This window comes from Triticum aestivum, chromosome 7A, assembly GCF_018294505.1.
Source record: "Triticum aestivum cultivar Chinese Spring chromosome 7A, IWGSC CS RefSeq v2.1, whole genome shotgun sequence".
In the NCBI taxonomy this organism is placed as follows: Eukaryota; Viridiplantae; Streptophyta; class Magnoliopsida; order Poales; family Poaceae; genus Triticum; species Triticum aestivum.
This window is the reverse complement of record NC_057812.1, coordinates 7,069,931-7,142,019: the sequence shown is the minus strand read 5'-3', so window position 1 is coordinate 7,142,019 and position 72,089 is coordinate 7,069,931. Positions and strand designations below refer to the sequence as shown.

Genomic DNA, 72,089 nt, shown 5'->3' with positions numbered 1-72,089 from the left:
ATTTCATCGCCAGATCCCCGCCCCGACGACGCCGCCAGGCAGCCCGAGCTCGCCCCGACGACGCCGTCAGGCTGCCCGTGCTCGCCGTCGCCCCGCGCCCCTGCCCCGTGCTCGCCGTCGCCGTCGCCCCGCGCCCCTGCCCCGTGCTCGCCGTCGCCCTGCCCCGTCCCGCCCCCGCTTGCCGGCGCCCTCGCCGCCCCCGCCGTCGCCTCGAGCTCCCCTACTACGGGCTCGCCGTCGCCGCCCCGTGCTCGCCGTCGCCCAGCCCCAGCCCCGTCCTGCCCCCGCGCGCCGGCGCCCTCGCCTGCCCCCAAGTTGTGAGCCGCCGCCCGGCTCTGTTTTTTTATTTTTATTACTTTAACTTTTTTGTTCATATGTGATGTATATGTGTATGTGGCTATAATGTATATGTGTATGTGAACAATGAATTAGGCAAATGTTTGTATTAATTATTGTTTTTTAGAAAAAATAGGATTGTTTTTCTGTTCATAGGATTTTTTTGGTGATATTAATTATTGTAAATAGGATTGGTGGCTAAAATAGGATTGTTTTTGGTGATATTTTTTTGGTGGCTAAAATAGGATTGTTTTTCTGTTCATAAAAAAATATGTGTATGTGGCTATAATGTATATGTGGCTATAAGATTGTTTTTTAGAAAAAATAGGATTTTTTTTCTGTTCATAGATTTTTTTGGTGATATTAATTATTGTAAATATGCAAATGTTTGTATATTCATATGAACAATGAATTAGGCAATACTACTTGTATTTTTAAGAAGGAAGAAGAAGAAAAAGAATGAGAGGAAAAAGGAAATAAGAAGAGGAAGAAAGGAGAAGAAGAGGGGAGAGGAAGAAGAGGAGAAATAAATAAGAAGAAGAAAAAAGAAGAAAAAGAAGAGGAGAAGAAGAAAGGAATAGAGGAGAAGAAGAGAAAAATAGAATATATATTCTATTTTCTCTTTTCTCCTCTATTCCTTTCTTCTTCTCCTCTTTTTTTTCTTCTTTTTTTTCTTCGACACGTGGGGGGGGGGTCGAGAACGCCGGACATTCATGAGAGAGGCGAGGAAGAAGGGGAAGAAGAGGGAGAAGAAGAGGAGAGGAAGAAGAGGAAGTCTTCTCCTCTATTCTTTCTTCTATTCTTTTTTCTTCTTCTTCTTCCTCTTTATTTTATCGGGAACGAGGGTCGTCGAGAGGTCGAGGAGCGGTAGAGGAGAAACCCTAAATAGAAAGTATCGTCGGTGTGAGATACATGTACCGTCGGTGTCGGACACTACACCCACATCCCACAAGTGGCGCGGGCTTCGACGCCCACGTCACTTGTGGGACGTGGATGTAGTGTCCGACACCGAAGGCCACATGTATCTCACACCCACGATACTTGCTAGCTATTTAGGGTTTCCTCTACCGAAAAGAAGAGGAGAAATAAATAAGAAGAAGAAAAAAGAAGAAAAAGAAGAGGAGAAGAAGAAAGGAATAGTGGAGAAGAAGAGAAAATAGAATATATATATTCTATTTTCTCTTCTTCTCCACTATTCCTTTCTTCTTCTCCTCTTTTTTTTCTTCTTTTCTTCTTCTTCTTCTTCTTCTTCTTCTTCTTCTTCTTATTAGCCGGAAGTAGAGAGAGGTTTCCTAGTGTCAAAGTATTGAAGAAATCCATGCCTTCATCATTAGCCAGCGAATTATCCTATCTGGGACTCCGTTCCAGAACAACTTTGAAGAGCTTCGTACCATCATGCACATGTTACTTTCGCCTAATGATGAAGACATGGTTTTGTTGAATCCTTTGACACTAGGCAACCTCCCGACCCCTCGGCGATCCTCTCGAACATGATGTAGTGTCGTCGTTGTCAATATATACCCCCTCCCGATAGCTTACTATGATTAGGTAGCTAGTTCCACGTTTGGCACTAATATATCCATCTGTCATGTTTGAATAATAATTGCCATGTTGTAAATATTTGTAGAAACTATGGACACCGCCCTAGACGAAGCAACAAAAGAAGCGTTGTTGAGGGACATAATCGCAGAAGGAAGTGATGCCATCTCGTTGTTTCTCAACGAAACCGATGGTCTGGAAGGAGAGGGTGAACAAGCTAGCTACGGTGACCTAATGCCGGTGCAAGAAGAAGAACATGAGGACGGCTCCGGTGACCCAATGCCGGTGCAAGAAGGAGACCGTGATGACGGCTCCGGTGACCGAACCGAGTCCGGCCAGGTATATATATTAGTTAAGCCTATGCTGACTAGCTGATTGATGCATTTATTGTTTTGGTATGTACACATATTAATTAAGTCTTTGTTCTTTTTTCTAGCCCTCCGAATCGAGCACAACTTCAGTAAAGAGACGAGGCCCGAAGAAAAAGTTGAGCGCGGATGAAAAGTTTGAGATCATAGCAATCGCGCCCGATGGCCAACCTATTGAACCCCTCCGGACAAAGAGCGCATTTGTTGCTCAATGCGGGGTTCTGGTTAGGGAAAAGATCCCGATAAGCATCCAGCAATGGTTTAAGCCAGCTACAGAAGACCCTGAGGTGTCTTATGTCAATGATATGCAGAAAAATGATCTTTGGACTGAGCTAAAGTCAAATTTCACCCTACCGCCTGAGGATAATCCAGAGAACCCAGTTAAAGAGAAATTAATCAAGTCTTTTGCTCTGAAGAGGATGGCAGAACTATTCAGGAGGTGGAAGAAAGAGCTGAATAAGTTTGTCGAAAATAATGAGACACCAGAGTTCAAGGGCAGATATGAGAAGATCAGAGATCACTGGCCCGCATTTGTGGCCCACAAGGCATCAGAAAAGAGTAAGAAGATGTCGGCGACAAACAAGCAAAATGCTGCGAAGAAGAAGCTTCACCATCGCACGGGGTCAGGTGGCTACCTCGTAGCCCGGCCTAAGTGGTCCAAGAGTGAGAATGATCTGGTTCATAAAGGGATCGAACCAGAGACAAATAACTGGCCAGACCGTTGCCGGACTTGGTTCTTCGGGGCTGGCGGAACCCTGGACCCTGAAACAGGGAAGTGCATTTGGACGAACGATCAAATGGACATACCAGTCAGTAAGCTTAAGTAGTATATCGAAGCAGCGCATGAAGGGACGTTCTTTCCAGACAGAGAGAACGACGAGCTCACAATGGCCCTCGGGAATCCTGAGCACCCTGGACGGACACGAGGCACGCCAGGCTCCGTTCCGTGGAAGGTTGGGTTTCCGGACGCAGGCGGTTACAAATCCCATGAGAGGAGGAAAAAAGTGCAGCAGACCCAAATGCAGGCGCTGAAAGCAAGGGTGGACCGATAGAGGAACGAGAAGCAAATCGCAGCAAATGTACTGCCGAAGCCTCCCCTGAAGCTACCCCGCCATCTCAGTGCAGAAGCAGCGTGGCTTCCACCGAGCTGCTTCAGCCGGAGCATGCCTTGACGGCTCCTACCAGCTATCCCGTGGATGCTATAACGGAGTCTCAAAATTGCCACCTTATGACGCAATGGATGAATTTGAAGGTCAAGGCAGCTGTTGGCTCTGTTTTTCCTACTGAACCCGGCGCAACTTTTCACTGCCGGCCGATTCCAGAAGGATATGCTAGGGTGATGGTGGATGAGATAACGGAGGGATTTGAGGAACTCCAGCTTGACCACCCTACCGGTGAAGGGGAGACTCGGCTGGGGTCTGCTCTGAAGACTCCATGCCTATGGCGGAAGGAGCTCATCAACCTTCCGGCGAGTCAGGGCACTCCGCCTCCACCGCCTCCTCCTCCTCCGGCGAGTGACGATCAGGGCCCTCGGCCGGCTCCTTCTCCGGCGCGCGGCGGCACTCCGCCTCCTTCTCCGCCTGCGCCGACGCGCCCGAGCAACCAGCCTCCTCCTTCTCCGCCTCGTCAGCAAGGGCGGAAGAGACCTGCCGCCGCTCCAGCTGCTCCGGCGCGTCGTAGTCCTTCTCCTCCGCCGCTTAAGCAAGTAAAGAAGACAACCGCTACGTCTGCTCGGTCGGCGTCTAGCAGTACAACCAGAGGCGGGAGGACATACAGATTTGGTCCTTCTCTGAAGACTCCAGAGAAGTTACCATACGAGAGGACCCAGGAGGAGAACACCGAGATCGCGCGAGAAGAAGTGAAGAAATTCTTTGAAGGGGTGAAAGCAAAGAAACATCCACCTCCGGAGGAGAAGGTAGATTGGGTGAAAGTGAAGCGCACTCTGGCTGCCCTGACAAAACCACCAAAGTCTGATCCGCCGAAAGGAAACTATGACCGCATTATTGGAAAGGAATTTGCCGAAGCGGAGCGGTCGGGAAGTACTGTCAGTGATCAAAGGCTGAAAGAACGACGAGCTGGGAAACAAATTGCCCAGCTCGGCGAACAAGCGAAGCAATCGTGCCCCCCGCTCAAGGTGCCTAGCCACAACGTCGATAATGATCCGAGGATGGTGCCCGGTTATAGCAATCTTGCAGATTACCTGCCCGACGAAGTACATTATGAACCCATGGACGTGCAGATACAAAGATACGAGTACGGGAAGCCTCTCGTCAAAGATGAAAGATCTCTATCAACGATGATGCGAAGATTGCATGATTGGTACTTGAAAATCTGCAGAGACTCTGGGGGGAGGAGTACTTTGTATTTGAAAGTTAAAAAGGAGCATGACCTCGTTGGAATTGATCTGTTGCCTGTTCCATTTGAGGAGTTCTATCAGTTTTTCAATCAATTGGCCCTCGATAAAGCAACGGTCACCTGCTACTGTCTGTAAGTACTACTACTTCTGTCATTAAGTCTCTCCATATAGCTCAGCTCTTTCATTGCATGTATTTATAATCATCCTCACTATATTATGCAGATTGAAGATCGTCGAATTGAAGAAAAGACAAGTCGGTGATATTGGGTTCATTAACACATATCTCATAGATGCAACTCAGGTTAAATTTCATGCCGCAGAAACCGAGGCCAGCATGCTAGAATCGTTGATAATAAATCAAAACAAAGATATAATACTCTTTCCTTACAACTTCAAGTGAGTGTTACTGTCTTGTGCGTATTCGGTTTCCCTTATATATTAGTCAAGGTTATAGTAATGTAATTGATGAGTTATGCATGCGTGTGCAGTTTCCACTATATTCTCCTACATATTAAGCTTGAGCAGGGACTAGTAACCGTCTTAGACTCAAGACGAAAAGATCCCAAGGACTATGCAGACATGACTCAAATACTCGAGAAGTAAGTTAAATCGATCATTATCCACCATATCAGCAACTTTGTTCATTTCCTGATATATCAAGTAATTGTTTTCTTTGTCCGGCAGGGTTTGGAGAAAATTCACCAGAAAAGCTCCGGGACTGCCGAAGGAGCTGCAATTTAGACACCCGAAAGTAAGTACTAGCTATAGTAGCATTTTAAGCGCATCTACTAGTCATTCAAGCGCTAGTTTCATCAATACCATTTGGCATTCTTGCTTATCAGTTTGATTAACCTCTATTTCTTGTAAAGTGGTTGTGGCAGCAACAAGGGAATGATTTCTGTGGATACTATGTTTGCGAGTCCATCCGCCACACGACCTGTGAGCGGGGCTACACTGACGAACAATATGAAGTACGTAAATAACAACATTCACAATTTTATTTTATTACCATCATTTGTGTTGAGTTTCATTCATTCATATATATATGTATTGACCCCCTTCTTTAAATTAGATGTTTCGGAAGCGGGATGAACTCCTAGCACCAGCTCGCATGCGAGGAATTCAAGAGGAATTGGCGGCATTCTTTCTTGACCACGTGATCCCTGAAGACGGAGAATTCTATGTTGACCCTGAATCCGTATGATTATATTTGTAAGAGATAATTACTGTATATATGTAGCCGGTAGTGTCAGATAGATATACGAGAACTTGTTGTTCGACCAATCTCTCGGAGAAAGAGAGGTGGTCGATATCACTTCTCTCTGTATGCATATATGTTCATCACGATCTTCTGTTTCCTTCGTTTGCTTACTAGCTAGCCAGCGTGTCTAGTCCTCTCTATACGTATGTATAGTACGTAGCGTCGACCCAGCACGGACATAAGAGAGGACACTTCTCTCTATTAATTATAGCTAGCTAACACAATATATGAAACACCTAAATTAACCCCCCAAAACCCCCAACCCCCCCCCCCTTTCAAAAAAAACAAAAACCCCAGCCATAGAAATGCTGACGCGTGGATGCCTATTGGTCCCGGTTGGTGGCACCAACCGGGACCAAAGGGTCTCCTGACGGGGCTCTGCGCACTGCCCACGTGGAGGGCCTTTAGTCCCGGTTCTGGATTGAACCGGGACTAAAGGGGGAGGTATTAGTACCGACACTTTAGTCCTGGTTCAGGAACCGGGACTAAAGGCCCTTACGAACCGGGACTATAGGCCCTTTTTCTACCAGTGATCGTCACCGGCATGACACCATGATCTCCATCATCATGATCTCTATCATCGTGTCTTCATGAAGTTGTCTTGTCAACTATTACTTCTACTACTATAGCTAACGGTTAGCAATAAAGTAAAGTAATTACATGACGTTTATGTTGACACGCAGGTCATAAATAAATTAAGACAACTCCTATGGCTCCTGCCGGTTGTCATACTCATCGACATGCAAGTCGTGATTCCTATTACAAGAACATGATCAATCTCATACATCACATATATCATTCATCACATCCTTTTGGCCATATCACATCACATAGCATACCCTGCAAAAACAAGTTAGACGTCCTCTAATTGTTGTTTGCATGTTTTACGTGGCTGCTATGGGTTTCTAGCAAGAACGTTTCTTACCTACGCAAAAACCACAACGTGATATGCCAATTGCTATTTACCCTTCATAAGGACCCTTTTCATCGAATCCGATCCGACTAAAGTGGGAGAGACAGACACCCGCTAGCCACCTTATGCAACTAGTGCATGTCAGTCGGTGGAACCAGTCTCACGTAAGAGTACGTGTAAGGTCGGTCCGGGCCGCTTCATCCCACAATGCCACCGAATCAAGATTGGACTAGTAACGGTAAGCATATTGAACAAAATCAACGCCCACAACTACTTTGTGTTCTACTCGTGCATAGAAACTACGCATAGACCTAGCTCATGATGCCACTGAAGGGGTACGTAGCATAAATTCAAAATTTTCCTACGTGTCACCAAGACTACCTATGGAGTCATCTAGCAACGAGGGAGGAGTGGATCTACATACCCTTGTAGATCGCGCGCGAAAGCGTTCAAGAGAACGGGGTTGATGGAGTCGTACTCGTCGTGATCCAAATCACCGATGATCCTAGCGCCGAACGGACGGCACCTCCGCGTTCAACACACGTACGGAGCAGCGACGTCTCCTCCTTCTTGATCCAGCAAGGGGGAGGAGAGGTTGATGGAGATCCAGCAACACGATGGCGTGGTGGTGGAAGTAGCGGGATTCCAACAGGGCTTCGCCAAGCGTTGCGGGAGGAGGGAGATGTGTCATGGGAGGGAGAGGGAGGCGCCAGGGCTTAGGTGCGGCTGCCCTCCCTTCCCCCCACTATATATAGGGCCAAGGGAGAGGGGGGGGGGCGCAGCCTTGGCCCTTCCTCCAAGGAAGGGTGCGGCCAGGGAGGAGTCCATCCTCCCCAAGGCACCTAGGAGGTGCCTTCCCCTTTTAGGACTCTTTCTTTCCCTTATCTCTTGGCGCATGGGCCTCTTGGGGCTGGTGCCCTTGGCCCATATAGGCCAAGGCGCACACCCCTACAGCCCATGTGGCCCCCCGGGGCAGGTGGACCCCCTTGGTGGACCCCCGGACCCCTTTCGGCACTCCCGGTACAATACCGATAATGCGCGAAACTTTTCCGGCGACCAAAACAAGACTTCCCATATATAAATCTTTACCTCCGGACCATTCCGGAACTCCTCGTGACGTCCGGGATCTCATCCGGGACTCCGAACAACTTTCGGGTTACCGCATACTAATATCTCTATAACCCTAGCGTCACCGAACCTTAAGTGTGTAGACCCTACGGGTTCGGGAGACATGCAGACATGACCGAGATGACTCTCCGGTCAATAACCAACAGCGGGATCTGGATACCCATGTTGGCTCCCACATGTTCCACGATGATCTCATCGGATGAACCACGATGTCAAGGACTTAATCAATCCCGTATACAATTCCCTTTGTCTAGCGGTACGATACTTGCCCGAGATTCGATCGTCGGTATCCCGATACCTTGTTCAATCTCGTTACTGGCAAGTCTCTTTACTCGTTTCGTAACACATCATCCCGTGATCAACTCCTTTGATCACATTGTGCACATTATGATGATGTCCTACCGAGTGGGCCCAGAGATACCTCTCCGTTTACACGGAGTGACAAATCCCAGTCTCGATTCGTGCCAACCCAACAGACACTTTTGGAGATACCTGTAGTGTACCTTTATAGCCACCCAGTTACGATGTGACGTTTGGCACACCCAAAGCACTCCTAGGTATCCGGGAGTTGCACAATCTCATGGTCTAAGAAAATGATACTTGACATTAGAAAAGCTTTAGCATACGAACTACATGATCTTGTGCTAGGCTTAGGATTGGGTCTTTGTCCATCACATCATTCTCCTAATGATGTGATCCCGTTATCAATGACATCCAATGTCCATGGTCAGGAAACCGTAACCATCTATTGATCAACGAGCTAGTCAACTAGAGGCTTACTAGGGACATGGTGTTGTCTATGTATCCACACATGTATCTGAGTTTCCTATCAATACAATTGTAGCATGGATAATAAACGATTATCATGAACAAGGAAATATAATAATAACTAATTTATTATTGCCTCTAGGGCATATTTCCAACAGTTAGCTATCACAAAAATCAAACAACATATTCAATACAAATAATATTTACTCTGTGGCATTTCAGCGAACAAGTTGGGTGCGCTAGCCAATGGAGTTCATTCAAGACAGAAGACAAGTTGGACAACAAGGGATGGTGGCGGGAGGGAGGCCAAGGAGGCGCTTAGTTCCAACAACAGGACATCCCCCGCACGTCGAGAGCTCGACTCAGGCAACAGCGATGCGCTGGTCATTGCCAGGCTCACACACGTACGGGGCTCGGGGTGTCCGACGGAGTGGCGGTGGGACGACATACCGTGTGGTGAGCTCAACGAGCATCAAGGCAGAGCAACAGACAGAGTTGAGGGGCGGGATGAGACCACAGGGTTTAGGTGTCCGACGGAGTGGCGGCAGGATGGCGCATCAGGGTGGCAAGCTCAATGATTGTCGAGGCGGCTGTGGCGGATGACACCGAGGGGGGGGGGGCGGCAGGCAAGGTTGTCAGAATCGTGATTCTGAATCGAATCGGAGCTCTGATGGTAGGATCGCAAATCGTAGAATCTTCACTATCAGGATCGTAGAAACATAGATTCTAGAGACTAAAGTCGTAGAATCGGAGGGGTTAGTTTGGATCGTAAAGTCATAGAATCGTACAATAGAATCACGATTCTGACAACCTTGGCGGCAGGGATTGAGGCGGCTGGCGGAGTGGCGACGGCGGCCGATCAACTGGTGTGGAGGTGGGGGTGGGGCGGCAATAGACTTGCCCCATAGGCTTATGGCAATATTCTGCGATGACCAAAAAAATGTGGACTTCAATATAACTCTTTTGGGCTAGAAATCTGACGCCCTCAAATACGTCATATTTCGATTGAACGCATGCAATTAATCGATGCAACATGGTAATTTTTTTGTTGACTTTTTACGCTACATGAGAATTTTCACTGCAAAGCAAATCCTATACACAAGCATGAGAATTTTATCTGTTTACGCATGGAAAATCTGATTGTCTGATTTCTAGCGCTAAAAATCTAACATAAAAAAATTTAAATTGTGAAAGTTATTGGTCATACGAGTATATTTGCTGGTGGAGCCATTTAGATGGGCAGTGGTACCTAGCCCACGATGTATCCGATTTGGTTTCTTTCCATGACGTTTTTGTCGATAGCGAGGAGTATGTGGTAACATCATTAATTTTAAGACATGTCCGCTCAGTTTCTCGGACGTGACCATAAGGATAGAGTGTAAGTGTCTTTATAGGGATGAGTGTATGTACATATTTATGAGTGTCCGAACGAATGTATTGCGTTTCAGAAAAAAAATTTGCCGGAAAAAAATAGCTTTCTGATCATGCGTTTTTACCTCTGTTTGGAGATGCTCCAGTAGCGTGCTTGGACACGATGCCTCAGATACCACCAAAGAGGATACATGTTGCATACACGTGTGTTGTGTGCTCATTCATGTACAGAAGTGCACCCGACAGTTTGTGAAGATGACTTGTGCCTTCCTTCGATGCATGCATGCATGCATGGGTGATTGTCCTTGTCGGCATGACTCGACAATGAAATCAAGGATGTGGGGCCGGCACTGTTGCTGCCACCTATGCAATGCAAGGACTTGGTCTGGACACCGGTCATGCACATGCATGAACACCCCACAAGCAATTATAACAATAATAATAAATACCCTAAAAACAATAATAATAATACAAAAGTCAGGACTTGGCATCCTATGCAACCAGAGTGTGCTCCTAAACAAGGAACTAGAGTGAAGATAAACCCTCTACTCTGGATGCAAAGTATTCACGGACGGGTTTTTTCTTCGAAAAATATTCAGATCTATCTATTATAAAGATTTATTAAAAATACAAAGCATTCCGAACATAATGAACCTCATGCGTGCCAACACATTCAATATTTTGGAGCATTAGCTCTCCAGTTTGTAAACCAACGAACAACCACCGCCACGGCCAGATCGAGCCAGGTGACAACACATTCAATTTAAAGACGCCAAAAAAGCAACAAAACATTCTCATTTTAGCCACTGCTAATGCTACCTCTCTTCTCCCTTGCAAGCTGGAGCATTAGCTCTCCAGTTTGCAACAGAGGTTCAATGCAAAGGAAATCACAATTTTCGCAGACAACCTCATGCGTGCTTACCCCCAAGAATCCAATCATTCGTCCTAGTAATGCTAGCATTTTTCTTTTCCATTCGATGGTGGGGTTTTGCCAGCTTCTTTTTGTTCTTCGCCCATAGCAAGGTTCACCCCACTTGCTTTTATCCCATTTTTGTTTTGGTCTGGTTGTGTGGGATCCAGCCTGTCTGCTTCCTTTCCATGCTCCCATCCGTGTTCCCACTTCATCATACGGCTGTTTTTTTTTCTTTTCCTTTCTAATCTAATCATCTCCCCTCCGGATTTTAAGGAAGTGGGGCCAGGTCTTATTTTGTTTAAATCAAATCAAGCCACGTACGCGGAAGCACGGATGGGCACACGCGCGGGGAGCAGGCAAGTCTCTCCAGTTGTATGTGCCCACATATTTTCATTTGCTCGCCATTACCATATTAAAACTTTTCTGGAAGATGCATACAAACCACATGACAATGAAACAAGGCTCTATATAATTGTACTTGCAACGACGATGATAATTTACTTGGATATTTTGTTTTTCTGCCACCATATAGGTCGGTATAGTGGAAATTTAGCTCAAAATTTTGGATGTACAACTAAACATACAATGCTTACTATGTGCAATGGATATCAATAAGGAAGAATCTAAGACCAAGAACATGCATTACTAACTCCCTAGGATACATTGAATGATTGAAATGCATGCTCAGCTCAACTTACGTCCGCCGCAACGGCAGTTCTGCTCGTCGACAAATTCATCGAAGCTCCTCTTCTTTTAGCCAACCGTCATCAAAATTGAACCGGAGCGTAAAGTTTTTTGTAAAATCGAGTACGTACAATGGCATTGCTCACTTGTTTTGGTGTGATTGTGCCCACATCTTTTCCCTTTTGTTTTCATTCGCTCGTTAAGTCGCTAGTGACATTATTGAAACTCTCATGGAAATGCATATGGTACACCCCACCAACCATGAACAATGAAACTTGTACTCGACAACGACGATGACAATTTACTTGAAATGTCGTTTATAGCAGGTATATAGTGGAGGACATCTTCTATGGTAAAAAGAGCAATATCTCCATAACACGCAAGATCATTAGTAATACTTACTCCCTAGGATAGGATACAGTGCATTGAATGATTGAGATGCAGCTAGGCCGCCGATCGGATCGGGTTTTAGGTCATCAATGTACGTTGGCCGCCGCCGCCGCAGCGGTGGGTGAGCTCGTCGACGAAGTCGTCGAAGCTCCTCTGCGACGACCCGCCGGGCGCCGCGGCGGCCTTGAGCTTGGCCGTCACCTTCCTGAGCGCCTGGCGGAGCTGCTGGCCCTCTTGACCGGATATGACGCCCTGGATCCTGGCGCTCACCTCGTCGGGGAACACCTTGCCGCGGTCGCCGATGGGCACGCCGACGCGCCACTCGCGCACGACGAGCCGGCGGTTGGTGAACTGGTCGGTGAGCAGCGGGAAGCAGAGCATGGGCACGCCGGCCCACACGCTCTCGAGGACGGAGTTCCAGCCGCAGTGCGTGAGGAAGCCGGCGAGCGCGGCGTGGGCGAGCACCTCCACCTGGCAGCACCAGGGCACGACGAGGCCGCGGCCGGCGGAGGCGGCCGCGAAGCCCCCGGGCAGCGGGTCCGGGTCGTCGGAGCTGACGATGTCCGGCCGCATCGCCCAGAGGAACCTGGCGCCGCTGGCGAGCACCCCGGCCGCGATGTCGTGCAGCTCCTGCCGGGTGACGTGCGCGTAGCTGCCGAAGGAGATGTAGAGCACGGAGCCCGGTGGCTGCGCGTCTAGCCACTGGGAGCAGTCGGACTCGGCCCACATGGAGGTGACGACGCCGCCGCGGGGGAAGCCGATGGGGCCGACGGCGTAGAAGGGCTTCTCGGCGCGCAGCGCGGCGACGGTGGACGGCTCCAGCTCCTCGACGGTGTTGCAGAGCACGTAGTCGGCTCGCCGGGCCTCGTCGAAGGCCTTGAAGATGATGCGGTGCACGACGCTGGTGGCGTCCGTGTCCTGCAGGTAGGACATGAGCTCGTGCGGCTCGATCGCCGGCACGCCGGGGACGTACGTGATGGTGTCCTTCCGCGGCGGGCCCTTGGCGGAGTTGAAGTGGCCGTGCTCGGCGAGCAGGTCCATGTGGTAGTAGAGGTTGAAGATGAGGGCCGGCTCGGTCCAGAAGGACACGTAGGGCACGCCGAGCTTCCGGGCGAGAGTCGCCGGCCAGACGAAGAAGGTGTCGGCGACGAGGCAGGTGGAGGCCGGGTCGACGACGACGCGGCGGAGCAGGTCCTCGACGTGCGCGGCGAGCACGTGCAGCTCGCCCTCCTTGAACTGGTCGTGGTTGAGCGAGCGGTCGAAGCCGAGCGGGAAGCCGTCGCTGAGCAGCTCGTACCGCACGTCGAGCGGCTCCTCCTTGTGGCCCGAGGAGGCGCGCGCGCCGGCGAAGATGTCGTAGCGGTGGCGGTCGACGCCGAGGGCGCGCGCGGTCTGCTCGTGCACGGACTCCGTGTTGACGAAGGTGACGGCGAAGCCGCGCGCGGCGAGGCGCAGCGCGAGGTGCGCCGCGGGGATGACGTGGCCCTGGTACGGGTACGCGATCACCACGGCGTGCGGCTTGGTCGCCGTCCTCCGGCCGCCGCCGGCGCCGTTGCCGTTGGACGCCACCATCTCGTGCCCCATGCGTGCGTCTAGATTTTGGACTCGTGGTGCGCGTGATGGGTGGTGGGTAGGAAGGAGAGGACGATGGCGTCACGTAAATATACAGAAGAGAAGAGACGCTGGGATCCATGGCCGCGCTCCGACAGCAAGTGATGAGACAAAATGCTGGGCGGGCTCACATACCATGTGACATGTAGTGACCACTCTGTTGGCCTTATCCCATGAAACAAGATCTGCTCTAGCCCCTCAATCTCATTCAAGTTCATCAAAGATTTAAATTTTGGAGGTTCACATTTGTTGAAGCTTAAATTTATGAAACTTCAAATTTTTCCCTAAAGCTGTTTTTTGAAAGTTCCATTTTCATAATCTATGGCGTTTCTCAAAAAGGAAAATCACGAGAACAACCCTCAGATCGTTTTACAGAGTTTGAGGTGCCCTGCGTTTTCTTAGAGAGAGCCAATGTTCAGACGTGTTTTAGATTTTGAGAAAGTTATGTGGCGAACTACTGTTTTTTTGTTGTTACAGATCCGAATGGCCCGGAGCCGTTTGATCGCGATCGCGTGACTGTGATCTGTAGGAGTAATCGCATGGACAGTTGGTGCTATAACTGGATCGCCATTTTCACGGGATTGAGCTTTTAACGGAGATCACACGTGTGAAGGTGGGTGTCAACCATATTTCTTTCCCTTGCACGGTCTTAATTGGACCGCGATTTTCGTGGGATCGACGCTTTTAATGGCGATCGGGATGTGATTTCTTTCCATCGCACGGTAAAGATTTCATAGGCGATGTGAGCCCAGGCGGTCGCAATTTGCATGGCGAACATGGGCAAGTGGACGTGATGGTGGGCCCAGAGTACACTATTTAGTTTTGTAGGCCAAAAACTCATGTCCAAGCCAGTACTACCTCCGTCCTGATTTATTGGTTCATTTTGTAATTTGTGTTAAATTTTGATCAAATATTTAAAGAGCAAATTGTTAATGCATATCAACAAAAATTATACCGTTGGACTCATATTTGAACATAATTTCTAATGATATAATTTTTTTATAATATGCATGGGCATTTTGTTAGTTAAATTTATGGTCAAAATTTGGCACAAAATATAATGGGGACCAATAAACCATGATGAAGGTAGTAGTTGAACTAAAGACTATAACCTTAAGACCTTCATCCATTTACCAACTACTCTTCTTTGTCAAGTTCGAAGAAAGTAGCAGTATTTGATCATATTGTCTCTTCTTACTAGTGCATAAATACATTACACTCTGGAGGCTGTTTAAGTGCTTTGCACATCCCTGAAGGAAACGTGCTAGTTGTGTCTTGTGTGCATGGGCCATGAAAAGCATGCACATGCATTACCAGAACCATGCTATTAACCCCGGTAAATAGCATGGTAATTTTATGCAACATAGACCTAATAGCTTATTTACAAACACCATGGTAACTTCTGGCTCCAGGACTTTTTATTGAAACATACCCCTGCTAACTTGTGTGTAAATAATATGGTACTTTACACATCGCAGACATGATAACTAACCTACACGAACACCGTGATAACTTTGACCAGGGGAAAAATGTTGTTGAAACATATCACAGTAACTTATGTGTAAATAATATGATAATTTACGCATGGCAGACCTAATAACTTACATACAAAAAAACGCAGTAAGTTTGACCCGGGGTAGGGGGAGTTGTTCAAACATACCTAGCTTCTGCGTAAATAACTTGGTAATTTAGGCATCGTAGACATGATAAGTTATGTACAACACCATGTAATTTTGACTTTGAAAAAGGTAGTTGAAACATAACCTGATAACTTAGGTGTAAAAAGCATGGTAACTTATGTAGCATAGGGTCTGGTTACTTTTGACAAAAAAAATCATCAAAATATACCAACATATGATCTACTTTTGAATGTCTCATCACGATAGACTTGATGGCGAAAACGAAATTTTGAATCAGACTGGCGGTTTAAGCTAAAAATGTTTTAAATATTTGAAATGGGGATAATCTAGGATGCCATTAGATTTTTTTTTTCTCTAGTGTGTGTGGGGAGAAGGGTGAGGGAACCATTTTCTATGCTCCTCGTAACTTTATTGTAAACACCATGATAACTTACATACTGCATGCATGGTAACTTATGTAGCCCAGTCATGATATTTTGAACGAAAAAAGTCATTGGAACAGATCAACACATGATCTACTTTTGAAGATCTCTTCACGATAGATTTAATGGTGGAAATGGATTTTGAATTGGACCGACGGTTTGAGCTACACAATATTTTAGTTTTTTAATATAGGATGAAATCTAGGCTGACATCAACAGTTTTTTTAATATAGTATGAAATCTAAGCATCTATCTAATGAGAGAGGTGAGATTAATGGACGTATGTAAGAGAGAAGGAGGAGATGTTCGCTGATATCCCAAAAAACATAACGGTCATCATATGTTAGACTCATTTAAATTTTATAGGTCTGACATTGTTGAAGTGTAAATTTATGAAATTTCAAATTTCCTAAAGTTTAATATTGAAAAATGTTTATCATTTTTCAAAAAAAAAATCTCCGGAAAATCACAAGGACCATTTTTCAAAGTTTGAGGTGCATTGTAGCTCCTGCGCTAGCTAGCATTTTTCTATAGAGAGCGGAAAGAGTTTGGGAGAAGAAGACAATACTATTCAATGCGCACGTGTCCATTTTTGTTCCTCTAAATCAGGTCATGATGTGTGGACCCAGTGTCATATCTACCATGAAAGGGGGATAAAACGCGTGTTCATTGTTATTTCTCGTTGTTTACTTTTTTTACGGGAAACTGTCTATCTATTCATCTTCAATCATGGCAGTACAACGAACACCAGAAATAATAAAAATTGCATCCAGATTCATAGACCACCTAGCGACGACTACAAGCACTGAAGCGAGCCGAAGGCGCGCCGCCGTCATCGCCCCTCCCTCGCCGGAGCCGGGCACAACTTATTGTAGTAGACAGTCGGGAAGTCGTCGTGCTAAGGTACAATAGGACCAACGCCCCAGAACAGCAACCGTCGCCGATGAAGAAAATTTTAGATCGGAAGGATCCAACCTGAAACACATGAACAAAGACGAATAAAGACCGGATCCGAGTGGATCCACCAAAGACAACCAGCGACCAAATCTTGCGAGATCCGCCAGAGACACACCTTCGCACGCCCTCCGACGATGCTAGACACACCATTAAGACGGGGGCTAAGCGGGGAGAACCTTATTCCATATTCAAGAAGCCGCCGCCGTCTCGTCTTCTTGAGCAGGACACAAAACCTAACAAAACTTGAAGAAGCACCTGAAAACGGAGCCCTCCCGCCGGCAAGGGTCGGGATCCACCGCGCACCCATGGCCCTAAGGCCACAGGAGACGTGGGAGATCGGCGGCGCCGCCGACGGGAGGCAGAAACCCTAGCCGCCTTTTCTTGTAGGAGGGACAAAGGGAGGAGACGAGCGCCATAGAATCGATCCCTTTCTGGTTCTTTCTTCTCGTTGGTTACTTGAGGGTTGGTGGTTTTTTTTCTCAAATAGGTTAAAACAAGGTGGACCAGTAGTGGCGTAGATAGAATACTAGGACAAGCCTCGTGGCAAATAGTGCTGCTAAATAGTGCAAAATGGTCAAAAAACGCTGGAATAGCATTTAAAAAATGTTTCTTATGTGATGGTGAAGAAACTATCACCATTTGTTCCTTTATTTGCTCACCTGGTTTAGCGAGTGGCATTCATGGCTGTTAACCTTGCCTCCTACTAGTATTTCAAATATGGTTGGAAAGTGGCATTAGTAGACAAGTATGTTCTATTTGAACTTGTCGCAATGATATTTTTTTGATAATCAAAGAGTTTCTAATTTCTTGCAGGTTATGCATTAGTCTATGCATTATATTTGTAGGTGGTCATCACTTCTGTCTGTGAAAGCGCGGGTTATTTTGGACTTTGGGTGCACTAAATTGAGATGGTCGTATGGGCTTTGTTCAGCCGATTTGGGAGGCAGCATAGTAATAGTATTTGTGATACAAACGTGCATCATATAATCTTGTGATGCTTTTGGCAAGTGGACCTTTTTTTTTATCTCTCATGTACTCGTTCAGGTCTTTTATAATAAATTATGATTGTGTGCATCAATTGATGCAAAGGCTGGCATTTTCATTATTTTTAAAAGAAAAAGGAAAGTACAGTAGATTAAGACCGGACGTATCCAATGATCGGACCATTAGTTGTTTGTCTCACGTATGAGTAACTAGCACAAATGCCCGTGCGTTGCAACGGGAGCCGTTGTTACACATCTCATGCTTTTACCTTTTTTGCTACTTCCTCGTCTCGGTTCGTCACACGCCCATGTGTTGCAATGGACAAAAATTCCTTGCACTCCTATGGTTTGTTACTATGCTTTAAAAAAAATATGTCTGGTTGGTTGATGAGCACGTTAAATATGGTCATCGACACTTTTTCTTATGCTCAAGAGTGCTTCATATATTTTATTTTAATTATTGAAGCTTCCGTTGGTGCAACGCCTTACTTTTAATTATGCACCATTATGCAAGGCAGCCCACAATATCAGTCTAGTGGGATTTATGCCATTGGATTATGCAGCCTCTCCTTTAATTATGCACTTAGAAGATGGTGCAAACGTCTTCATTGTATGGAGTTAATATCCTTCCCGATTCTGACAAGTATTTAGTCTCCTTCTCCTTGCATCGCAGCCCCGTAATACAAGGAGTTCATTTCCTTCTCTATTCCAGGAACTAATAATTGATCGATGCAACTTTCCCTTTTACCCATGCAACAATCGGACGAGACTTGCCTGCTCCCTTCTCGTGTGCCCATCCGTGCTCCCGCATACGTGGCTTGATCTGATTGGAACAAAATAAGGCCCGGCCCCACCCTCTTAAAATCAGGGGGGAAGATGATTAGATTAGAAAGAAAAAAGGAGAAAGACAACCGTTGGATTAGGTGGGAGCACGGATGGGAGCATGGGAAGGGAGCAGGCAAGCCGGATCCGCAACAATCCTCACACAATCCTATCGATTTCCTTCATAGGAGCCCATAATTCCTGGGAGTTAAATTCCTCCCAGTCTTCCAGATATATATTTGCCTCTAGCTCAACCCTGTGTCACTGCCGACTTGTTGATTCCTGATCTGGTAGGTATATTAACCGGTCCGACTATGTTTACAAAGGTTAGGTGGGAGTGTTAATTATCACAAATGGTTGGATCTGTTGGTTATTGCAGTTGAGCGCCTAAGAGGAGGTAATGAGTTCGATTCCCCTTTGTGCACTTTATTTTTCGCTTCTAAATAGCCCGGTCGTTTGGTTGGCGGGCCAGAAGGCCCAACAACGCACATACACACGATCGAAGCGGACGAAAAATCATTCGATGGTGGTTTCTCGAATTAGTATCACCTAGCTGATATTTTAGTAAATATATAAAATTATTTAAGCAGGACGAAACCAAGAATATCACCTTACTTTAATAGTAAGTATATAGATTAAAATATAATATTAGGTTGGTGAACTCTACACTCTCATAATTTCTTACGATGGTTGTGATCTAGCTCACGTATGTCATAGATCTGATCTAGTCTTTTTTTAGGGGGACCTAGTCTTGTTTAAAAATGCAGCTCATCTCACAAGATCCAAATTAGCACGTAGTTACTTCTTAACAGGAGGTGATGAAATTAAAAATAGGACCATGATTGGTTAATGCCCACATTAGGACCTTATAAATTACATTGAATATAGTTAACATTTGACAAGTTGTGATCAGGTGTTCGATTGAATTCACATTCAACAGCTTTGAGTATATATTCTCGCTAAAAAAGAATATCTTAGTTATGACGTCGCATCGCGCACAGTGCATGTGGGCACAACCACGTTTGCATGTGGTGGCCCCGGGCGTGCTATACTTCTACACATGTCGCTGCCGCCTGCCGGCTACAGTACTTCTGCTAATCGGTATAGTGGTCACTGGTCATGGAACGCATGCGCCCGATGTGCTACTGTGCTCAGCTACACTGCGTTCCATTACCATTGTTACTCGTACTACTACCTTGGTCCTGTTTTAATTGATCCCTTTGTATTTTGTGTTAAAATTTGATCAAAGATTTAACTAAAAAATATTAATGTATGTCATCAAAAAATTATATTGTTGGATTCGTATTTAAACATAGTTTTCAATGAAATTATTTTTTGTAACATGCATTAATATTTGTTAGTTAGATCTATAATCAAAATTTGGCACAAAATACGATGTGATCAATAAACCAGGATGAAGTAGTATTTACTAAGTGAGGGAGCTAAACTAGCTGCATTTTTAAACGGTGACCATATCTAATTTGTGTTTCTTCAGCTGCCTTGTGGACATTGTACCGTCACCTCTCAATCTGCATGCATATCAAAGATAGCTTTTTCAATGCAGCTGCGTTGAACATGCTAGCTTAGAAGAATTTCACATAGTGGAATAAACGACGAACCAGTGCATCCAAGGTTTATGTCTGCCCCTAAATGTCCGGACCGCGTGGTCATCACACTTGCATCGAACGGGATGAACCAAACGTCCGCGGACCAGTTCAAAGCACCAAAATTCGCTAAATCAGCCTCAAACCTGGAGGAGCTTTGGGGGAGTAAGGATAGTCCCACTAGACCCACTGTCATTTGGACCATAGGTCCTCACAACGCATGTGTTTTTTTCTTTATGTCAGCCTGGCCCACGTCTGGCCATCCCGTTGTTCGGATTTTATACTTATGTGATCCATACGGATGGATGATCGGCTCCACTACCGCTGTCCACGGACACGCGTACAGATGTGTCCGTGGATGTTTCATCTGTCTGATTTGAGGTACTAGTCGTCAATCCGTGCACCTGCAGAGGCTAGCGAACTTGAGTCCAAAAACATGGTTATTAATACACTATGGAAAAAGAATAAATGGCGTAATAGTGTTCACAATTTCAACTTATAAGTGTTCTTTTGAGAATCACGGTCACATTCTTTAGCCTTCGAATCAACACACAACTATAATTAGTCGCAATGTATAAATTTGATGTATGTCCAATACAAAATGAGAAAATAATCCCTAATTCATGGTAGTAAACCCAAAAATTACCAAAAACAATCTAAGTTGTGAAAATTATTGGCAAAAATGATACTCCCTCCAATCCAAATTAATTGCCACGACTTTATTACAACTTAGGAAGTACATGATTTAAAAATAGAAAGTTAAAAATTGATTAATATTTTTGTTAAAGGGCACATTATTGGCAACTATAAATTTCTTCTTAGTTACGTTTATCAATTTGAAATAATAGGGATTCAGTTTTTGTGGGTCTGTAATTAAATAATATAGTTCCGCCACTTCAAAATAGTTTGATTCGCCAGTCTTTATCCATGGGCATGAGGTATTATAAATATTTGTGAGTATACATTATATAGTCAATATAGAAATTATTATTTGTCAGTAAAGTATTAGAAGTGTCAATTCTTTATTGAACGAAGAAATTGTTACAAGTAAAATTAAGGGGACTTCAGTCTTCGAGATGTGCAAATGAATGTCACACATTTGTATACCTAAAATTGCACACTACCATTTATTCTCCTTTTATATCCTGCAACTTGATAGGCTTAGAAATAACATTTGCTCAATCCCTAAGAAATAGTAAATTTAACTAAAATATTATAATGCAATACAAGTTATGAATACAATGTGGTTTATGTATGTCATTTGAATGAATCAATACAAAGTGGTTTTTATAGGTCGTTATCGAAGTTAGAAAATATATTTTGAATTACATAGGTCGTAATTAGAGTTAAAAATATCTAGTTTGGAAATGTCGTAGTTCAAAAGTTCATTTGACATACTTTGCATTACCTTTTTCTTGAATTGTGTTCTGCCTTAAATCATGAATCTTAGTTGGTACCTCATAAAGTGGGGAAATACAGTGAAGCTTTTTTCTGGGATAAATCATGAAGCAAATACCCATAGAAATAGAAGCATTGAAGTAGGTGAAAGAAATATGCATAACTTCAATGTTGATATTTTTTTTCTTTTTGGCTACATTCACGAACATTGGAGGAACCTCACCACATCAAAGCGAGAAGAAGTTGGCGATCGAGGGAGACAAAAGGAAATAATCGTCAACATCATGCACTGTATTATATCCTAAAGAGAGTTAAAATTAACTCTTTTTCTTGAGGGTGTATCCCAGAACTCTAGGCTTTTTTATTGTTCATATTAAATCTTTTCTTGAGGGTGTAGTCCAAATCAACTCTATTTTTTTGTGCTTTTATCACTTGTACGCATGCATCTTGTACTATGACCAAATCCTATACACATACACATGCAGATGCCCTATGTATGGATCGCTAATAAATCTCCTTGCTAAGTATACATTAGGCCAATCCAATCCATCCATGGAAACTTGCTGGGTATGGGTTCCTTTTTTCTTTCTTTTCTTTGGTGGCAAGCGGTAATGTGTCTGTTTTGGAAACTGCATAAGGACCAGAAATCCAATTTGCTCCCGGGAGCACGTGCTCCTGTGCGAGAAAATTTGTTTTTGAAATGTCAAAAGAATCCCAAGAATTTTTTTTATGTATTCATAGTCACGATCAAATGCTATCTGCAAAGTTTTAGGCAAAAAGGTTAAACATTTTGTCTTGTGCAAAGAAAAACAAACAAATTGGACACCAAATGTTGCCCTAAAATGTCAACCCAAATTTATTTTTTCATAGACAGAATACCACTGCTCCGTTTCGCAAGAAATTTGCCAAGCATGCTTGCGACACTAGCACGAACATTGAGGGAAAAAAATCAGAATTGTTTGAAAACATTTTGCCACTTCTTTGCGATACTGTTCATCCAGGAGCAACCCCCCCCCCCCCCCCCCACACACACACACACACATGGACATGCTTTTGTACAGTGACTTCACAGGGCTGCTATGTAAAACATCTAGATTTCTTTTAATCCTAGACGTATATTAAACAATTCTATAGATACTAATATTGTTTATCTAGGATTAACATGGAGCCTTGTCTGGTGTTTACAATTAGTAAATACTAGTCGCCAATCCGCCCATTCACACAGGCTAGTTTGGTAAGCTAGTATTTCAACTTGACATATACTATAAAATATGTGATTCATTGTTTGAGATTATATTTCATTTACTGGGTCTAAGGAAATCAAGAACTCCAAAAATGATAGCATATTTTTTCCATCTCATCTAATGACCACATAGGTTTAATATTCAGATCTTAACACAATTAAACAGTTTAAATCAGATAAAAGAATATTAAATGAAATATATACACAGATTTTCTCTCTAGATTAGAAATGAAATTATTTCATCGCTTCTCATCGTGGTATACAATGTCTTTACAACACTGAAAATGTTTTTTTATTGTTTGTTCACCTGACACTACAGGAATCAGCTACTTTGCCGTCCTCCATAGCGGACGGCAAAGGCACGGATGACGGACCGCGAAGACCTTTGCCGTCCGCCGCGGACGGCAAACGGTTCCGGCAAAGACAGGGTCGGCGAGGGGTCCGGAGGGCGCCGTGGCGCCGTGGCCGCGGGTGATGGGGCCTGAGGCGACGGGTGACGGTGTCGGGGCCGCCGGTGGCGGCGAGCTCGGATGCGCGGCCGGAGGAGCTCGATTGAGCACGAGCTCGTGGTTCCCTCCAGTGCCAGATCGAGCGGCCAACGTCCTCTGTTCGTCATATAGAGAGACAGGAGAGAGAGAGAGAGAGAGTGAGAGATACGAGAGTGAGTGGGGGTGGGGCAGGATAAAGGAGAGAGAGAGTGGTGGGCCAAGAGAAAGAACGTGGTGGGGTGAGCTGCGCGCCGTCCATGGGTTGGCTGCCCGTGCGATCTGATGATGCCACGTCATCGATCCACGAGGTGTGCTTTCTCTTTGCCGTCCGCAAGATCCATACGGCGGACGGCAAAGATAAAGCGGACGGCATCCAACACGTCCATTTGACCCACGTCCAGTGGGGTCCAGCTAAGCTCTTTGCCGTCTGCCTTTTTGGGCCTTTGCCGTCCGATAGCGGACGGCAAAGAAGTGGCTGATGGCAATCTGGTAATTTGCCGTCTGCCTCTTCTTTGCCGTCTGCTTTTCGGAAGCAGATGGCAAAGACCCTCTTTGCCGTCCGCAAGCGGACGGCAAAGAACAGGCGGACGGCAAATTTCATGTTTCTAGTAGTGTGATACCTATTCCGACCTGTGTCTAGAGTGATTAAGCAATTTACTTTAGATAGATGATAAGAGAGCCTCACAGAATCAAGAACCAAAAAAAAAATTGATCTTCTATATTTACTAAGAAAGAGAGGCATCAATACATGCATAAGTGACCATTTTCGTATTAGCTTCTTTTCTTATTCCTTCATTTCCATAAGAAAAAAAATTCCTCACCTCCAAACTGGATATAGTAAAAAATTCATGCTTCAAGGGAAGATCATGTGGTCGAGCTTCTATGCCTTAGTGGCGGCATATTTGCGCATTTCCTTCAGTTTCAGCATATCATATTGTATAGCTCCAAATATGTTGGCTTTGGCTATATAAGTTATTTACTAAATCTGAAATGGAAATTGTATTTTAAACATTCATGTCAACATGGAAAGTCTATTGCAAAAACATGAGTTGTTGTAGACAATAAATGGTATCCAACAATGATGATACTCTGGGTAGATAATTTCTGTCACCGGAACTCCTGGAGACAATGATAAAGGGATAAAATTGAGAACAATAAATGCTTTTTATATAAAAAAATATATAATAATATTTAAAGGAAAAAACAAATTTAAAATCATCATTAAAAAAGTTACTTAGAACTATTATTTTGGTATTCCAAACAATATTTCAAATTTCTGAACATGTTTCAAAAAAAATAGTAAAGTTCATAAAGGAGAAAATTGAATTAACAAAAAAGAGAAGAAAAACGAAAAAAGTGAAAAAAAAGTATGCTTAGGCCTTGGCCCAACTAGGCATGACATGGCTCCCGTTGGGCGGAACTGGCCCGCTCCAAGTGCTTGCTGATTTGAAAAAATGTCATCGATTTTGTTAAAAAATTCATGGATTTGAAATCGCAGATTTTTAAAACCAAATTCATTAAAAATAGTTGGAAAAAGTAGCGTTCCAATTTTGGAACCTTAGCTTCACATCAGATTTTTTGATTTTGGGAACCTTCTAGGATATTGCCAAGCCGCGTTTTTCTATTTTTCTATTTTTCTTTTTTTTTCTCTTTTTATCTTCTCTCATATTTCCCCTTTCTTCTTATTTTTTGCCTTTTTCGTCTCATTTGACTTTTTTCCTTTATTATTATGTTTATTGTTTCTATTTTCATAAATTTTAAAAAAATTCAGAAATTACAAATTATGTTCAGAATTTTTAAATATTTAATTTTCAAAAAAATATTCAGAATTTCAAAAAATGTATTTATTAATCAATGTTCTAAAAACACATAAATATTTCAGAATTTCTAAATTTTGATCAGGTTTCAAGTTTTGTTCATTTCTATTAATTAATGTTCGAAATTCAGAAAAAAATATGGCGTTGTCAATTTTTCAGAGCTGCAAAAAGTGTTCCCATTTTAAAAATTGTTGAGAGATCCAAAAATGTTCACATTTTGAGCTATTTTTATAGGCACGAACATTTATTTGAAATTTCTGTTAAAAAGATTCACGAATTTAAGCAAATGGAAAACATAAAGTTCATGAATTGGGACCATTTCAAGTTCATCAATTTGCATTTTTTAACGATATTTGATTTTTTTATCAATTTGAATAAAATTTCATGAATTTGAAAAAAACTCACGAATTTAATAAAAAGTTCATAAATTTGAAAAATATTCATGAATTTTTAATAAAATTATGATTTGATTTGTTAGTGTATTCAAGCAAATGGAAAAGAAAAGACAAAAAGAAAAAAAACAGAAGATACCAGACATAGAAGACGGACAAGAAGAACAAAAAATAAATTAACTAGGCACAACAAAGTTGCTTTTCCAGTTGGTTAGATGGTGTGGAAGTATATTAGGAGGTCGGGAGTTCGAACACCTTGCTTTCCCAGTTGGTTAGATGATGTGGAAGTACACCAGGAGGTCAGGAGTTCGAACCCCACTTTGACGCACCTATTTTTTCGAAGGTTAAAAAAGGTAAAAAGAATAGCTAATGGGCACATACAGCGTGGCTATGATTTGCCAAAGATCCATATTGACTTTTATACGTTTGGTGAGGATGTTGTACCGAAGCGGGACTCTGAATCTAAAAAATAACACACAAATGAGAATCCAAAGCAAAACAAAGGCCCCTAAATACACCCAAACTTTAGGCCGCTGCGCCGTCAAGCAAGACCTTAACAACTTCTACAATGCCACAATAAGGTCACTCTCGTCAAACGCGCATTCATGGAATGTCGCGACAAGCAGCAACGTTAATCAACGGGCACGAGGAAGCTCCCAAACAGCCATAGTAGCATGGTGTGGTTCCCACTTTCTCCTTAGAACATGAATACGATGATCAGAAGCTCCAGTAGGGTTGGAGACAAATAGTGGTGGAAAAAGGAAACTCAAACACACATAGGCAAAGATCACATTCAGGGCCGGCCCTGGGCCAAGGCAGCCAGGCCATATATATGCTTGCTAAAGGCTTGAGTACAGCCGTAGAAGCCCAATATTAATGAAAAACAGAAAGGCCTGTGAGGCCCATCTGTGATATGTAGATTAGAAACCTAATGAACGACTTACCTCTCAAAACTTGAATAAAGTGTGGCTTAGCCCTAAAAAAGTGAAACCCAATGAACGAACACATAGCTTAATTCGTTCCGGAATACGGATCGGCTGTACGTGTGTGCACGTGTTTGCGCCGAGCCGTGGCTGTTTTTTTTTTGTTTTTTTAGGGAAGGACCTTTCCCATGGCTGTTAGTTTGATTGCTTCTCCAATTCTTCAAACCCAATCTAGCAATCTTCTTCTTCTTTTTCTTTTTTGCAGGATCAATCTAGCAATCTTCACTCGCTCGGGGCCCATGGCTTTGTTTCCCGTCACACACGGAGGACGGAGCAAGCCCGTGCAACTCTGCCGCAGGCCGGAGCGTTGCAATGGCTGCCGGTTGCGCCTAGGGCGAGGAACATACGGACGATAGAGGTATTTCTTGACGAATTCTTTTATCCCTCAATTTTAATCTGGTGGTTGATAATTGAATTGTATTCTTGTTTTTATAACGCTTGCAGTTTCGTTGGAGGGGGGATTGGATCTTTTCTCCCACTTTACTTGAGGTTTGATGATTTGCCCCATGCCTGTCTCAATGGCAAGTGGCCCCGGCCCCACCCGTCATTCTCGGGGGGTGGGGCAAATGATCAAAGTTAGAAGAAAAGTGGGGCAAAAAATCCAATTTGTTGTTGGAGAACACATTATTGCTGCTAATTTACTCCAAAGTTGAGGTGTGCTCTTTTTTGGTTTTACAATCATGTTGCTTAAAAACATTTATCTAGTTCCAAGAAAAGAAAAAAGAGAAAATGAGCACATTAGTTAACCAAAATTTTAGAAGGAGGTTATGAATAAATTTATTTTTTGGAGTGACACTACTGATAATCTAAAGCAGTTAGATGTCAATATTATTGAAGCATTACAACCTATTATTATCAAATATAGTCTCCGTCCCAAATTAATTGTCTTAAATTTGTCTACATACCGATGTATCTAGACAATAAAAGATGGAGTACTATTTATAACAGAAAATTATATCGTAGTTTATGGCTTTACAAGAGTTGTTTCCATATCAAAGTATGGAATTCCTATTTTCTCCACCGCAGTCGTTGGGCCCGCTCTTGGAGTCCGCCCTGGGGCCCTCGAAACTCCAGGGCCGGCCCTGATCACATTCTGGAGGTGCCCAGCACACCAAAACAAAAAGTGTCTTGTGGAACATACACGAATTACAAATTGAATGAAAGGTGGCCGGCACGAAAAAATCCAGTTACATTCAATTGAGGAGGGGTGGAAACTATTAAGAACATCGGTCTCATTTGCAGCTAAATATGTACTGTAGCACACACCAGTTTAATTTTGTTTCATCTCTATATGAAGCCAAGCCTGGAGCCCCAGGATGAAGGCAGGGGCCAACTTCACCGGTGAGGGTGTTGTACCGAAGCGGGGCTCTGAATCTAAGAAATAACACACAAATGAAAAAATGTGGTCCGTCAAGAATTTGGAGACGGTGATGAGTGCGGCGAACAACATGTAGATGAACACGCGACTGCACCACTGGGCAGGCTCCGACGCCACCACCATGTTATGATCCTCGACGACGTCGGCCATGGATGCGTGCAGTGGCGATTCTATGTGTTGGCTGTGGGTCAGCTGACTTCACAACTTTAAAGAAAACGAACTAAAACACGTACATTGTGAAGAAAAAAAATTAAAACATTAGCAATTACCCCACACTGTAGATTCTTGGGATTCCTTCAACTCGTGGGGTATACCAAGCCAGTACTTCTCCTTGTCGGAGATAAACATTGTGAGTATGTCATGTTTGATTGCAACACCGGGTAAATATTGCCGTATTGGGTTAAGTTGATCAGCCATCACAAGAGTCCCTAAGAATAAGGCAAGCAGCCGTCGTCTAACTGTCAGATCCTAAAGACTAGGAGGAGTAACGTGTACAAACAGCCAACATATACAGCATGCGTTAGCACCGACATCGAAATCACACGGGCCGGTCGGACAGAGACCGGGACATGGCCGACGTTCAGCTGAATCTAGACGGTGGCGCGACGGCGGTGGAGGCGGAGCCCGTGGAGTGCAGTAGGCGTGCGTTCATATGCTTGGTGGGTTGCCTCACCGTCGGGCTCGGCGTCATCCTGGCATGGATGTTCGTGTACGAGAAATCCTGTCGGCCATTGTCGACCGCGGCCAAGCTCTTCGTCGTGCTTCTGACCGGCGCCGTCTCCTTCTGCTTTGCCCGCTCTTTCGGCGAGTTTGCTCTTCTCCTCATCCACTGGTACCGTGGCAATCCCGAGGGAGAGAGGTTTGTGGATAGCTTGATCCAATCCGATCAGCCCTTGATCAACATATTGTAGATGCATTTTTTTTAGGTTTTGTAGATGCATAGTTGGATCATCCTTTCATCATTAATTTTCAAACTCTTTGTTAATTAGCGTCTAGTAGAATATACCGTTATTAAAGTGTAATGATTTTTTGTTTAATTCTTTGTATGACAAATGAGACTGTTCCACATGTTGCACAAACGTATTTTTCGATGAACACCACGCTCATCTGCTCCACCCGTTGCCGACAATCACATCTCCTCCACCTGCTTCCTCGCCGATTCCTCCAATGCCTAGGGCGTCAGAATTCCACCATCACCCTTTTGTGCACCTACAAATCTGGACCTGGTACTAAATGGTATCCTCTCAGAGCCTCTCCATCTCACGATATCTGGACACAACAACAAGCGGACTCAATTCTCCGGTGGACACGACGGCAAGATAATTAAGCAACCACCTCTCGGTCCTTCCCAAATCCACACGGCTTAACAGTTAACAATGTTCCCCCAAAAAACAATGTGCCCCTGTAAACCAGATTGCTAGTTTATGCTTTTATTTTACTTTCTCGGTCCTTCCTGCAATGAGTGAAGTCTGAAACAAACCCTGTCTTTGTACGACCCGTCTGAATCGAACCCCCAACTCCTAATCCCTGAAATCGACACCCCCACCTCTCAAATCCCGGTCGTCACAGCCCTTAAGCCCATTCCCAAACAGGGATTGCTGAGTCAGCCTGGGGTGTGGGTCCACTGGTCGCGGCGCGGGCCAAATCTGGTTGAGCCGGCCAAGCTCCGCCTCCCCGTCGCTCTCTGTTCCCCCCTCGCCTCCCTTCCCTGCAGCCTGACGCGTCAACTTCTCCGCGGCGGCCATGGTGAAGGACGGATGATCGCGGCCATCTCCGACGAGCACTCCAGCAGAGTAGAATCAGGTATGTGATGTTCTTCCTTCTATTGCGTTTGGCTTTTTTCCCCCTCTTTGTGGGCTAGGTTTAGGGTTCTACAGTGAGATCAAGTTTGGGTTTTTGGGTGTTTGAATCGGCCGACAATCGACACTGATGCATTAGTTGCTTTGCTTGTAATGTAGGGTTTTCTTGTTGAAATCATGGACCCAGCAGAGATCTTGAATGTTAGATTTCACTTTGGGGGTCACTTCATACGAATTGGTCCAAGTCTAGATTATGTTGGGGGAGAAACTGGAATGTCAGAGATTGAGCGGGACAAGCTCTCTTTGCAGGAGCTGAAAGGGTTTTTAGGAGATCATATGACAATGAAGGAGAGCATGAAATACTATTTCCTGTTGCCTGGCAGAGATTTGGTAAATGGATTGCTTTTTTTACATGATGATGGTGGCTGCATGAAGATGTCTGACTACATTACAGAGGGGGAGTTGGTGAAATATATGTGGAGTACAATGGTGAAGAAGAAGAACAAGGAGAAATAGACAGTGGATCAGATTTTGAGGATGAGCTTGATGAACTGATGAACATTGGCAGTGAAGAAGAACCTGATGCAGTTATCACAGCTGAAGATTGTAGTGCTGAAGTCAATGATAATGTCAATGCCACTGAACAGACTGGTACTGCAGGAGAAATTATTGAGCATATATTTGTTCCTGATGTAGGTGGTGCGATTTCTCAGGTGATAAACAGTCCATTGAAGCAAAATGTGAGAGTTGATTATCCTACTCAGAGTTCTCAAGTTCTTAATGTAAGTCAACCATGTCAAGCAGCCCAAGACATATCTGGTCCAGTTGCTAAAGTGGCAGAAAATGGTTCAGATTCAGAGGACTCAGAGGACTATGAGTATGTGCCACATACTGATGATAGTGGGGAAGAATTAGAGGTTGTTGAGATGAGAAAACATGCAAGAAAATTTAGGAAAAAGATGGGAGATTCCAAGATGTGGGCTGATGCAGATGCAACAGGGGCCGTGCCCATTGATTTGGTAGCAAATGTGGAGGAAGTTGTGGAGGACATGGAGTTTGAGTCATCAGATGAAGACTACTCCTATGATGAGGATGAGGATGGCAACATGGTTAGGAGGAAGAGCCAGTTTGTGAGGTTTAACCCAGACTCTAACATTCCTCATTTTAGTCTTGGAATGGTTTTTAAAAGCAAGAAACAATTGACTAGAGCTATGAAGAGATATGGGCTTGCTACCAAAAGAAGCATTTCATTTTTAAAGTCAGAGGAGGCCAGAGTTAGAGCAAAATGTGATTGGCCTGGTTGTCCCTGGATGTTGTATGCAGCTAGGACCAACAGGTGTTCTAGGTTTCAAATCATCACATTTGGAGATGAACACCAATGTGCACAAAACAGAGACAACAAACTGGTTACTGCTAAGGTCATTGCCAAAAGGTATGAGCACTTCATCCTGGCAAATCCTTTGTGGAAGATTGACAGTATGAAAGCCACAGTGATGAAAGACATGTTTGCTGATGTGTCCGTTTCAAAGTGCAAGGCAGCAAAAAAACTTGTACTTGACCAGCTGATGAGTGGTATGAAAAGTGAGTACAACAAGGTGTTTGATTATCAGTTGGAACTTCTTAGGAGCAACCCTGGGAGTACTATGGCTGTTTGCTTGGATCCAAAAGAGAAGGAAGAAAATATTTTTCAACAATTCTACGTATGTTTCAATGCTATGAAGCAAGGGTTTAAAGTTGGGTGTAGGAAAGTGATTGGGCTAGATGGTTGTTTCTTCAAGGGAGCCTGCCAAGGTGAGCTACTGGCTGCAATAGCTAGGGATGCAAACAACCAAATGTATCCAGTAGCTTGGGTTGTTGTGGAGAAGGAGACAAATGAGAGTTGGGCCTGGTTCATTGGTCTTTTAATCAAAGACTTGGACATTAACGATCAAGGAGCTGGATGGGTCTTTATTTCTGATAAGCAAAAGGTTAAATTTATTTACTGCCTTATTCAATTGTTGAAAAGGTTTAGTTGTGTCGACGGAGCGTCAAGTAGTCATGGCTAGGTACACGTCGAAAAGGTTTAGTCGTGTACTACTTGACGCTCGGTCTACACAACTAAACCTTTTTCGATATGTACTATGTCACTCACTGTAGTAGTCCTAGTCCTTGTGTCACTGTATTGGTCCTAGTCTTGTCTCATTGTACTAGTCCTAGCCCTACTACTTTATTTTACTAATGAATAGTTATGTATACTACAAGGCTTAATTAACAGCATGAGAGACTATCTGCCTAAGGCAGAGCATAGGATGTGTGCTAGGCACATCTATGCTAACTGGAGAAAGAAGCATAAAGATCATCAATTGCAGAAAAGGTTTTGGGCAATTGCTAAGTCTGCAAACAGAGAAGACTTCAACTACAACAAGGCCAAGCTTTCTCAACTAACTCCAAAGACTTCAAAAGATATCATAGAAGCTAGGTTCTACCCCATTATTTCACAGCAAGAAAAGATTAGGAAAAAAATGATGGTTAGAGTTCAAGAGCAGAAAACCAAGAGTGAGAAGTGGAATGGCATAATTTGCCCAAACATCTTCAAGAAGATTAAGGCCAATATCAAGAAACTCAGTTCTTGGAGGTGCTCTGGAATGGAAAGGATGGTTTTGAGGTGAAGCATTTGAATAGCAGAGGCAGGAGGTACACTGTTAACCTTGAGAAATGGACTTGCTCATGTGGTTACTTTCAGCTTGCAGGCCTTCCTTGTTGTCATGCAATTTGTGCTATCTATAAGAGTGGAAGAAAAGTAGAGGATTTCATTGACAAGTGCTACTACATTGATACTTGCAAAAAAAATTATGAGCATTGCCTGCAACCAGTTGAAGGAGAAGAAAGCTGGCCTATGTCTCAAAACCCTAGGCCAGTAGCACCTGGCTACATTGCCATGCCAGGAGCCAGGAAAAAGAACAATGATAGGAAGAGAGAAGAGGGGGAAGCACCCAAGGGGAAGAAACTGAGCAAGCATGGCATACAGATCACATGTGGAAGTTGTGGTGGTCAGGGGCACAACAAAACTTCCTGTATAAAGAATGGAGATAACACCAAAAAACAAAGTCATATCTTGGGAAGAGAGGGAGAAAAGTGAGGGAAACAAAGGTAATTTTATTTTCATGCTGTGTTGATCTTTTACAAAAAAGTGCAATTGTTGTTTGACTGATCTGTTTTCCTTGCAGGAAGCACAGACAGATGCATCTACAAGCAAGGCTGCAGCAGCTAGAGCTTCAGGCCCAGCAAGGTCTCAATCTGCAGCAAGATCTCAAGCTGCACCAAGCTCTCAAGCTACAACATCCAGGTTTAGAACTCCTAGAAGTTCATCAACAACTAACAATGATGTCCCTAGAGGTAGCACAACTGCAGTTAGAGGGAGAGGAGTGGGGAGAGGCAATGGCAGAGGAAGTGTGGGAGGAACTGGGAGAGGGAGAGGCTCAGAAACTGGGTTTACGGCCTTCTTTACAGCTAGTGGGAATTACTAAAGCTTATGGTGGATGGAGTTGTCTACATGAGAGCACTCTCTGCATGACCTACTACTCATGGAGTTGCCTTTTGGATGCTACTGTCAGTGTGTACTAGTTACTATTAATAGTTCGAATCACTAGTTATGTGTGGACTTGTGGTTTTGTAGTGGATATGTGTTTCTGCTACTGTCAAAATATCCATTCCCTCTGCTCTTATTTGTGGTTTATGTTTAATAGCTAAATTTTAGAACTCTTCTTGCTATAAAAAAAGTGCAAGTGTTCTTGCTGTTACATAAAGCATAATAGAAAAATTATTGAGCTCTACTTGCTATTAAATGAAGCATAATAGCAGAATTTTTGAGCTCTACTTGCTGTTAAATGAAGCACAATAGCATAATAGAATTTTAAAACTCTTCTTGCTATAAAAAAAGTGCAAATGTTCTTGCTGTTACATAAAGCATAACAGAAATTTTTTGAGCTCTACTTGCTGTTAAATGAAGCATAATAGCAGATTTTTTAGCTCTACTTGCTGTTAAATGAAGCACAATAGCAGAATTTTTTTAGCTCCACTTGCTGTCAACTGAAGCACAATAACAGAATTCTTTAGCTCAACTTGCTGTTAAAAAAAGCACAGTAGCAGAATTTTTTAGCTCCATTTGCTATCAAATGAAGCACAATAGCAGCCTTTTGAGCTCTAGTTGCTGACAAATAAAGAGGGAGAGCAATTATACATCAGCATCATGAGTTGATTTAGTAAAGAGACATCATCTCAATCTTACTTAGAATCAAAGTTCACTACTAATAGAGTACCACCTAAGTTTATTTTAAATTTTAATGTATCAAACTTCTCCTTTGACAAGTTCTCTTTTTTGCCAACTCTAATGTAAGAGATACTGTATATCAAAGGAATAGAACAATATTTTGCTATTACTCCTGTATATCAAAGGAACAATATATACTTCAAAGTTCAGTAGATAGCTACTAGTACAGAGGTAGATCAAGCAATGAATCATCACTCACATTTGCATGTTTAGTTTGCATTGTGTTCGCATCTTCTAGTGCGACTGCGCGACCTCCGGTGGAATCTCGGCCACCGGCTGCACGCGCTGCAGCTCCACCATCCACCATATCCCAGGGAGCGGGTCAGCCAGAACCTTGGCCTGCCGTTGGGTGCGCCGGAGGTGGGCAGCACTAGCTGCGACGGCCATCGTCTTGCCGCCATCAGCCAAGGCCACGGCCAGGCGTGGCGCAGCGCACCTGACGCGAGCGATCAGAGCGCGCCTGAGGCGAGCGAGCGGAGCACGCCTGAGACAACGGCCCCAGCGCGCCGGAGACGGGTGTGGCTACCATGGCAGCTCCGGGCGGAGAAGAGCGTCGGAGACGGACGGCGCTATACAGCTCCGGTCTTGCCGCCGGCCACGGCCCTGAACGGCGGATTTTACCTGGTCAGAATCCTCCCTCTCAGTGGAATGAGTGGCTATGAGCGACAGCAGCGGTACACTGGGATAAAGCAAAGAACAATTATTTTCACCAACCCGACCCCATTAATCACCAAACCCTGCCGCCAGCGGTGCCATGTCACCGATCCCACTCTTAAAACGGGCTTAAGGGCTGTGACGACCGGGATTTGAGAGGTGGGGGTGTCGATTTCAGGGATTAGGAGTTGAGGGTTCGATTCAGACGGGTCGTACAAAGACAGGGTTTGTTTCAGACTTCACTCTCCTGCAATAGTCAATGCACGTTTTTGCACAGATGGCACTTTGTTTTCTCTTATACCTTTGCAGAGAAAGACTTCTATACACTCAAAGTTCATGCCAACCAGCATACTATGTATGACACCTGAGCTTGTGAAAACATATGATGCCCTAGCACTCTACTGGTTATGAAGATGGCCTTGTTCTTGCTTTGACAGAAGAAACTAACATGAGAATCACCAACACCGCTCATGAAAAAAATATTATCTCCGTTGTAGCCTTTTGGGGTGCCTTTTTTTTTAAGGAGGATATACCCCTGGCCTGTGCATTTGGGCGATGCATGCAGTTATTTTATTAATTATCTACAAAGACCTTACAAAATAATAAGTCAGTATGCCTCAAGCCATCATCTTGGCAACACACATGCCGCTACTCCTATCCATTGATGAAGGGGTGCCAAATATCTGAGCCTATTACCAAACAGACATCGCACCAAAACCGAGAGAATTCCTTATTTGGCCCTTTCTTAAAATCTTCTTCCCTTTTTGGCCCAAAAAACGATTTTCTTCCTTTTTTGACACGTAAACTTTATTTTGTTCCCTATGTGACACTTCCGTCAGATTTGGCTAGTAACGGTGTTAAGTCTGACATAAAAAGACACTTTTACCCCTAGTGTAGTATGTGACCAGATTATTCACATGCAAACAAAGAGGTAATGTGATATATTTTGTCGTGGTTGGATAAATAAAAAAGTACTATATGACTAATCATCAAAAAAAATTGCGGGGGACTAATAATAATAGGATGAGTGGAATAATAACTACCCATTCAGCTTCTACTGTAGACTGTAGTGTATAAATTTGTGCAGATTAATCATGCGGGTGATAGTTTAGACCTTGACGGATGATGTCCCTGAGCCGTGTTCGCGCCTCAATTTGCTGCACAAGCTCACGCCACCATCGAGTAAAATGTCTCCATCGAATCGTTCCAACTAATATCTCCTCACTATCATGTATATACACAAATCAGCAGGATAGTTACGAAAGTATTCCGCCGAGATCGAATTGATCCGATCGATTAAGAGCTAGCTTTTACTGGTTTGCGTACGCATGTGAGGTGCCGGCTAGACGTGCGTTCACTGTTCACGCGAAATCAATCAGGCTGCTAGCTTGCATGCTTCTTGTGCTAGCTTTGTACCTACTCGTGCGTGAGCAACTGCGTGCCGCGCTCTCGCGGATCGAGCTGTGCAACGCGACTGGTCGGGCGCTGGTGCATATGAATATTTGAACGTGGAATCTCCGACGCGCAACACTTTCATACATTCATATTCACGCTCATTCTCTTCCCTTTTTTATGACATATATTACCATCAGGGATAAAATTGTCTTTGTACATTATAGTTAACACCATCGGATGGAAAAATGGATGAAAGTGTCACGTAGGGAACAATATGAAGTTTAAGTGTCAAGAAGGGAAAAATGAAGTTTTTTGGGCCAAAAAGGGAACCAAATTTTAAGGAAGGGCCAAATAAGGAATTCTCTCAACATCTATAGCCGGATGCACCAACCAAGCCAACGCCGGGACTGGGTCATACACCGGTCTGGCGGACTCTCAGTGGCCGCTGCCACCGTCAACCACTGATCCATCTCCAGAGCAGATACTGACGCACCAACCTTGCCAGGCCTGCCGTCGACGTCACCACAGCGTCAGAAAGCGTCACCATCCTGCACGTGTCCATCCACAAGCGCCCGTCGCCGAGACTCCGCAGCGCCATGCCGCCGTGATCCACCATTGGCCTTGCGGTAGATGCAACACCGCTCCTCCTCTTGTCCCCTCCAGCCATCACTTGCTCCAAAACGATGCCCCCAGGAGGGAAAGCGATACTGCGAACACCATTATCGTCCGATCCGGGAGACCCAGATCTAGGGTTTGCCCCGGAGCATCTTGAGCCTGATGATGCAAACTGCAACGTCGATGCATGCCTCAACAAGGGAACAACATCTAAGATGCTGCCATCGTCCGCCATGACCGTAGTCGACGCGATTTTCATCGGCAGTTGCGCCACCAGGCATGCGCTGCTGGCGACGTTGGTCCCTTCAACCGAAGCAAACTCCAAAACAATGCATGGAGAGGGAGTACAATGCAAAATCACCGCCATCGCTCGATGCCAAGGAGATCTAGGGTTTCCCCCGGAGTTGCCTGCGCTATCATTGACCAGACAAGGGTAGAATCCCGGCGGATCCGCCCAGCTGCCGACGTGTCCCACCCGCCACTGCGCCGACCGCAATCCAGGGACCAAGGCTGATGCCTGGGCCAAGATCCGACCGCGTCGCCGCCGACCGTTCCGGACACGTCGGCGCCGTCCCTTAGTGACCGCGACGATTCTATGTGTTGGCTGTGGGGTCAGAAGACCCCACAACTTTAAAGAAAATAGCCTATAAACATTGTACATTGTAAAGAAAAAAATTAAAAAAATTAGCAATAACCCCATATATTCTTGGGGCAATCGTGTAAAAAGTACTCCCTCCGTTTTAAAATAAATGATCCAATTTTGTACTAAAGCAGTATAAAGTTGGGTCATCTATTTTGGAACGGAGGGAGTATGATTGAGTATGTATTTTCGTGGGATCTACAGCTGTGGAGATAAATTTATGCGAAAAGTCATTTATTCCTTCAACTCGTGGCACGGGTACCAAGCCAATACTTCTCCTTGTAGGGCACGTCATGTTTGATTGCAACACCGAGGAAATATTGCCGTATTGAGTTAAGTTGATGATCAGCCATCACATGGGTCTCTAAGAATAAGGCACGCAGGCGACGTCCTCCTAAAGACTATGGAGAAGGAGTAACGTGTATAAACAGTCAACATACACAACATGCGTTAGCACCGACAATCGAAATCACACGGGCCCGTCGGACACGAGACCGGGACATGGCCGACGTTCAGCTAAATCTAGCCGGCGGCGCGACGGCGGTGGAGGCGGAGCCCGTCGAGTGCAGTAGGCGTGCGTTCATATGCTTGGTGGGTTGCCTCACCGTCGCGCTCGGCGTCATCCTGGCATGGATGTTCGTGTACGAGAAATCCTGTCGGCCATTGTCCACCACGGCCAGGCTCTTCGTCGTGCTTCTGACCGGCGCCGTCTCCTTCTGCTTTGCCCGCTCTTTTGGCAATTTTGCTCTTCTCCTCATCCACTGGTACCGTGGCAATCCCCAGGGAGAGAGGTTTGTGGATAGTTTGATCCAATCCGAACAGCCCTTGATCAACATATTGTAGATGCATTTTTTTTTTAGGTTTTGTAGATGCATAGTTGGATCATCCTTTCATCATTAATTTTCAAACTCTTTGTTAATTAGCGTCTACTAGAATATACCGTTATTAAAGTGTAATGATTTCTTGTTTAATTCTTTGTATATGCAATAAGACTGTTCCACATGTTGCCAACAGCCGGCCACGTCTCTCCACTTGCTTCCTCGCTGCCTCCGCCATCTCCTCCGGCGTCAGCAAGGCCATCATCACTGTTTCTTGCACAAACGTATTTGTGGATGAACACGACGCTCATCTCCTCCACCCGTTGCCGACAATCGCATCTCCTCCACCTGCTTCCTCGCCACCTCCTCCAACGCCTAGGGCATCCGAATTCCACCATCACCTTTTTTTGCACCTACAAATCTGGATCTGGTACTAAACTGTTTCCTCTCGGAATCTCTCTCTATCTCACGTTATCTGGACACAACAAGAGGACTCAATTCTCCGTTGGACACGACGGCAAGACAATTAAGCAACACCTCTCACGCAGCATGGTTAAGAACAAACACCGGTGATTTCCTGCTCCCCTTCCAGTGGGGTTGCCTTCCTTGTTGCTATTTCCAGTAGCTACTCATGTCGTCAAGACACTGGTGGGGTTCCACAAATCGGATCGGCCATTGCCGGCGCTAACCGCCGTTTCCCCACGACATCGCCCATAACCCCCTGTCTACTACACAGATCGCAGAACAGGGCGAGCACGTTGACCACATGCAAATTAGCCCTAGTCTATAACATCTGACCAGCAGGCCCGTCATACACTTTTTTACAGATAAATGTTACCGCAAAGAAATAAGCAGAGAGTACGATTAGTTTAACCAACACTTCCTTCTTTCCTCGATCCCAGAAAATCCCCAAAGTGTACCAAATTACCACGAATGTCCTCAGTTAACAGTTAACAATGTTCCCCTGTAAACTAGATTTCTAGTTTAGGCTTTTCTTTTTCTTTCTCAGTCGGTGCTTCGTGCAATAGTCGACGCGCGTTTTCCCACAGGTGGCATTTTGTTTCTCCTATACCTTTCCAAAAGAGAACTTCTCTACACTAGATGCCAACCAGCAGACTATGTATGGCACATGAGCTTGTGAAAGTATGTAGATACCCCTAGCACTCTACTGGTTCTGAAGATAGCCATTTGCTTTCTCCACAGCAGAAACTAATACAGAAATCACTAACAACACTCCTTTACAAACTATTCTCTCTGTCGTCCCCTTCTTGGGGGTGACTAGATGAAGGCATTGAGTATGTACTTCAAGCGCTGATGTGCATGCATGTTCTCCTTGTAATACCTCGGCACCATGAATCTACAGAATTCGAAGATTTGCGCACATTCATTGAAGCCAAGGGACTTGTGTGTTGATACAAGCAATCATGTTCGGTTACGATGCGTCGATACATGCAATCTTGTTCAGCTATGATGCGTCGGTACCTGGGGCGTATTGATACCATGCGTAAAATATGGCAATTGCTGCGACTAAGAGGAACATCCAATGCTTGAAGTGAGAAAGGTCTTCAACGCAGTCAGCTTGTTTGCCCACTGCATCCAGAGAAACGAGCGGTTATATCATGCATGAATCCATACGCGCGCGCGTGCACACGCCTTATGTTTCTTAGGTATACATGGGATTCATGGGAGAGTGCACGAGCTTCATTCTAAAAAATTGAACGATGTTATTTTTAAATAGACACCCAAAAGCCTATGATAAGATGAGTTGGTCTTTTCTCCGGCAGTTCCTGAGAATGAAGCTCTAAAGCGAAAATCCATTTCTGCACCCGAGCTCATCTGCACCCGCGCCGACGAAAAAAATCAAAACAAATACTAGAACAATTCAAACAATTTCAAATAAAATTTGTGTGATAGATAATTTGATGCGTGAGGCCCGCTCCAAATTTCAAGTCATTTGGACATATGAGCAGCTCTCAGCCAAAAAGACAAATTGGGGGTCTGTAAAAATGTTTACTGTTCATGTGCTATTTTGGCCCGATTTGTCTTTTTTTTCCGAGAGCTTCTCATATGTCCAAATGACTTGAAATTTGGAGCGGGCCTCATGCATCAAATTGTCTCTCACACAAATTTTATTTGGAATTTTTTGAATTTGTTTTGAATTTTTTACGAATTTGTTTCTAACCGGGTGCAGATGAGCTTGGGCACCAAAACGCCCTACTCGCTCTAAAGGCCTAACTGCTGGTATCTTATATTTAGTCTGTGGAAGTAATCAATGCACTCAGAGACCATCCACATAAACCCTACAATCATTGAGGATATGTTTGCTAACTGGCTTTTAGGCATAGCAAAAGCAATCCTAAGGCCAACTTCCATATGTTAAGGTTAATTCTGTTAATGATCTCCTGGATCTTGAAGCAGGTCACGCTTTAGATATGATTCACAACATAGCGGCTGTTAAACCTATGAACGATTCCGATATTGATGCGTTGGGAGTCAGGGTGTTAGATACTCTCTGTGCTGATATTGACTCATCCCTTCCTGAGACTGAAGAGGATGACAACTCTATACCTCTTGGGGATAGTGAACCCATCGAGGATCAGAGTGTTAGGTCCACGGACCCTGGTTATGACGACCGGGTGGATGATCATAATAAGTCTAAGCATAAGTGGAAGCGCAAGATTTATCTAGCGTCGGCTGTACGTAGAAGCGCTAGGATCCGTACGACCAAAAAAAATTCCATGATGAGTTATGAGAGGATTTTTTTGGAATAGCAGAGGTCTGAGGGACTTGGCTAAAAGAAGATTTCTAGCAGATGCTTCTACTGACCATAGGTTGGATTTTATCGCCCTGTCTTAAACAGGCAGGGCTAATTTATCCCCACAATTCCTAAATACGCTATCGGGAGGTGTTGATTTTGATTGGCACTGCTTACCCCCGAGAGGAAGATCAGGCGGGATCTTACTTGGGGTTAGATGCGAGACTTTGGAAGTCCGTAATGTGGTTATGGGTGATTTTGCCGTCAAGTTCCGGGTCAGATCGAAGACCGATGGGTTCAACTGGGCATTGGTGGCGGTATATGGGGCCGCACAGCCAGAACTCAAACCAGATTTTTTGGCAGATCTGGCTCGCATATGTGGGTCTGAGCAGCTTCCAATCTTAGTTGGGGGTGACTTCAATATTATTAGACGGAGAGACGAAAAGAACAATGATAATTTTGACGGCAGATGGTCGTTCATGTTTAATACCATTATTGAAAGCTTGGATCTGAGAGAGATAGAGCTTTCTGGTAGAAATATCACATGGGCTAATACCTTGCCAACCCTTATGTTTGAGAAGCTTGATCATGTGCTCGCGAGTGTCGACTGGGAACAGAAGTTTCCTCTGGTAATAGTCCAGGCGTTATCACGCGGAATCTTGGACCACATCCCTTTACTGGTTGACTCTGGTGAGGCAACGCATGTAGGGAATAAAAATACCTTTTCTTTCGAATTAGCGTGGTTCGAGAGAAAAGGTTTCTTCGACCTAATAGCCAGGGAGTGGGCTAAAGAGGTAGGAGGGAGGACTTCCATTGAGAGATGACAGAATAAGATAAGACATTTGAGAAGTTTCTTGCGTGGATGGGCTAAGCATCTTAGTGGGATTTATAAGGTTGAAAAGGAAAGACTCCTTACACTTATTCAAGCCTTAGATGTAAAAGCTGAGTCCACAATCCTAGAACCCACGGAACTTCATGATAAAGTAGATGCGGAGATGAGATTGAAAGAACTCCTGCGAGAAGAGGAATTGAAGTGGGCATTGCGGGCTAAGGGTCGCAAATTTGTCCAAGGGAACGCCAATACTCAATTCTTTCATATGATAGCTAACGGCAAGCACAGAAAGAAAAGAATCTTTCAGCTTGAGCAAGATGAGGGGACGATCTTAGGGCAGGAGAACCTAAAATTATACATTACCAATTACTATAAGCAGCTTTTTGGACCGCCGGAGGATAATTTTATGTCCCTGGATGAGTCGAGGATTGAGGATGTTCCTGAACTAGTTGCGGATGAGAACGATATTTTGACTGCATCGTTCTCGGAGAAAGAGGTGTTTGAAGCTATCTCTCAGATGAAGAACAATAAAGCTCTGGGGCCGGATGGATTCCCAGCGGAGTTTTATAAAAAAAATGCTGGCACATTATTAAGGGGGATTTGCTGCCGATGTTCCATGACTTATTCTCTGGACAACTTCAGTTGTTTCATCTGAATTTTGGAACTATTACTTTGCTTCCTAAGGAAACAAAGGCCGTGCGAATTGAGCAGTTCAGGCCGATCTGCCTTCTTAATGTAAGTTTCAAAATCCTCACCAAGGTTGGGACAAATAGACTCACGCAGATTGCGCACTCTGTGGTGCAGCCGTCCCAAACTGCTTTCATGCCGGACAGGAAAATCCTAGAAGGGGTTGTGGTCCTTCATGAAACGCTCCATGAAATTCATGCGAAAAAACTAGACGGGGTTGTTTTCAAAGTGGATTTCGAAAAGGTGTATGGCAATGTCAAATGGCCATTTCTTCAACAGGCCTTGCGTATGAAAGGTTTTGATCAAGCCTGGAGAAAACAGGTAGTCTTTCACGCAAAAAGGGAGTGTTGGAATTAGAGTAAATGATGACATAGGTCACTATTTCCAAACACATAAAGGTCTGAGACAAGGAGATCCGATGTCACCTATTTTGTTCAACATTGTAGTTGACATGTTGACGATTCTAATAGGTAGGGCCAAGGATGCTGGTCAAGTAGGCAGTCTGGTACCTCATCTAGTTGATGGAGGTGTATCTGTCCTACAGTACGCCGATGATACTATCATCTTTATGGAGCATGACTTGGCAAAAGCGAGAACCATGAAGCTGGTGTTATGCTTATTTATACAATTGACCGGATTAAAGATTAATTTCCATAAGAGTGAATTGTTCTGTTTTGGAAGAGCCAATGAGGAACAAGAGGCATATAAGCAATTGTTCGGATGTGAATTGGGGGCTTTGCCTTTCATCTACTTGGGTATACCAATTCATCATCGTAAGCTAACAAATAAAGAATGGAAAAGCATTGAGGATCGTTTTGAGAAGAAACTGGGATGCTGGAAGGGCAAACTGATGTCATATGGAGGCCTTTTAATTCTCATTAATTCGGTTCTCACAAGCATGCCCATGTTTCTTCTGTCTTTTTTCGAGGTTCCAGTCGGAGTTCAGAAAAGACTGGATTTTTATCGCTCCCGCTTTTTCTGGCAAAGTGACGATCTCAAGAGGAAGTATAGACTCTCTAAATGGGACATTATTTGTCGACCGAAGGACCAAGAGGGACTTGGTATTGAAAATCTTGAGGTCAAGAACAAATGTCTTCTCAGCAAGTGGCTGTATAAACTATCTAGTGAGACTGGGGCTACTTGGGCATAGATTTTGCGTAATAAGTACCTTCATTCCAAAACTTTATCCCAGGTGACAGCGAGGCCGGCGGATTCGTCTTTCTGGAAAGGACTGATGAGAGTTAAATCAATCTTTTTTAATCGGACGAAGTTTGTTATTGGGAACGGTACATCTACGAGATTTTGGGAGGATATGTGGCTAGGAGATACGCCCCTCACGCTTCAATATCCTTCTCTCTATAGCATTGTTCAACGGAGAGATGCAACCGTTGAGACAGTATGTCAGTCCACACCCCTTAATACTCACTTCAGGAGAGCGCTAGCCGGAAGCCGTTGGGAAGCCTGGCTCCATCTTGTGAGAAGATTGATGGATGTTCAACTAACTCAACGTCCCGATCAGTTGTGTTGGAAGCTAACTAGGAATGGAGAGTTTACGGTTAAATCCATGTATTTGGATGTTATTAATTCTAGCTCTATTCCTATTTCGAAACATGTGTGGCATGTCAAAGTTCCCTTGAGAGTTAAAGTGTTTATGTGGTTTGTACACAAATAAGTCATTTTAACTAAGGATAACTTGATAAAACGCAACTGGACTGGATCCACTAGATGTAGCTTCTGTGACCAAGATTAATCCATCAAACACCTCTTTCTTCATTGCCCCTTGGAAAAAATTCTTTGGCAGTCTGTGCACATAGCCTTTAATATTACTCCTCCGATTAGTATCAACACGTTATTTGGGACGTGGCTTGATGAGGTTGAGCTCCAAATAGCAAGACACATTAGCGTAGGAGTATGTGCTTTACTATGAGCTATCTGGAATTGCAGAAATGATTTGGTCTTTAACAAAACAACAAACACTCATTTTTTGCAAGTTATCTTCCGAGCTACGGCGTCGATCCGTATGTGGTCGCTACTCACTCCGACGGAGGCTAGGGAGCGTTTGGTTACTGGATCAATCCGATGGGAGATGATAGCACGGGATATTTTCAATCGGTTTGGATGGCGGTCATGTAATAAGATAGGCAATTAGTTTTCCTATCCTTATCTTGCTAGCCGGTTGTGGCTTTATTTGTGTTCTTTTGCTCTCTGTGAGCCTTTTTGGTACTTTGTTGAGACTTGTAGACTGCCGTCGAACCTTTTTGTTTGGTAATAAAGTTGGCCGTATGTATCGTTCTGATGCAGAGGCCGGGATGCCTCCTTTTTGAAAAAAAAACTTTCATATGTTAAGGTATTGGAAGACAATAAAAATGTTTCTAACTCGATGCAGGTAATTTACATGGCCTCCTCCGTGTTGCATTCATGGCGGCTGCTACAGGGATTTGGTGGAGACAGCCTGCTGCGGGCTGGAAAAAGTATCTCACGAAGAATACTATATTTCTCAAAGAACTACATTTCCAAACAAAATACTAAATGTTTTTCCTACACAATTTATAATATTTGAATAGTATAAATTTGCTTCAAAATTCCTTTGGTGCAAGTGCACATGTTGATAATTTCAGATTATGGCAGGGAACACCCCTAAAAAAAAGATTATGGCAGGGAACATATGAATTATAGTAGGATGATGAAAGACGTAAGGCCAATCATAGTGAAAAAAGGTGGTCCGCGGGAGCAGAGAATACATACCTGACATATCGGTTTACTTTTAGCGATGCCAATGTTACTTAGCTCATTGACAATCTGGGCTATAGTAGGCCTTCTGGTTCGGTCGTCCTCCACACATTTTAATGCTATTTCGATGCATGTCCTCACTTCTTCAGATAAATGGGATGACATTGTTGCTTGCAGCCTCATTCGCCAGTTTTCACATACCTAAAGAATTGAAACATAATGCCAAAAAAGGCATGCACGAATAGGGGTAAGCCACAATAAAATATTTGGGATTTTTTCCCGTGACATCGGATCTTTTTTCCTTACATGCTTAATAAATTCTTTTGGAGGTGTGTCTGCACAGTTGAAGTAGCCATCCTTTCCTGCCATTATTTGTATGATTATGACCCCGAGACTGAATATGTCAAACTTCGGACTGATTTGTTGTCTGTTGATGTATTCTGGTGGCATATATCCACTGCACTTCATCAAATATAGTTATTTTTCTATAAGTTTGAGAAAAGGAGTTGATTAATTACTTCTGAGTTATTAACTTACCCTGTTCCTTTCATATCTCGGGATTCTGTGATATAGGTTTGCATCGCATCAAATAATCTTGACAAACCAAAATCACCAAGTTTTGCTACCATATCCTTATCCAACAAAATATTGGCAGGTTTTAAGTCCAGATGGTAAATGGGAGCATCAACATTATGAAGGTAATGTAAACCCTCACATATATCTTTTATTATTTTGTAGCATTTGTCCCAATCAAGTGTGCAAGGTTCAGCTGCAGACGTAAATAAAAAACATGTTACTGTTAAAATAGAAGGTATATTAGTACTATCAAGTTTGTTTTCTATAAAACATAATCCGCCGTACTGCCTATTTTTGCTCCTAGATGCTACCAAATAATGGTTCTGTTATCTACCTCAACCCTAACCCCTTATCTCATTTCTTGTTGGTTGCTAGCTCAACAGCTAGCCCAAGAATGAATCATGTGTATGGATCCAAGGGTGAGTAAGTAGATCATGTTTACCCCCTTATGTAGTTATTTATGCTGTAGAAAATTCAAATATAGTTTAGTAGAAGTAGAGCAGAATCATACCAGAAAGTTGATCAGCAAGGCTTCCACCCTGCATGTATTCCAAACAAATCGCTCTTTCTACCACACTAGCAGAAACAGGTTTTCCTTTGTAATCGACAACTATCTGTGCTGTATGGTAGCAGTAGCCAACTAACCGTACAATATTTTTGTGTTTGACCCTCATTAGAATATTAAGCTCATTCTTAAACTGCTCATCATCAATCCACACCACTGGATGAAGTTTTTTAACAGCAATCTCTTCTCCATTTTCCATGACCCCCTGTTAAAAATCTCAGACTTTATGGCACACCATTCGTGTTGTCAACGGTAGGTTTCATTTGAAAGTTGGAAGATGAAGTAATAACCATACCTTGTAAATAACTCCATATCCACCACGGCCAACTATGTTTTTCTCAGAAAAATCATTTGTAATATTTTCTATGGACTTGAATGACCACTCAACAATATCAATCTTATTCAGTTCTTCTATGATCTCATTTATAGTATGCCTCTTCACTAGATTGAACTCCACGCATTTTAGAGCTATTTCGATGCATGTTCTAACTTGATGTGAAGTACGCTTCGATATTGTGGCTTCCATCCTATTTACCCATATTTCATATATCTGCAAAATTGAAACACAATTCCTTAGTATGCATGCTCAGATGTTTTTTCTTAGTGGGAAAAAAAAGATTCCATAATATAAGTGCTTTTTCTTACAAGCTTAATAAATTCTTCAGGAGGAATATCTGCACATTTGATGTAGCTCTCCCTTCCTGCCATTATTTGCAAGATAATAACGCCCAGACTAAATACATCGAACTTTGGTGTAATTTGCCGTTTACTGATGTATTCTGGTGGCATGTATACACTGCGTAGTACAAAAGGAATTTATTTTCACGAAAAGCTCATAAAAGAATCCGATTACTTCTCATGGTTGTTAGCATACCTTGTTCACAAAACTTCTGATGTGTTGAAGGTCTCTGTTGAACGTCTAGAGAAACCAAAAACCCCAATTTTGGGCATCATGTCGTTATCCCGCAAAATTTTTGTAGGTTTTAGTTCCAGATGGTAAATAGGATACTTGAATCCTTCATGAAGGTAATGTAAACCCTCACATAATCCCTTAATTATGTTGTAACATATGTGCCAATCAAGCGTACACGATTCATCTATATTAGTAAGCAAAATTTGTATTACCAAGATGTAAAGTTAAGGTACCATTGTTCTTACATGCAAAAAAGATAGTGTAAGTAGAACATAATCATACTCGAAAGATGTGTGTCAAGGCTTCCTCCCTGCAAGTATTCGGAGCATAAAGCTCTTTCTTCCACTCTAGCAGAAACATGTTCTCCATTGTGCTCAGCAGGCACTTGTTCTATATGATGGCAGTAACCAACTAAACGTACGGTATTTTGATGTTGGACCCTCATCAGATTATTAAACTCAATTTTAAGTTCCTCGTCGTGAAGCCCCCGCATGAGATGAAGCTTCTTCACAGCAATGCATTCCCCATTGTCCTGTACTCCCTGTTAAAACATATCTATTAGGTTACTATATGCTAACATATAGTGTTGTTAGTTAAGAATTTAATATTATGGATGATATAGGTATTAATAGATATTAATATAGATATTAATGATCCTAGGAAGTTTTGTGTTGGAGAAGTAGGATCGCCATCAGGATATCTCTCTCGTGAGGCGGTCAGATTTCGCCCGCGGACTTCCGGTCGTTACTGTGAGTGTGTCAGAGATCCAAAGAGAACTCGACAGCACCGATAGTGGGTAGAAGCACGGGAGAGCTAAAATGTGTTGATTGTTGACATGGTTTGGCATTGGCGGTTTGGCGTCCTTGCTGAAGGGGAACATTGTCTCGGATTTCCGAGGACGTTTTTGCTTGGGTGTGCCGGTGGTGCGCGTAGTGAGATCACACCATTCTCCAGAGAAAGGATTGGAGCCAAGTGCGATTTCCGCTGGATGCGGTGTACGTTGTGTGTGGTTGCTGGGCCATAGGAGCTGAGGTGGACTTCCGAACTTAGAGCATCTGCAGCCGGGCGCCTCAAACCCGCCTTATACGTCCGGGCGGGCCGACCGGTCATTGTCCGGTCATGATTTTTTGATCCAGATGGGCCCTCAAACGCCCGGGCTGACCGGCACCCCCATATCCAGCCCTAATATGCATGCCCACCACGTCGGATCCGGCCCACGCTGGCCCACCTGACCCCACGTAAAATCCTCTCCATCCGCTCGCCGGACCAAACCCTAGCCCCTTCACTCCCCCCCACTCCCCTGCACCATCCAAGCTCGTCTCCGGCTCCTTCCGGTCGTCTCCAACATGGCGGGCAACGGATCTAAGTCCTTCCCCTCCAGATCCGTCGACCCCTAGCTCATCCCACACGGCCCCGAGGAGGAGATCGCCGTCCGGCTTGCGCTCCGCCGCGCTCGGGACGAGGCCCGTGGACGGCTGCGCTCGAACTCCATCTGTCGGGAATCCATTGCATCCGCTTAAATGGCGCATGGATCCGGCGCTAGGCCGACCATAGTTGCCTCGCCGGAGGCCATGCGGTCCGTCTGGAGTCTGAACGCGCTGGCGAACGCGCAACCCCTCCGGTGGCGCGCCGATATTGGGGACGCACCATCGTCCCACGAGGCCATGGCACAGCGTGCCCGCCGTGCAAGGCACCGGGCGCGGGAGGCGGCGGCGGACGTCGGCGAGGCGGAGCCGCAATCTCCGGTGCTCCGTATGGCGCATCAGTCAGGGTGGCACAACCGCATCGTCATCGACGTCCGTGACTCGTCCTCGGAGGGATCCGTCATTGATCTGACGTTCACCGGCACTGTTCGGGTTCCGGTCTCCGACGAGGAAGAGTATGGCATGGGAGATGGCGGCGCCTTGAGTCTCGTGAGCCGACTCGTGTACCATGCCCTACCCTACCTTCCCGGCGACCGGACCAACACTCTGAGGGGCGTAGCCAGCCGCCGAACATGGCCAGGGCAGAGCCGGGCGGGTGGGAGCAGAACCGGACGAAGCTCCCGTCAAAGATCGTTGCGTTGCATGTAATAATATGGATTTGAGGTATCCAGATGTGAAATGCGTTTTTTGAGAAGTTACCGGTCACTATCCGTCCGCGGGCGTTTGATGGGTCGGATTTGCCAAGTCCGGCTGTAAATGCTCTCAGTTGGGCTTATGCCTCGACTACACACGCAGCCAGAGACTCAGTTGGAGAAGGGAATCAAAAGGATCTGGTGTGCTGGAAAATATGAGATGGTTGAATATTGTGTTGTTGTATTGATCTGGCCCGTGTATGGGGTATATATAGAGGTACAATGAAGGGAGAGAGACTTGGAGTAGAGGGCAAGTCGTACACGATTTAATCCTATTCTATCTCCAACTCCTAATCTCTAACTTAAACATAATTATACTTCTAACATTCCCCCTCAGTCGTAGCGGGAGTGAAACGGACGATTACGACTGAATTTGAAGTCTTGCTCTTTTGTCCTCTTCTCCGCTACGCCATCATCAACTGCGGCTCTGATGGGTCGGCAGTTAAGGCGGTGACTGTGTCCCCTTCTGGTGCATTCCTGCCTTCTCCTCTATTCCCTCCCGCAGTCACAGCGGGAGTGTCGTGGACGCAAGTGACGAGGCAGATGCTGTTGACTGGAGTTGTTGCCGATGAGTTGCTGTAGACGTAGCCCCGTATGTCGATGTCGAGGTAGCCGATCATGATGATGTAGCCGTGGTCGAGGTAGTCATGGTCGATGGTGTGATCGTCGTAGATGATGAAGCCGCACAAAGCCGGAGGCGCAAAAAAATGTGCTATGACGGAGCTGCAGACGTGGACGATGCACCTTGCGGATGTCAGAGGATGCCGTCGGCGATGAGTCCACCGATTTTGCCAAGACCGGAGGAAGCCCATCGAGTACACATCGGTTTTGCCAGAACTGTGTGACCGTGTAGGGTCGTCACTGTAGTGACGCCGTGTCGATGCAGTCGTGCCGTCGTGGATGACGCGGTCGATGCCGTCGTCGTGACGCGGTCATTGCCGTCGTCGAGGTCACGTCTTGCAGAAAAGTCCGTCAGAGGATGCTAGGTGTCCATCTTGTGGACGAGGCGGTGTGTACTCGATGCCACCCTTTTCTGTGGGCATTATTTGATGTTCTCATTGATATATTTATATATAATTTTTGTTTTTTAAGCATGGAGTTGCAAAGTTTAATTATTTTAAGTGCATGAGCAATTTGAAATGTTAATTTTTTATACATTTGTGCTCCGGCACAGTTAAGACAATTTTACAGGTTGCATCTTTCTGGAAGTTAAAACTTGAATTTTGTAATGTGTTAATGTTACAATTATTATTATGAGCACACACAAGGCCCCCTAGCGTCGCTCGTCAGGCGATGCCAGGGGAAAACCTAGTGCCGCCACGTTTGTTCTCCCTGCCCTGATCTGTTTGCCGCCACTGCCGCTGGCCTCCGCAGCGCGGTGGCGTCGGGCCCCGCTGTCGAAGCTGCTCGGGAGTCGGGAGGGGGGGCGGTGTTCTCTCATGGGGCACTGGTGGTTTACTCCGCGGTCTGGGGAGGTGGTGGTAGGCCTTCTAGCGGGAGAGTGCCGGGGCGGCGGCCCTGGGCTGGGCGTGGCGTCGTATGGAGGCGGCTCGAGCGGCAGGCATGGTAGTGCTCTGCCGAGCGCGTGCTCCGTGTTGGGTGGCTGGTGGCTTCCTCCACTGGTGCGTGCGTGCTCAGTGTCTGGTGGATTGACTTCTTGTGCGGCACCGGATCTGGTTGGCGTGTGTGCGAGTTCTGTGCGACTCCAGCGTGGGTGGCTTGGCATCGGCTGCCGGTGGCGTTGTGGCTTGGTGGTCTCTGCGGTTGTCCAAATCCACCGGGATCCGGATCTGAACCATACGGGTGCGACGGCGCCGGTGTGGTGGTCCTCTATGCTGTAGGCAAGATGGGTTGCAGGCTCTTTCGCAGCTGCACAGATGGAGGTTGGTGGTGCGGTGACGACGTACTTGGAGGTGGGAGCGGGGCTGCCATGGCGGCATGAGGGGTCATAGTGGTATTGCCAGCCGTATTGGTGGTTATTGGCAGCACTGGGCTGGCTAGCGCGCTTGGTTGCAACTGGTGGCGGCTGGCTGGATTGGCTATGCTGGCGACGGGTTTGGTGAGTTCCAGGTGAAAACCTCGTCCTAGGACGTCGCCTCCCGTGTCATCTCGGTCTCCATCTCTTCGGCTGAAAACCCAAAGCTTCGGCCTTGGTTGAAGAGCTACGACATCGATGGCGACCGTCGTCGCTTCTCCCATGGGAGCGATGCCTTGGAGATCCCTTCTATCGTTAGTTTGAATGCAATGACCATCAAGTTTGAATGCAAATAGGATATGTGCTTGCCCAAGTGGCCATGTTTGCAGGTAACACCTCCGAGTGGCCTATATTTTGAGTGTTGATTAATTTTCGTTCCGGCAAATTTCAGGCGCTCGATACGTCCTTTTTTAGCAAAGTTCATGCAGGATTTTTCCGTGTGCTAGATATGAGAGAGGAAGAATCCCGACTGTTGTCGTGGGGGGTCGTTTCTCCTTCTTCTCCTTGTGATATATCTTTGTTATGCACTAGGGGAAGAAGGAGTAACGACCATCACCGATGGTCGAAAAATTAGTGAGGGAGTGTGTCCACCATATATGAGAGAAGAAGAATGCCGACTGTTGTCGTGGGGGTCGCTTCTCCTTCATTCTCGTGTGCTAGACATTTTGGCTTAATGCACTCGGGGACGAAGGGAGGAGCGACCATCACCAAGGGTCAAATATATACACCACGTGAGCTGAGAGTTTTCAAAAAAGACTCGACGGACCGATAGTCAACCTGTGCTGAATAATAAGATCTAATTTAGTTTTTGTAGTACATATATTGAATTTTGGAAGTTTAATCTTTGAACTATGAACATAGGAAATATCGTCGGACGACGAAAGTCTCGTGGAGTGCTCCTGGTGTGGCGACAACCGGGGTTTCTACGACATGCCTCACTTGGTAGAAAGTTGGCGCTTCAGCATTAAGCTCTAGGAGACCTTCGATGTTGAAATGGTACGCAACGACGCCAAGTGTTTTTTTAATTAAGGTCGACTTCTTCTTCAACGTGTATTTTTTGTTTTTTACAATTTGACTAGCTTATCCCATGCCATGCAAGACACTATGTTTTGGAGAGGATGAATTTTGAAGATCATGAAAATATGGAAACAAACATAGTTCACCTAAGGACCCATCATGGTTTTGATTTTCCTGTAAATCTATACAATTCTGTGAGCGTATCCCATTTTGGTTGCCCGAATTGTGAAGCACTTTGCAAGGCATATGATTTCCATGAGGGTGTGCTTGCCACCATGGATCTTGGTGATCCTAACATCGAGGAAGACAATATGTACATTTGGGTCGTTGTTGATACGCTTCTAATTCTACCGCTATGTGAGTTTCTTAAACATAGTTATTAAGTAATTTATATTGTTTATTTCAAAATAGTTGACATCTTATTTCCATTGATAACTTATTTTCATTCTTCAAAGGATGTGCGAAAGATGGTAGACAAAACCTACTACATCCATGGCGCATAATTAACTTATCAGGAGAAAAGTCATCTGATCTCATTTATTAATGATCTTTAGAATTACAATATCTATAATCAAACTCTTGCACATTATGGTCAATACGTGCCACTAGTGCACGTGTTGAACTACGGTAACATCCATGGAGATGGCATGGTAAGATGTATATTGCTAACTACGAAGTTATTACTATGTTTTCAACAGAAAATCCCAAAGGATTGTGTGCCTCATCTGATGTTTTCGAAAGGTCGCCTTGATGTTATGAGCTTACGGCCAGGTCATCCTATGCATCACAGCTGTTCATACCAGATTTCTAAAACCGATGAAGACATGACAATCAATGATTGGAAACAATTTATGGTCAGTCGTAGGGAGGTACTTGGAAGAAACATTGTGCGACGTGCAAGAATTGAAGACAGGATAATCTCCATTCTCCATAATGGAGAGTCAGGGCCTATCTTGTTTTATGCTATTTTACCTAAGAGAGTGTAGTAGGTCCTATTAGAGAGGAGTAGGTCCGATACAATGTGTTATTATGTGGTACAATGTGTTAGAGTTGATGATGATGATGAGGAGGAGTTGTGATTATGACTAGTGACCAACTTGCTATATGATGTCTTATTGACGAAAATAATGATCATGAGGAGGTGTTATATGACAATGATGTATTATGATGATAAGTTATTAATGATATGATGATGATGATGTAATAATTCATTATGATATAATAACTCATTATGATGGAAAAACAATCTCTAAATTGCTATGTATGAAAACTTGTATAAAGATATATGAATACAACATGAAATAAAAAAGAAATAGAATCGGAATAATAGTAGTAGCGCGGGCTGCGAGAAGCGCTACTACTAAGTGGATGTACCAGTAGCGTGGGTAGACCCACGCTACTGCTAACCGTTATCTGTAGAGTCGTAGCAGTAGCGCTGTCACCCGCGTTGCTAGTAGGCCAAAAAATCGCGCTACTGCTAGGATTTTCCCTAGTAGTGATCCCCGCCCCTCAATAGAGTAAAAAACCACGGGGACGCGGGTTTCAGGCCCCCGTTGCCATCCTGAGGCCAAGAGGTGTTTTAAGTTTCGTGCGGACCAACTTTTTGTTGCGGCCCAGCCAACCAAACAGGCTGATTTCTTCTCCCATGGCCTGGCTGTGGGTAATGCGACTAACCAAATGTCTCATACAAATTACTAATTAAGGAGTACTCTTTGCAAAAAACACTCCACTTTTGCAAGTCGCGACAAGTGGCACACATGCAGCGCGCCACTTGTCGCAACCTGAGAGTTTTCCCTTTTTCATAGATCCGTTTATTTAGAACATTTTATCTTTTAAACCATGCATTCAAATCTCGAACCGTTTTCACCATTGGATTCCTTGCATCGAGATCTTCAAAACTAGATCTCATGTTGATAGGTTTTGACGAACTTTTTTTTTCACGAAAAAAACCGCATGAAAAAAACCGGGCGAAAAAACAGAACCGGAAGCACGGTTTTTTTCCCTTTTAGAAAGAGGCACACCTGTGCCTCTCGCAAAATCACAACCGTGCCTCTCGTGGAAGCAAAACCGTAACTCTCGTGGAAGGAAAAAAAACAAAAAACGCTTTTTTTTCGTTTCCGAGAGACACGGCTGTGACTCTCGCGAAAGCACTACCGTGCCTCTCGCAAAAGCAAAACCGTGACTCTCGTGAAAGAAAAAATAACAGAAAACACGTTTTTTTTTCTTTCTGAGAGGCATGGCCGTGACTCTCGCGAAAGCACAACCGTGCCTCTCGTAGAAGCAAAACTGTGACTCTCATGAAAGAAAAAAAATAGAAAACGCGTTTTGTTTTTCCCTTTCTGAGAGGCACGGCCGTGAATCTCGCGAAAGCACAACCGTGCCTCTCGCGGAAGCAAAACCGTGACTCTCGCGAAAGAAAAAAAACAGAAAATGCATTTTTGTTTGTTTCCGAAAGGCACGGCCGTGACTCTCGGTAAAGCATAACCGTGCCTCTCGCAGAAAAAAACCGTAACTTCCGCGGGAAAAAGAAAGAAATGTGTTTTTTTCGCGCAAACATTTTTTTCCGATTTTTTTATCGAAAAGCTAAGGAAGACAGGGGGAAACAAAAATATCGAAAAACCCCTGAAAAAAGAACGTTTAAAAAGCCGAAAATGCACGCGGAAAATAAAAAAAACAAAATCCGGAGGAAGCGTCCAAAGCGTGACACGTGGCGAATAGCTGAGAGCGCGCCAAGTGCCGCTGATCGTTGCGAGGCTCGCGAAGGAGGTGCTCCTTAACTAGTTGCTCCGGCGTCTCATAAGTGATCACCAGTTTGCAACCTTTTATAAACTTTTCTCTATATGGGCCAGACTATATGGGGTGCCTCAGAACCTCCATCCCGAAGATGGTTATGTGGAAGTTGGATCTCTGGTGTAGATATGGCAAGTTTAGAGAGAATGACTTGACTAGGATCCTAGCTGAACTCAATGATGATCCTTCCATGTTTCGTATCAAGCTGAGTTACAGCCATCTAAAGAAAGTTTGAGTTACAATATATAGTAAATTCCAGTTTTTGCCACATTTTACCTCATTTAGTGTTTTCCCCAATTTTCGCTAAATACCGGCCATTTGGCCAGAACTGTTGCTGCAATTTTTGCTAAATACGATAGGCTCCCATGGTGCTAAGGATAGCAGCTGAGGGTTGTGTTTTGGCTCCAGTTTCTGTAGTCTTCTGGCAGGAAGAGGTATATATGTTTAAAGACGAATATTGCCAAAGATGAGAAACAACCCGAATTTTTAAACGTGCAGCTGTGTTGGGTCGTCGTCTTGAGCGCATGCTCATGTCCGTCAATTTCCTTCCCGACATGTGGTTAATACAAAGTGCAATTAAGTCAACCCAATCATAGAGTCCACAAAGAGGATTAACACGCATGAAAAGCACATGGTCCCCGACGTATCCGTGTACCATCCCATCCCTTGAGTTTCTCAGCAAGATATCACGTGCATGCATTTAGTGCGTGTTTCAAATTTTTAAAAAGCTATAACTTTTGAACCGAGTATAAAAGTTAAGATCCGCTTTCACCGCTAGGTTCCTGGCGACGAGCCCTTTAAAACTAGATCTCATATGAGTATGTTTTGACTAACGTTTTTAGCAACTTTGGATACTACAGAAGCAACTTTAGTGTTATAGGAAAGCAACTTCTAATTAGTCTGTGTAGTATGAATGCCTATCATCGAAAATTCCTTCAAAGTTGATTACCATACTACCAGGTTAATTAGATTCACATCTAAGTTTTCTACCATAACTAGCAAGTATTCTACCATAACTAGTTTCGCCTCCAAGTTGATAGTATTATACGCAACTTAGTTTCTGAGGTAGGCTACCAATATCCTAAGTTGTGTGCCATGACTAACGAGTAGCTTAACATCATCCTAAGTTGCCCATATATGGAAGGATTCATCCACTATAGTACGTTGATCTTTCACGAACTCGTCCGACCAACTATATGAACCCAACAATGACATAAGATGCATTAATTTCATTACAAGAAAATTCTAAAAGGATATAACTTTCAAACTGCGTGTTGGAATTATGATCTGTTTTCATCGTTGGGTTTCTCGTGATGAACTCTTCAAAACTAGATCCCATATGAATATGGTTTGATTCTTTTTAAAGCAACGTTGATGCTAGATGAGACAACTTAAGTGCTAAATTGGAGCAACTTTGATGCTAGATGAAGTGCATTGTGTGTATTAGTGATTCACCTACTAGCATACTAATAGTTGTGTGCAATAGTCTAATAGATGGTTACCATGGTTGCTAAGTTGCATACATCAAGAACTAAGTTGTCGATAGTTTAGTTGCCTACGATACTGTGAAAGTTGCTTACCGCAGAGTGGAAAATTTCCTAACATGGCTTCTAAGCTGCCTGCCTCAGAAACCAAGTTTCCTATATTGCTATGAAGTTGCCTACACACCCCAATTGCCTAAATAGTATGAAAGTTGTCCATCAAGGGACCGAAGTTTCCTACAATGTTGAAAAGTTTTTGTGGGTTATAAGTTGTCTATCATGATTCCAAATTTCAAAACTATGTGGAGATGGATGGTGTGATAGCCTTATTCTTTCCTTTTCTTGGGGAGTGCGTGTGGGTGTTGGCTAGCCAAGTCGTGGATGTTGGTTGGTTGCATAAGTAGTGACATATGATAAGTTGCATAGCGAGTGATGAGAAGTTTCATAGGGGCGGATCAGACAGTTTCCCACAAGCCTACACAAGTTGTTCATAATTTTTGCATGAGTCGCCCATGAAAATTATTGAAATCTCCAGATATAATGATGGAAAATACACATGAGTTGCTTGTTGAATGCACTGGAGTTGCACAAAAACACCCCAAAAGTTGCTAACTTTTTTTGTCTGATATTCGGGTTGCATAACGATCTTAAAATGCCAGTCATCCGAGCATCGCCGATAGGTAACTTCATAGTGTTTTAGATAACTTAGGAAAAACACAATGATAAGCAGCTTCACAATTGTAGGCAACTAATTTGCAAAGTTAGACAACTAAGCAGTAATGATACGTAACTAATTATCAATAGCAGGTAACTGGACATCAATGGTTGGTCAATTTCATAGTATTGTAGGCAACTGGGCATCACTGATAGGCAACTGAATATCCATGGTAGGCAACTGAGCAACCATGGTAGGCCAGTTGTGATAATTTTAGCAAAATTCATTGATACACATAGTGCAATGAAGTTACTTATATGTAGCACTAAAGGTGCCTCATATTTTTGTGTGATTTTCTAATTTTTACACAAACCAACCTAATAGATAGTCCTACTAGGCTAAAAATGAAGTTGCTTTCCTATAGCACTAAAGTTGCCTCTATCGTACCCAAAGTTGCCTTGAAAAAAAGTTGCCCAATCCTCATGAATAGAAACCATGTATCCAGTTGCCCACAATCATCCATACAGTTGTCTAAAACCATGTATCCAGTTGCTCAATCCTTATGAACAGAAACATTACGAAGACCATAATTTGGCTTATATGTAAAGGTTTTAGATACCTTTCGATTTTGTGTTGTGGAGATGTGTCAAGAACTTATCTCCTCGGGATGGGATCCCTTGATATGATCGTAAATACTTGGCAAATAATCATAGAGGGGGAGCGGTATGGAGCTGGTCATGGGGACGTAACTAAAACCGTGAAGTGTTTTTAGTGGATTAAATTTATCTGTGAAATCTACAAAAATGAACATGTGTATGTTGTTTATCCCTTTTTCAGGCGCCATGGTTGCCCGCAATCACCTACACAGTTGCCTAAAACTAACTATCTAGTTGCCCACAATTAACCATACAATTTGCCTAAAACCATGTATCCAGTTGCCCAATCCTCATGAAAAGAAAACTGGTCAGGTTTACTAGCTGGAGATATGAGGCACATGACTACGTGTGTGTGTGTGCACGCGCGCACATGTGTGTGTGTTTTCTCATCTGCTACTGCCTATGTGCCCAAGGAAAACTGTGGAGTTCTTCATGCATGGACTACACACGAGTTGCCAGGTGAGCTTAGTCTTTTCTACATCTAGTCGCTTTATCTATATACCAGGTCAGACTGGGGCTACATACGAGTTGTCTGATAAATACATTGTAGTTGCACCAAAACACCCCAAATGTTATTGGCTTTTTTAAGTACAACTCAAGTGCATATATGTCACGTAGTTGTTTTTCTTTTCTACCCCCAATAGGCTCTGTTGGGTGAACATAGTCTTTTCTACATGTGTCTGTGTTTATCAATATAGGAAGTTGTTGTTGTCACCTCCTTATTGCAACGGAAATGGTTGGCTCAGTGGGGACAATGTCTCCCCCTTGGCGCGTCATCTAGTTGTGAACATCGTGTTTGCTCAGGAGCAGCGGAGAGGGCATCATCAGACAACGGTCATAGGTTGACGGCTAGATTAGCATCTCCATTTGTAGTGTGGACTCTTTGTCCATTGCGGGGACCTTAATTAGGAGGGGCGGATTTTGCTCCTCTTTTCATCTGAGGAGACGTGATCTGACTTGATTCGGAGGGAGCAATGGACGCTGAGGGGCTCTGAGAACGCCCCCTCGTCGTTTGGAGAATTTCGGACATACATACTTGTTTGGACAAATTAGATGACCGTCATTGGTTAAAAGTGTCTAGAGAGGCCGATCCCGACATTTGGGGTGATTTGGTGATCCGCGTTGGAGTTGTCCTTATGATAAGCGACTTAGAGGTGTAGCTAGTCAATTGGTAGTCATGGTACCAACTTACAAAGATCATCCGCTCATAGGTAGTCATACTACCGAAAAAATGAGTTGCTTTCCTGTAACACTAAAGTTGCCTCAATAGCACACAAAGTTGCTCGGAAAAAAAGTTTGTCGAAACCTGCTCATATGGGATCTAGTTTTGAAGAACTCGTCGCGAGAAACCCAACGGTAAAAACTTTTTAAAGTTTTTGATCCCAGAATAAATGCAGGTGGGATATATAACGTGAGCACATGGGACAAGTCGTTTTCCTTTTCTAGGTGTTCCTGTGGGACGCGTGGGTGCTCTTTCCTATTATGAGAGAACGCTCGCTCCCCCGACCGGGCGCTCGGGCGCCGACTAGTCGCGTCTGAGAAACAATGCTCTGTTTTTATGTTTTTGTGTTTCATAATATACTTGAGTAAGAACGTTTTTGACATTAGTGTAATGTCAAAAATGTTTTTATATTATGGGACAAAGGGAATAGAAAGCAAAATATGCTAGTAGTAATCGTACAGTACCTTGAAAACTACTCCATGGCCACCACGACCAATTATGCGCTCCTCGGAGAAATTGTTTGTGATATGGTTCAAGAACTCGTATGTAATTTCGTTCGTCTCCATGACGGGCTCGACGGCGACGATCTCAGCGTTCGGAAACAACTTCTTCCGCAGCCTGCCCAGGACATCGACGGGGTTAACCACGCCGACGACCGTGATCTTCCCATGCTTCGTGTTCACAGAAATCACCTCGATACCTGAGGCCCGTACGTTGTTGTCCACGTCAGAAACGGATTCACAAACAAAACTGGAAAGAAGAGAAGTTGTAGTAGTACCACGGAGAGTAGAGAGTGCTTTGATCGCCTTCCTGCTCTGGCTGTCGTCTACCTCAACCTTCACCACGATCTTCTGCAATCGTCAGAGAACAAAACGAGATGAGCAAAGTCTGCAATCCTTCCTTAGAGAACAGAGCGAGATGAGCAACCGAGGCCTGCAAATCAGCATCTACAGGGCATGCAACAACTACAAATGAATCAGCAAGAGTTCTCAGCTATAATCACCTTCCTGGCAGCCATCAAGTCAAAGCCAACGGGGGTAGAGAGAGAGAGAGAGAGAGAGAGAGAGAGAGAGAGAGAGAGAGAGAGAGGAAAGGAGAAGGCAAAATAGATCTGAGTCGGCCGAAGGGAGATCCAAAATCCTGCTCGACTGGAAGAGTACTAGTACAAGGAGTCAATTATTGGCAAGCAAAATATCTTGGTGGCCGTGACATCGCTATCTCCCATCTGCTGCGCTGTGGTTTGCCCTCGCACACTCATACTGTGGGGTCCGTTGTTAGCCGAATCAGACCAGAAACTTCCCATCTATTCATCTTATCATGGCAATACAGCGAATACCAGAAATAATAAAAATTACATCCAGATTCGTAGACCACCTAGCGACGACTACAAGCATTCAAGCGAGCCAAAGGCGCACTGCCGTCATCACCCCTCCCTCGCCGGAGTCGGGAACAACTTTTTGTAGTAGACAGTCGGAAAGTCGTCGTAAGGCCCCATAGGACTAACGCATCAGAACAGCAACAGTCGCCGATGAAGATAAGCTTAGATCAGAAGAATCCAACCTGAAGACACATGAACAAAGACGAATAAAGACATGATCCAAGCAGATCACCAATGACAACCACCGACCGAATCCCGTGAGATCCGCCAGATACACACCTCCACACGCTCTTCGATGATGCTAGACGCACCACCGGGATGGGGGCTAGGCGGGGAGAATCTTATTTCATGTTCAAGAAACCGCCGCCGTCTTGTCTTCCCGAGCAGGACCGAAACCCTAACAAAATTTGAAGAAGCACCAAAAAATGGAGCCCTCCCACCGGCAAATACCGAGACCACACCAGACTTGTTTCCGTGGAGTATCTAAGTTCTGTACCCACCCCCATTCTTCTCAGGGCCGGCCCTGGGGCATGGGCGACGGGGCGACGGCCCAGGGCCCAGGCGAGGGGGGGGGGGCACATGATGGAGTATATACATATACTATAGCCCAGCAAAAAGCAAGTTAAAAATTACAAAAGAATTAAATAAAAGAAATAGGATGGCCCATGGTAGGCGGCCCAGATATAGCTAGTGATCGCTGATCAGGCCTGTCGCTGATGGATACGCGTAGGCGAAGCCGAAGCAGCGCCGTGACTCACGCCCGTCGTCCTTCTCGCTCGCTCCGTCGCTCGGCGCCGTCGCCCTGCCCTCGCCTCGCCGGCTAGCCGTTGCCGCCACACAGCAATCTGGCAGGCAGGCGGCAGCCCGGCCAATCAGCCATCCGGTGATCCGGCATCCGGCACCGACTGGAAGTCAAGACTCAAGAAGTCAAGAAGTCAAGAAGTACGGCAATACGGCAAGAAGTACGCATCCCTGTCCATCCCCAAACCTCAATTTGACAATCTCAGTAGCAGGTTATTTATTCTTTATTTAGTATGTACGCATTGTAATCCAATCTATCAATTTTTTGTCATTCTATGTAACATGTCTAGGGTTCCAATCATCTGATCTATAAATTTCTAATTTTTTGTATGCTCTTTTGATCTTTTCTTCATGATTTTAGGACATTAGCCTGCCATGTTACCTAAGAAGAAGCAATTGTCGGGTGCTGAAAAAAGGAGGAAAAAGGAAGAAAGTGATCTAAAAATTCTAGCACTGAAGGGTTCTTTGAATAACTACTTTACATCTTCAAGCAATGTTGATGTCAGTGAAGAACAAGGGCAAGAAACTACTTCTGAGCATGCAAATCCAGATGTTGAGGTGAATGAAGATGGTGCGAGCACAGGGGAGCAAATAAATTTTGAAGCTGATGCTGACAGTACAATGGAGGAAGAAAATTTGCAGCCTTTGTCTAATGATGAACAGGAAGATTCCCTTTCATTTATTTTTGATCCAAGAACATGGGAAGTTCTTGACAATAGCAAAAGGGATATTTTAATTGAGAAGGGACCTATTAGAGTACCGGATCTGGAGTTCGAGAAGGACACCATTGGTAGACACTTTTCATATGCTTTTTACTCCAGGAAGTTAAGTAATGGTGAGTTTGTTGACAGAAAGTGGTTGGTTTACCACAAAGGTGCAAACAAAGTATATTGTTTTTGTTGCAAGTTGTTCAAATCAAAACTGAGTAAGTCTATGCTGGCATCTGATGGATTGAATGACTGGAAGCGTTTGAGTGCGCGTCTCAAAGATCATGAGAACAGTGTTGATCATTTAACAAACATGAACACATGGAATGAAGTTAGGTTGAGACTAAGCAAAAATCAGACAATTGATGATGATATGCAAAGGGGGATTGCAAAGGAGAAGGAGCGTTGGAGACAAGTTCTGGTAAGAATAGTTTCAGCTGTGAAGTTTCTTGCAAAACATACTTTGGCTTTTCGTGGATCAAATGAGAAGTTGTATCAAGATAATAATGGTAATTTTTTGGGCACGATTGAAATGATTGCTGAATTTGATCCTGTTATGCAAGAACACATCCGGCGTATTCAAAATAGTGAAATCCATCATCACTATCTTGGACACAAAATCCAGAACGAGTTGATCTCAATTCTTGCTAATGCCGTGAGAAATGTAATTTTAAAGATCATCAAAGATGCCAAGTATTTTTCAGTTATTCTGGATTGTACCCCGGATGTGAGCCATGAAGAACAAATGACTCTCATTGTGCGTTGTGTCAATATGTCGAGCAACCTTCCGAGAGTGGAGGAGTTTTTCCTAGAGTTCCTAAAGGTTGAGGACACATATCGGGGTTGGGGCTTTTGAAGGTATTGATGGATACATTGAGTTCTTTTGATTTGAATGCTGCTGATGTGAGAGGTCAAGGTTATGACAATGGTTCCAACATGAAAGGACAATACCAAGGTGTTCAGAGTCGCTTCCTTAAAGAAAACCCCAAAGCATTGTATATGCCATGTGCATGTCATAGTTTGAATCTCACTCTTTGTGATATGGCAAAATCTTGCAAACAGGCTATTACATTCTTTGGTATTATACAACGGATATACGTGTTGTTTTCACGTTCTACTAAAAGGTGGAAGATTTTACTTGACAATCTTCCAAAAGGAACAAAACTAACTCTCAAGCCTTTGTCCAGTACTCGTTGGGAGAGTCGAATAAAGAGTGTGCAACCTATCAGGTACCAAACTATCCATGTAATTTCAGCTTTGAAGGAATTGGAGGAGACTTCTACTAATGACCCAGCAGCTGTAAGTGATGCTCAATCTTTGGTCAGTGCACTTGAGAATTTTGAAACTTTAGTTGGCATGGTTATCTGGCATGATGTTCTGTTCTCTGTAAATATGCTGAGCCAAAAGTTGCAGGAAAAGATGGTGTGCATTGATGCTACTATAAAACACATTGACGAGGTCATATTATATTTTAAGAAGTATAAAGATGAAGGCTTTCAAGCTAGTATTGAGATAGCAAAAGCCATTGCATCTGATATGGACATAGAGCCAGAATTTCCTTCAAAACGTCAACGGAAAAGAAAGAGGCATCATGATGAAATCAATGATCAAGAAGAAGAAATACAATTGTCAGCTATGGAATCCTTCAGAGTTAATTACTTTCTAGTCATCGTTGACAATGCAATTCTTTCATTGACCAGTCGCTTTGATCAGTTGAAGAAATTTGAAAAGGTGTTTGGTTTCTTATTCAATTCAAAAAATCTGAAGTCCTTGGATGATAGCAAACTACAGGAATGTTGCGCTACTTTTGCAAAAGCTTTTTCTGATGATAAATCATCTGATGTTGATCTTCATGATTTTGTCTCAGAGTTAAAAGTGTTGCAGGTAACTTTGCCAGATGGTTTGATGTCAGCGCTTGAGATTCTTCAGTTTGTTATGGCTGTAGATTGCTATCCAAATGTCTCTGTTGCCTATCGGATCCTCTTAACAGTGCCTGTGACTGTAGCCTCAGCTGAAAGAAGTTTCTCTAAACTGAAACTACTGGAAAATTATTTGAGGTCAACTATGTTGCAAGATAGATTGAATGGCCTGGCTATGTGCTGCATTGAGAAGGATATCTTGAACAATGTTGATCTTGATTGTGCCCTTAATGACTTCGCATCAAGAAATGCCCGAAGAAACTTTTTTTTGAAGCACTGAAGTATTATTGTTGTCGATGGAGTCAGTCTAATTTCATTCTTATTTGAGGTAATCATGTCATGTTAGTTTCATTTTGCTATCTTTTTAGTACCATTGTTTTTTATGGAGTCGGTTCGAATTTGGTTATTATTGTTCTCGATGGAGTCGTTTGAATTATTATACTCATACTTAAAACTAAAGATGTGTGATTGAAAGTTACTTTTAATAAGTTATATATATAACACACGTATACATATATATTGTCTTAGGACTTAGAACATAAGGGCCCATGTCGTCGAGTTCGCCTAGAGCCTTCCGAAACACAGGGCCGGCCCTGATTCTTCTTCCCAATACTAATTACCCAACCATAGAAATATCTTGCTGGTTGGCGCCTCCACCACACGTGGACTAGCAATTACGTAATCGCGATAAATGTTGTGTTGATTTGCCCGATGGATACCTATTGGACATAGAACCCATGGACATGAGCATGAATATGATGGTACCCGGGTATAGGTATACGCCCATGGTATGACTATAAAATTATTGGTACCGGCACCATACCCTACTAGGAGAAAAGTCCGGTGGAGGCTCTCTCCATCCAGCTGTGTGTGTGTGGAGCACGAACGTTTTTTCTCAAATTAGAACATGATCGCATTTATTGGGTGACTGGACTGGAGCACGTGACGGGAGAACCCCGAGGTACCCAAAAAGGAAGCTGAACGCGGGGACACCACACGGAGCGTGCGAAAGTTCAACGCGAGCACGTAGGCTAAGAGCATGTTCAACAGACGCACTACATAAGTCGCGTGCTGGAAAAATTGTCTACAAAGCACGTGCAATTAAAACTAGCGCTTTAGCAGCCGTGCTAATATCTGCGCGCGGTAAACAAGGTTCGGCGTATTGAAGAAAACGGCATCGCCCGCTGCATATTTGGTGGGCCTGCTCGCCCGCGCTGTAAAATCTGAACTGCTGCAGGTGAGATCGCCAGATTGGGCGTTATATTTTTATAACGCCGGCTGAAGCAAGCGTCTTGCTGCACACAAAAAAGGCTATTTCCGCGCTATAAAAATAATTTTACGCGTCGTGTGGTTGTCCGCATGTTGAAGATGCTCTTAGAGCAGAGCCGGATAGGCGCAGCCGACCAGGCATGTGAACGCTCACCTGCACCACTCGGCGGGCGCCGCCATCAGGAATCTGGACGTTGGCCATGGATGCATGCATGCATGTACGATCTCCAATACCATCATCTTCTCCCCGACTCTCCCGGCCCCACGTACGTGTCGTTTTCTATTCTGGAGACGGATCCGAACTATGCAACGTATATATAAGACAATAAACCAAGCACATATATACTCACCTGGACACGGTGGTCATCAACACGGACGGCACAAAGCGATCGATTACGTGCTAAAGCTAGCTACAGATCAAGACTTGGCAGCCGCGGCAGCCATAGATAGTAGTTCGGCCGATGGCGGACCTCGTCCCGCTGAATAATAATCCGTACGACGGCGGCGGCGGCGAGGCCGAGGCCGTGGTGGCGGAGCCTGAGGAGCGGAGCAGGCTTAGCTCATCTGCGCGGTGGGTCTCTACTACCTTGTCTTCCGCGCCTTCTCCAACCTGCTGCTCACCGGCCGGCGGTTTCCACCGCCACGGCATAATGTCTAGTGACCTCAGTACCTCACGCTGTGAGAATAAATTTGAAGCGCACAGTCGATCTACCAAGAATTAAGCAATCACACGAGCACGACATCGAGATTTGTTAACAAGATTCATCATCTTGGCTACATCCCCGGGCCTGACTACAGGCGCTCCTCCCCGTGACACCGTCATAATACCGCACACCAGCCACCCGGGCGCCGGCTCCCTCTACGTGCCTGTGCTATTATGTTGGCATAGATTACATAGTGTGTCTACCCCGCTATATATGAGAGGCCTAAGATACAAGTGTCCTATTAGGACACGACTTCATATCCTATCTAAACACAATACAACTACAAGTCCAACTGTAACCTACCTCGTACACTATATTCGACACAACTCCAACAAATTCCACCTTGGCGAATATACTCCATCACCCTGAATTCGGCAATGCGTCAAACTTCCATGTACATTGGACTTGAGCTTATCCCATGAGTACCGCTGCTACTCCAAAGACTCCATATGACTCCACCTGCAACTTGTAATCCCTTCTTTTCTTGACCACAGTCAACACTCGAGCAAAAATTAAGTTCCTTGCTACTCTAGTTTGTGCTCCCAACTTCCAGAGTATCAGTCTAATGACATCACACACTGATCACTGACCTGCGTGAAAGTGAACAACTCACATATTGGGTGCCACACATAAGAGTTACCTGAACTCAACATCACCGCTCCTTTCTTGACTGTCAGTCTGAAACTTGAAGGAATTTAACCATTGCCTTTTGTCATCCCAAGTCAAATTCGCAGTTTTCTCACCACATGTATGACCACCAGAGCCCTGGCCCGTCTCCATGTCCCGTGCGCGCCGCATGCCTCGCCGCTATTACCGCGTCGAGCCTCCGCTGTCCCGGTCGAGTCTCAAGGGTCGTGAACCCACACCACTCAACCCCCACTGCAGAGTACCACCGATTATCACCGATCGATGACGAGTTTCACGCTTCCATCAGACCATTGGGATCCAGTCCGAACTACGTGCCCCTCGCTTTTCCCGCTGAATAGGCTTCGACTCTCTGTGCACTTACGCCGTAGCCCCTCAATCCAGCTCCACCTTCAACATGACTCCATGGTAGATGATCAGTCCACCCCTACGCCCCGTCGACTTCAAGCTCCGTGTGTACATCACCTTGAATCAACCCCGCGCCATAGCCTTGTCGAAGCCACACAAGCCATCGGGCCTGCGCCACGTGTTTTCACGCCCCAGAAGTCGGTCACCATCAGCATCACGCTTCTATGTCGTCGTCGCCGATCCCACCACCGTTTTCTGTACCAACCGACTTATGCCGATCTGTCAGACTGCCAAGTCAGACCCAGCCGAACTTGTCCGGCCGCATGACATACTCCAGACTCCACGAGCCTCGTACGCACGTCATCTATCTTGATTTCCCTTCGACCATCATGCTGAACAACGCCGTCGCTGACCATCTTCATACACGATCTACGTACAAAGCCAAAAACTCCAAAGGAAAAAGCACATAAGTGTTTGATAGCAAAGTATTATATAAACCAAAGTATCAAAAACTGCAATAATTTTGTCTCTAGGTATGAGATAACATGGTTTTACCATAACAGAGTTTTTTTGAAGTATTTACAATACATAGAACATGTTTGGTCGTCGCCACAAAACACAGTATTGCAGCCTAGCCGTTGCGTTCAAACTTCAAACACTCACAGCTGCCTAGCCGTTAGCAGTGCAAGCACACGCAGCGGCCGGCTGTTTGAATACTATTTCTGTTGAGCTTTTATAACTAGCTAGCTTGATATCCCTAACCATCAGCGTATATAACAAACCGAGGGTAGCTTGTGTATACAAAAAAGATCACCCATGGCACGGCGTCTCACCTGGTGGTGAAGCTACACATAGACGGAGCGGCTTGCCCTTGTTCGCGTCACCATTGAGGCGCAGCGGAGCTACGTGTGGAGCTGGCGACCCAACACGTGGCGTAGTTGGTCAGTCATCCGTGTCACTGTCGGGGGGGGGGGGGGGGGCACGAAGAGCTGCGCGGGAACTGGAATCACGCGGCCATCGTCGGTGCATTCACTACTTGCATCGTCTCTGTCCTCTGTAAGTCCTCCTAGTTGCTCCATCAATGTGGGGGAATTTTTTGAAGCGTAAACACCGAGAAGATGATGAGTTAGCCATCATCGAAGCCGTATACAAAGGCGAGAGAGGTTCAAGCAATCGCCAACGTATTCACACTTCCATCCTTACGGGGCATGAGTACGTGAGAGAAATTTTAGAGGGTCATGAATTGAGATGTAAAAGAGATTTTCGGATGGAAAAATATGTATTTCATAATTTGGTTAAGTGCTTCCGAGAGAGACAACTTCTACGAGATGAGAGGCTTGTCTCCGTGGAAGAACAAGTCGCAATATTCTTATATACCCTTTCGGCGAATGCAAGCAACCGTACTCTACAAGGGCGATTTCAACACAGTGGTCAAACCATAAGTACCTATTTCAATAAAGTGCTACAAAGTATCATGTCATTATCTGGACAGCTCATGCAGTTGCCACCAGTTAATGTTCCTTTGAAGGTTTCAAGCAACCCTAAATTTATGCCGTACTTTCAGGTATGCATCTTGTATCTTGTTGTTCTTACATATAATTTATAAATATTGTTACGTATTTTCATTAGTATTTCTTGTCTTTATGAAGGATTGTATCGGAGCAATTGATGGGACGCATGTTCCAATTAGCATATCTCCAAGACTACAAGACCCATATCGCAATAGAAAAGGAACATTATCACAAAATGTCATGGTGGCATGTAATTTTGATAATCAATTCGTCCATGTTAGTGCGGGCTGGGAAGGTTCAGCTTCTGATGCTCGAGTGCTACAAGATGCACTAGAAAATAATTTCTATGTGCCAGAGGGAAAATTTTATTTGGTTGATGCAGGATATGCAAATACACCTAATTTTATTGCACCCTACCGAAATGTCAGGTACAAACCAGTTCTTCTATTAGAGCAACAACCCTAAAGTGCAAATACATCTATCTTCATTATGTTTTGAATTTCAGGTACCATTTGAACGAGCAAGCCAAATGCAACCAAAGGCCACAAAATGCTAAAGAGCTATTCAATCTCAGGCATGCACAACTCCGTAATCACATCGAGCGCATCATTGGCGTTGTGAAGCAGCGTTTCCCGGTATTGAAGTGTGCTTCACATTACCCAATTGAATCTCAACCTGATATTGTCATAGCATGTTGTGCACTTCATAACTTTATTCGCAATCACGAGGGGGGCGAACAATGGTTTGACCAGGTTGGCTCCAATATTGACCCAATACATATAGTTGATATTCCAAGTGGGGATGCAAAATACAGAAGTGATGTACAGTCTCTCAATGAGCGGCGTGCATTGGGTCATTCAAAAAGAGATCAAATTGCTGAATCAATGTGGAAAGACTACTGTGAGTATCTCCAGGAGCGTGCTAGAAGAAATAGCACATGACTTGTGCAATTGTTGAAGAAAGAATAAAACTCATACGATCAGCGGAATCATTTTATGAAAATAATGTAGTAGCTTTCTCATTCATGAATAATGTACTTTACATTTCTATGAGTAGATATGTAATATATAATGCAAGTATCAACTTGTGCAAGAAATATTAGTTAGTCATGTACCATGGAATTTTCTTCTAAGGACCTGATCAAATGCGCAAGGTCCACCAAAAATATTATTGCGCTATATATACAACTTACATATACTATCACCTACAAGCCGGGTGCACAAATAACATGGCGGAGGTAACAAAAATAAAACGACTGTAATTTTTAGGAAAGGAACTGGAGTGCCATCAAAATAAAAGTTTAGAGATGAGACAAATGTATGCTGAGATACATTCGTGTTCCTCTTTTTAACCATGCACTAGTAGAAAACAGGGCTATGGTCCAGGCCGGCTCAGCCCATTAGTCCCGGTTCAGTGTAGAACCGGGACTAATGTGGGCATTGGTCCCGGTTCGTGAGCCCAGGGGGCCGGCCGGGCCACGTGGGCCATTGGTCCCGGTTCGTCTGGACCTTTTGGTCCCGGTTGGTGGGATGAACCGGGACCAATGGGCCTCGCTCCTGGCCCACCACCATTGGTCCCGGTTGGTGGCCTGAACCGGGACCAAAGGCTCCCCTTTAGTCCCGGTTCTTGCCACAAATCGGGACCAATGAGGTGCCTATATATACCCTCGCCCGCGAGCAGAGCACTCCAGTGCTCTGTTTTTCTCTGGCCGGCGAGGGGAGGGGTTTGTGGTGCTCTAGCTCACCTCCTATGCACATGAGGTGTTCGATGGAATGCCCGAGCCACACTACTTAAACTTTCTCCTCTCGAAGCTCGACCTCCAAGCTCCATTTTCCTCGAGATTTGTCTAGATTTAGCGGTCCGTCACGCCCCGTCCCCGTCTTCACCGCCGTCGATCACCCGCGCTGATCTCATCACCGACACCACCGTGGTGAGCCTCTTGTTCTTATCTTCTTTCTGAAAGGAAAAATATTCTTACTTGTCTGTTTAGATAGATACTTGTATCATTTTCTTACATTTATTATTGCATCTTATATAGTGCGATGGTTTTGGTATCCGCCCCCGTCGGCCCTCGTCCTGTCTATGATTCGGATTTGGTATGTATATTATCTTCATAACTATTGGTTCATTTATTGTTTATGAAAATTATGCCGACCAACGTGACATAGATTTTATTTATCTAGGATGTATGTGAATCGGAAATGCCAACCGACCCTATTGTCGAGAGGTTAAATTTAGTTGAAGAAGAAAACAATTTGTTGAAGGAAAAAATAAAAAAAATTGAGGAGGAGATGATGATATTGGAGTTGCATGTTGCGGATGTCGTCGATGATCACAAGATCAAGATGGATGCAATGTGCTTGAAGATTAGAAAGATTAGAAAATATGCCATTCATACCGAGGCTTGGTATCATTATGCCGTTGGATCAATTGTTACCTTGGTTGCGATTATGATCGCATTTGTTTTCGCATTGAAATGTTTTACATAGTTTCAATGTATGGTTTAATTAATTAGATGCTCTGGAGAGCTATATGTTGTTAGATGAGAACTATGTATGCACTTTGGTTTTAATGTGATGATGAACTTCTATTAATTTGGACACTTAATTATATATAATGCACGCAGATGAACCGGCAATGGATGTACAATGACAGACACACCCGCGAGTACATTAAGGGCGTGCATGAGTTTCTCGATGCAGCTGAGGCAAACAAGCAGAATGGTTTTATGTGTTGTCCGTGCACTGAATGTGGGAATACGAGGTCTTACTCTAACCGGAAAATCCTTCACTCCACCTGCTTTACAAGGGTTTCATGCCACACTATAATGTTTGGACGAGGCACGAAGAAATAGGGGTTATGATGGAAGACGGCGAAGAAGAAGAGTACGATGACAACTATGTGCCCCCTGAATACGGTGATGCTGCAACGGGGGGAGCCGGTGAAGATCAAGAGGAACCAGACGATGTGCCCAATGATGCTGCCACGGGTGAAGCTGCTGAAGATCAAGAGGAACCAGACGATGTGCCCGATGATGATGATCTCCGCCGGGTCATTGTCGATGCAAGGACGCAATGCATTAGTCAAAATGAGAAGCTGAAGTTCGATCGCATGTTAGAGGATCACAAAAAAGGGTTATACCCCAATTGCGAAGATGGCAACACAAAGCTCGGTACCATACTAGAATTGCTGCAGTGGAAGGCAGAGAATGCTGTGGCTGACAAAGGATTTGAGAAGCTACTGAAAATATTGAAGAAGAAGCTTCCAAACGATAACGAATTACCCGACAGTACATACGCAGCAAAGAAGGTCGTATGCCCTCTAGGATTGGAGGTGGAGAAGATACATGCATGCCCTAATGACTGCATCCTCTACCGCGATGCATACAAGGATCTGAACGCATGCCCGGTATGTGGTGCGTTGCGGTATAAGATCAGACGAGATGACCCTGGTGATGTTGACGGCGAGCCCCTCAGGAAGAGGGTTCCTGCGAAGGTGATGTGGTATGCTCCTATAATACCACGGTTGAAACGTCTGTTCAGAAACGAAGAGCATGCCAAGTTGATGCGATGGCACAGTGAGAACCGAAAGAAAGATGGGAAGTTGAGAGCACCCGCTGACGGGTCGCAGTGGAGAAAAATCGAGAGAAAGTACTGGGATGAGTTTGCAAAGGACCCAAGGAATGTATGGTTTGCTTTAAGCGCGGATGGCATTAATCCTTTCGGGGAGCAGAGCAGCAATCACAGCACCTGGCCCGTGACTCTATGTATGTATAACCTTCCTCCTTGGATGTGCATGAAGCGGAAGTTCATTATGATGCCAGTTCTCATCCAAGGCCCTAA

General features: G+C 44.5%; 1 protein-coding gene and 1 pseudogene across 1 annotated transcript; both read right to left on the bottom strand.

Moving 5' to 3' along the window:
* Positions 1-11,918: 11,918 nt before the first annotated feature.
* Positions 11,919-13,699, bottom strand: LOC123152119 (UDP-glycosyltransferase 86A1). The gene has a single exon (XM_044571725.1). The coding sequence runs from the start codon at positions 13,609-13,611 to the stop codon at positions 12,106-12,108; it is 1,506 nt and encodes a 501-aa protein (XP_044427660.1). The 5' UTR covers positions 13,612-13,699; the 3' UTR covers positions 11,919-12,105.
* A 25,164-nt stretch (positions 13,700-38,863) lies between these two features.
* On the bottom strand, positions 38,864-60,085 carry LOC123151565 (tyrosine-protein kinase JAK2-like; annotated as a pseudogene).
* Positions 60,086-72,089: the final 12,004 nt, after the last annotated feature.

Bases quoted from the DNA above. Each gene is read 5' to 3' on its own strand.
- LOC123152119 (XM_044571725.1), bottom strand. From the start codon at position 13,611: ATGGGGCACGAGATGGTGGCGTCCAACGGCAACGGCGCCGGCGGCGGC.